Here is a 70300-nt window from a genome sequence, read left to right as displayed (position 1 = left end):
GTCCCGGCGGCGTGCCGGAACAGAGAGTCATGTCCCCCAGATCTTGGCTTCGCGATGACGGCGGCTCTGGAAGGTTTTTCGTACCGTGGCTTTTCCCGTCTCGTGGTTTTAGGTCGAGGACCTTTTTATAGGCGAAGAGGCGGCGTCAGAGGGTCGAAGAGGCGGCGAGGAGATAGGGGGCGCGGGCCACCCCCAGGCCGCGCCGGCCACCCTCCTGGGGCCCCTGTGGCCCAACTCTGGTCCTTCCCGGGTGTTCTGGAAGCTTCGTGGAAAAATAGGATGCTGGGCGTTGATTTCGTCCGATTCCGAGAATATTTCCTTACTAGGATTTCTGAAACCAAAAACAGCAGAAAATAGGAACTGGCTCTTCGGCATCTTGTTAATAGGTTAGTTCCAGAAATGCATAAATATGATGTAAAGTATGCATAAAACATGTAGATATCATCAATAATGTGGCATGGAACATAAGAAATTATCGATACGTCGGAGACGTATCACAGCGGAAGTAGTAGATCCTCCTCGGAATCCCGGCAGCACGACGGCGTGGTGGCGGTGTCGATGGAGATCTCCGGCGGAGCTTCGCTAAGCATATGCGGGAGAAGTAGTGGAGGAGGGGTGCTAGGGTTTGGGGAGAGGGGGTGGCATGGGCGCCGGCCTCAAGGGGGCAGGGGTGGTGCGGCCAAGCCATGGGCTGCCCCCTCCCTCTCCTTCTCATTATATAGGTGGAAAGTCTTCGAATAAGACCCCAACAGAAAAATTGCCTTATGGACGAAACCTAGAGGGACAGGGACTCTCCCCTTTCCCCTTTTCTTGGCCGGCCAAGGAGGTGGAGTCCACCATGGACTCCACCCTCCCACTTGGTTGGCTGGTTAGGGTTTGTGGAGTCCCCCCGGGACTCCTCCTTCCATAGTGATTTATTCCGGATAATTCTAGAAACCACCTTCCATAAATTCACTGGATCATTTCCAAACTTGGAAAGTGACTTCCTATATATGAATCTTATTCTCCGGACCATTACGGAACTCCTCGTGATGTCCTGGATCCCATCCGAGACTCCGAACAAAACTTCGAACTCCATTCCATATTCCATATCTACTTAAACGACATCAAACCTTAAGTGTGTCACCCTACGGTTCGCGAACTATGTAGACATGGTTGAGACTTCTCTCCGACCAATAACCAATAGCGGGATCTGGAGATCCATAATGGCCCCCACATATTCAACGATGACTTAGTGATCGAATGAACCATTCACATACGATACCAATTCCCTTTGTCACGCGATATTTTACTTGTCCGAGGTTTGATCATCGGTATCACTCTATACCTTGTTCAACCTCGTCTCATGACAAGTACTCTTTACTCGTACCGTGGTATGTGGTCTCTTATGAACTTATTCATATGCTTGCAAGATATTAGACGACATTCCACCGAGAGGGCCCTGAGTATATCTATCCGTCATCGGGATGGACAAATCCCACTGTTGATCCATATGCCTCAACTCATACTTTCCGGATACTTAATCCCACCTTTATAATCACCCATTTACGCAGTGGCGTTTGATGTAATCAAAGTACCTTTCCGGTATAAGTGATTTACATGATCTCATGGTCATAAGGACTAGGTAACTATGTATCGAAAGCTTATAGCAAATAACTTAATGACGTGATCTTATGCTACGCTTAATTGGGTGTGTCTATTACATCATTCATATAATGACATAACCTTGTTATTAATAATATCCAATGTTCATGATCACGAAACCATGATCATCTATTAATCAACAAGCTAGTTATACAAGAGGCTTACTAGGGACTCCTTGTTGTTCACATAACATACATGTATCAATGTTTCGGTTAATACAATTATAGCATGGTATGTAAACATTATTATAAACACAAAGATATATAATAACCATTTATTATTGCCTCTTGGGCATATCTCCAACACAACCTTCAACGTGCTTCTTGGCTCCTACTGGTTCGATAAACCTTGGTTTCTTACTGAGGGAAAACTTGCCGCTGTACGCATCACACCTTCCTCTTGGGGTTCCCAACGGGCACGTTAACTGCGCGCCAGCATCAGCGCACCTCGTCCCGCCGCTCTCGGTCCTCGCGCGGCACGGGGGGACCCGCACGCGCCGCGAGTTCAGGTACCAGCCCCCTCCCGGCAAGTTCGCGTCCGGCCATGGTACCGGCCGGTTTTCCTCCCATAGCTGCCGCGCGAGGTCAACGCGGACGTACCGGCCGACCCGTGCCTTCTTGCCGGAACGCGAGCCGCTAGCCTCCTGGTCGTTCTTCGTCCTCCGAAACGGCCAACATTTCTTCCCCATGGCGTCGGTGTGGTGGATACTGTGGGATTTTGGCAATGGTTTTGGTCGGGGAAATGGGCGCCGGCAGCGTCCATTTAAGAGGCTCCGACGCCATCTCGCGTTCAATGGCCTCCCAGTGCAACGCCTACTAGCTACGCACGCTCGCGGAAGCCGAGACACGTCATTAACGCGGCCCCTGCAAAGGCTACTATGCAATAAAATTCAAGTTCATTCACACATGCATATATTATGGGGGAGTTTGCTCCATGTATTCAACTTGTTTGTTACTTAAATTCCTTATATAAACTCTCTCAAAGAGATTTTCATCAATTACCAAAATGAGGGAGATTGAAAGTGCATGGAGCCCCCATGTGTGGTTTTGGTAATTAATGACAATCCCTATGGACTAATGTTTGCATTGAGTTATATTTGTAGGAGTTGTCCATAGGCAATACTTGAACCATATGCTGGCTTCAAGATGGCAATAAGAAGCAAATGAAGAAGATCAGGTGTCAAGTATGTCTTGAAGATGAAGATGAAGTGAGCCCTCAAGTCTAACTTCAAGACATCAACGATGAAGAATGAAGAAATGAAGTGCAAGTTCAAGAAGAGCCATCTCGAAGAGATCATTTTCTTGAATCTCGCCATCCATATGGTGATCATGGATATGTGAAGATGCGCCTAAGAAGAAGCTCTCACATGATGGATTATGGGGGATCAATCCACAAGACTTCATCAAGCAAGCACAATGAAGAAAGGTGTTCCATCTTGTTGCGGTCAAGACCGTCATCATCGAGCTCAAGTGGAATGCGCAAGATTAATGTTTGCTCTTCATAGCGTTTCTTTCTTACCGGTCTCATGGTGTAGTTGGATACCGGTTTATAATTTAGTCGCCGTACTATCAAGAGGGCTCTCGAGTGAGTAACCCGATCGTATCCTTCGGAGAACTCAAACCTTTGCATCCTTGCATCATCTTTTTTGGTTGTTATTTGGATCTTATCCATGTGATGTTTAAGATCTTGAGCTTATTCTCATGAGAAGCTCTATTGCATTGAGGGCGGGCAACTTGTTGAATTTTCAAGGTTGGAGGTTTTACCGGTATGTCTTTTTTTAGATAGGTCAAACCTTTTCATCATTTATTTCTATCCTACCTTACTATAGTATGATGGTTTCCTGCATGATCTTGTAGAGCTTGTTACTAGCTTCAAAATGAGTCCAAGATCATCAAAATCGAAATCCGGATGCTCAAGTTATGATTTTTCTCGTTTTGCTATTTCTGCCAGTTTTTCTCCAGACTAGAATTTCCGGGCCCTTGTATTCACACGCCCATGAGCATTTTTTTTTGCGCGTCGAGTCACCTCGTTTATAGGATCTACTCGTTGGTTTTCTAACCAAAACCCGCAAATTAGCGGTTATTTTAAATTTTCGCACACGCTCTTATAATTCGAATTTGCGGCACAAACGTACAGGCTTTTTGAAGTGTATAAACAGACCACAAATGCCATTAGAAGTTTGGAACCATATACCACGCGGGCACCCGACCGACCCGACCCGAGCCCATCCACGGATCCACCCAACCCAACCCGTCTGAGCTGAGCTGAGCTGGTTCCTTCTCCCAATCCACCCGTCCCACTCCCCAACCTCGCCGGCCGCATCCCAACCCCGCCCGCCGCGCGCCGCTCTCCTCCCGTTCGTCCCGACTCTGGAGGCGGCGAGCTCCGTCCGCCCCGCATCCTCGACGAATCTCCGGACATTTCGCCTCGATCCCAATTCGAACCCAACTCGCGGGAGGTAATTTCGAGTCCCCCCTCCCCTTGGCGCACACATCCACACCCGGTTCATGGTTTTCATCCTTGCACGATTTCGTTAATAGGGTTTGGGGTTCTGGATTGGGGATCCTTCTACTTGGTTAGGTGTTCGATTTATTTCCTTATCATGTTCTACCACTATTTTGCAGGACATTTGAGAGAGGGTTTGGGCTCCCAGCGGACCCAGCCTGGGATGTACGGGCAAGGAGGGGGCTTTAACCTGTAATAGCATTAATTAAGAAAAAAAGTAGTACGGTTCTTTTCATCACTGGGGAGAAGGGCGAGATCCCAGGACTAATTTACAGTATAGCCAGCATATTTTCTGCTCAGCAGCTCAGGGCATCGAGACACAATGTGCACTTTTCTGGATAGGAGGACATAATCATCTTTTCAGTCTGGGCGTTAGTGATGCAGGTCCAGAAAGAAGAGAAAAAAAACTGCACTTGGGCCTTGATGTATTGGGCTGCCAGTTGATCAGTTTTTTTTTTCTCTCTCTCTCTCCCTGTCGCGGGCCGGCGCACATCCTCGCCGCTGTGGAGGTACCTACGGCTCCCGTCCCCACCACTCCTGCTTTCCCTCCCCCCGCTGCCCTTCTCTCCTCTAATAACATTGCATTTTCTCCCAACTTCGTAATTGCTCGTTGGCTACGGGCCTACTCGTTTGTTAGCTTCATAGTTTTTCTTCCAATCAAGTATGGTAGAAACTACTTCACTGTAGGATTGATTATTCTGATTGCCGTATCATCTGGAGAACAAACATGACTTGATCCTAGGATTTGGAGGGCCCGGGGCGAGGCGAGAAATCAGGGCCCTTAAGATATTAATTACATAATAATAAATTATTTTCACCGCCTGATGCATAAATTATTTGATATCGGTATAAATTATCGGTAAACATCTATGTGTAGCTTGACTAATTATTTTTCACCGCTCGATGCATAAATTTTAGATGACAAGACTATTTGATGCGATTTTTCTTATAAATCCGAGGCTTGGGCGAAACTAATTTTTTTTGTCTGAACTCTTCACTAAACTATTTTGGAATCATACACCTTAGTTTGGCGCTACTGAGAATGGAGCCGAAGTTATGCATATCGGCGCATGGAAAAGCGACACCGAAACACTCGGTTGCGCCAATACGCGCAATTTTGACTCCATTCTCGACATTTTTGAAAGACATACCAAAGCTGAGAAGTTGTTTTTTCTTATCCCGAACGGGGAAAATCAAATCAGCAACTTTACCCTTCTTTGATCTATATATGTACCTATGAAATTATACCAATATTTTTTTTCTATTATTTATACCAAATTAATTTTACATAACACGTATTATAAATTTCAGCCAACTATCAGTGAAATGAACGATAGAAAGGGAATATGAATCAGATTTTTATTGGCCAGGAAGATGCGTTGGGTGTAGCTCCGGGCTCCAGCCATGGTGTAGCCATGGGCCCCCCAGCGATTAAACTTTGTACGTGTCTAAAGGTAAAATGTCAAATGCTAACCCGTGAATAAGGACCATCTAACAAAAATGAAAAGGGCCCAAGATCTTTCACTACGACCTTCGTGCATAACGCTTCGTCTCGGTTGTACGAGTATAGAGAATTCCTCCTTCGACCGGCTCTAATGGCGCTGCCGCCGCAGCATAAAACATGTATACCTGCCTAGCTGGGACTTGGGGCCCCCTTGGGTCCGGGGCCCAGGGCGGCCGCCCCTCCCGCCCCCCCCTAGGGCCGGCCCTGATCTTTGGTGTGGTTTGGTTCTGTAAGCAACAAAAAAGATATCACTGGACTGATTTATCATTTCTGTAGCCACCTAAACTAATCAAAGTATGCTGGCTATACTGTAACCGTACTACTTTTTTTTTTAATGCTATTACAGGTTTGTTTTGTCACCCTGAAAATCCAGGCTATTCAAGATTTAAGTTCTCTTCCTCTTGCAGGTTGTGCCTCACCTAGTAGACTGTGAATCGCAGTAGGCACACTGGCCACAATGGCTCTAACGCTTCTCAGAGGGATCAGAACACAAGCCTTATTTAGAGCGAATGCAGGCCTCTTCTGTACCACTCGACTTTCTCCACTAGCCCTCTTCACAACTAGGGTGGAGAGCGTGCAGACTACTAACCCCAAGACAGCGCCCAAATCAATTCAACAGGCCGCCAAGGAGGCGGCGGAGCAGAAGATGCAAGGTTTCGAAGCGGTTATCGGCATCGAGACCCATGTCCAGCTATCGACCATCACAAAGGCATTTTGCTCCTGCCCGTACGACTATGGCTCCCAGCCCAACAGCACTGTTTGCCCCACCTGTATGGGCCACCCGGGGACATTGCCGGTTCTGAATGCAAAGGTTGTTGAATGCGCAGTCAAGCTAGCCCTCGCTCTCAACTGCGAGATCTCCATGACATCCAAGTTTGATCGGAAGCAATACTTCTACCCAGACCTGCCCAAGGGCTACCAGATTTCGCAGTTTGACATCCCCATTGCCGACAAGGGTTACATTGATTTGGATCTTCCAGTGGAGTTTGGTGGTGGTCACAGGCGTTTTGGGGTCACGAGGGTTCATATGGAAGAAGATGCTGGCAAGCTGCTTCACTCTGAATCCGGGAATTACTCTCAGGTTTGCCTTGCTGTTCCTAGCTAAGTACATGTTTTCTGTATTCTCGTGCTATTCTGCATAATATGCTAATATGGCTCTGGAATCATGGAAAGTGACATTCACCACAGTGCATCATCATATTTTCTAGACCAGTACATTCATAAATGCTATAGATGGTGAGTCATTGAATTTACTTTAGAGACAAATTCTTCTAAACATGTTGCCTAGAACTTAAAACATAAGTAGTACAGGGGATTAGGTTTCTTATACATTTGATGATAGATGGGGCATATAATGAGGCTGTGTGCATCTATTGATGCAGAGGCTGGGGATACCTCCTTTCTTTTCTTAAACAGTGGGGACTTGTACTTACTTATATATATGCGGCCCCTGGTCTAGAAGCTTTCTGTTCAACTGAAATTCAGAATCTGACAAGGGCAGCTTTACTGCATTTAATGCAAGATCAATATTTTTATGTATTCGCCTTTCATCAAACCTAAGATGTCTTCTCAAATCTGATACAAGAAGACAGGTTATGACAATCTACAAGAAGGTTCAATACATTTGTGGTTATGTAAAAGCAAACCACGTACTTGTGTACACTTACATCTCCAATCTTGACAGAAAATCACAGGTAGACATGAGAATTAAACCGAGCTAATTCATCATCATGCAATTATGTACTGGATCATCTCACGATTATGTACTGGATCATCACACTAGTAGGTACAAATTTAAAGTTATTAATCAGTGGCTGCTATTCTGGTTGGCTAGGTTGACCTGAATAGAGCCGGTGTTCCTTTGCTAGAGATTGTCTCAGAGCCAGATATGAGGACAGGGATAGAGGCTGCTGAGTATGGTGCTGAGGTGCAAAGGCTTGTTAGATACCTGGGAGTGGGCAACGGTAACATGCAGGAAGGTTCCCTCCGCTGTGATGTGAATGTATCTGTCCGGCCTATTGGACAATCAGAATTTGGTACCAAGGTAATTATCAAGACTTTACTTTCCCAGCTGTTTTTTGTTTGAGGAACTCCCAGCTGATTCTATATTAATATGTTCGACGTCGACAACATTTGCATCTAGGTGTTATTATATGATAATTCATCAATACACAAACTTATGTCAGAGGCACACATTAGTCCATTAAAGCCTAAATTCGTTTTACAAATTTATAAGTTTACATAATAAATTCCCTTTATCCATAGGAACATGATACATTGTCTTTGATATTTTCAGTATTGCATACAAACATGACATCACATGCTATAATAGGGAGCATACATAAGGAAGTTATTTGGTTAGCCATTTTTAGTGAATGGCAGAAATATCTCAAACTTATAAGGCCTCTTCAGTTAAAGGATTTCATATAATTTTTTCTCAAACTGACATTGGAGGATTCTCTTGGAAATTCTTTATGCGGAGCTTATTTGGATTGTAGGATTAGAAAGCATAGAAATTGTTCCTACGAGCTTGCATGCACTTCCAAAGGAAAATTTTCAAGCTCATGGAAATTTCTTTTGTTTCAGTAATCGCGATGGCAAAACCTAATCCTTCTAAAAAATCCCTGCGTTTCTCCTGTGGCACAACTAAACAACATGGATTGCTCATTCCTGTGTTTTAAATTCCTGTTGGATTCAACATGCATGACATCCAACTCCCATGTTTTCTGTATTCCTGCATTTTAAAAAACCTACGAACTAACGATGCCCCAGAGGTTTGCTTCTTTGTATGGAGGTTCGAAATAAAAATCCTTCATTTATGCTTGTGATAATTTTTTATGTTTTCCGTTATATCTTTGCTTCTTTCTGTGCCCTGTATGTGTTACATTTCTCGCTATTTTGGCGGTCTTCTTCTATTGCAATAGAAAACATGTTCAGACGCGTGCTTGAGGAGAAAAAAGTTGTCTTAAAAAAGTTCCCATCATGAATTTCAAAAAAAATATGCTGTTAAGACGATTGGGACTGAACCATGAAATCTTAGCAACAATGGGCATTACAACGGCACCATTATATTAAGCAGATAAATTCTCTGAGTTTTGTCTACTCACTGCTACAGTAAGATGGAAATGTGGTGTCACATGCTTCTTTCAATTCTAATTTATGACAGGTTGAAATAAAGAATATGAACTCATTTAATGAAATAAGTCGGGCGATAGATTATGAGATATCCCGACAGATTCATCTTCACAAAGAAAGCCAAGCTGATCAAATTGTACAAGAAACCCGTCTGTGGGATGAATCTTCTCAGGTTTGCCCCATCTTGTTGTCTAATTTGTGTTTTCACCTATTGGCCTTTTTCTACCAGCTGTAAATTCATTTCACTCTCCGCATCCTCAGAAAACTTTTACAATGCGAAAAAAGGAGGGACTTGCCGACTACAGATATTTTCCTGAGCCTGATCTTGCTGAAGTTGTTCTCACTAGTGAGTACATTGATGAAATTCGTAATTCATTGCCGGAGCTTCCAGAGGCAAAGCGTAGGCGTTATGAGAACATGGGTCTCAGCATGCAAGATGTTATTTTCCTGGCTAATGATGATAATGTAATCATCTTTGACATTGCTTTCAATACACTTCATGGATGTGCTGTTATCCAAGTATATTTTGAAGTGTGACATGTGTATGATCGTCCCAGGTTGCTCATTTCTTTGATTCTACACTTGAGCATGGCGCTGATGCAAAGCTGGCTGCCAATTGGATCATGGGTGACATGACGGCTTATCTGAAGGATGAAAAACTCTCTATCCATGAAAGTAAATTAACACCTCTGGAGCTTTCTGAAATGATTGCATCCATTAAGAATGGAACTATCAGCGGGAAGATTGCAAAGGAGGTAACATTTAACTATTTTTTTGGTGTATTTTACGCCTTTTGGACCTGTAATTTAGTTAAAGCCTGTTGTGTACGCACAACACTTCTTGGCTATATGCAGTATCTTCCATTTGATGGTGCTGTGCTGCTGCTGCACTGGTTATGATGGCCAAACCTTGAGTTTGACAAAACATAATTGTACTATTTTGGTCTGAAGATTTGCATGGTTTTCAGTTCAAAAAATGATTTTAATAATCGGTTAGCGATGGTAAAAGTAAGTGTTTTAGGAAAGGAAACAATTTCTCTCTTTCAACTGCTGCCTACTAGTGAAATATTTTCAGATTGCATGCACAAGAATGAACTTCAGTTATTCTGAAATAATTTGCCTTCCTGATGTGTTATTTCATGAACTTACAATCTTTAAAGTATTGCCACTAGTCCTATTGTTATAATCTTATAATACCATTTTCGGTTCTGCCCTTGCAGATTCTGGTTGAGCTCATTGCCAAAGGTGGAACTGTTAAGTCTGTGATAGAGGAAAAAGATTTGATTCAGGTAATATGGTCATACTGAAACCGTTTTGAACCAAAATCGTTTGATGTCTCAAAAAAATAGGATCACTGCACCTCTGCCACCAGTGTCACCTGCGCTTTGGTATTTTCCTTTCATTGAGGAACAACCAAACAGCTATTGTAGTGTCAATGCTGAAAGCAAAGCAAAATAAAATGATGTGCTCTTTCTGATTTATATTGTTATGAGATAGTTAATAGTTGTTTCATGGTCTACTGATGTGATCGGCAGTGTGCTCATCATCTACTGTAGATGACGAGATTGCAGTGCATGTAGTTTTTTGCTTGGGTTATCTCAGTGGAAAATTGTATTGCTGAAAATGGCAGATAGCAGATCCAGGAGCGATTGGTGCCATGGTAGATAAAGTACTCGCGGACAATCCGAAGCAACTCGAGCAGTATCGGGCTGGGAAAACCAAGTTGCAGGGATATTTTGCTGGCCAGGTTTGCCGATTCTTGAACGTGGAGCTATGTTCCCCTCGCTAATTGTTTGTTTGCCCCCTGCAGTCATGAGAGCTGATCATATTCTTAAAATTGTTTCCAGGTGATGAAAGCATCTAAGGGTAAGGCGAGTCCTGTTCTACTGAACAAAATCCTGGGGGAGAAATTGAAGGGCAATTAATTGCCGATGGAGGCTTCGGCACACTGGAATTATCTAGTCCTTGATGAGTGTGGACCATCAAATGAAAGTGAAAGCCCACAGGCTCATCTATAGTCAACTTATAGCTAGCATGTACATGTACAATAACAAGCTATAAAAATGTAGTATTTTTACAATACATGGTCCACTTTTTAGTCTCACATAGTGCTAGGAGGACGTGATAGAGCTGGCTAGTAGATAAGAGCCCACTTCTCTTCTCTCTCCTAACCTCTCTCCTCCAACTAAGCAAATTTATAATATTTTATCTCAGCTGACTGTGCTTATTGTACTTGCTCTAAGGGCATTTTCAACCGGCTCACCCAAACGGACGTGCTGGGCCATCCGTTTTGGGCCGTTTGGGTGGTCGCGCGGACGGAGCCCCGCGTCCGCGCGTCCGTTTGGGTCGCGCCCTGCGCCCAACGCGGCATGTTTGGGTCGCGGCTCCGTACAGTACTTTTTCTTGTAAATCCACTATAAAAACACAAAATAAATTGTAGAAAATATATAAAATAGTTCAAATGCTCAAAATTTATTACACATTACATTGTCCACGTAATCAAGGATAAATTATTATTCAAAAAAAATGAAAAAACGATACAAATGATCTAGGCTTCCGGATTTCCTTCATCATTGTTGTTTGCAGCATTGTTGCCTACATGCTGCCAGACGTGCTCGATCAAATCTGCCTGCAGCTGGTTGTGTACAACTAGATCTCGATTTCATGGTGTGCATGAAGAATTTCCTGGAATGATGCCGGGCCACCTTGAGGAGTAACCAACTCTCTCTGGCCCTCCCAGTCATTATCATAGAGTGAATCATCCCGCTCTACCTCAACAATCATGTTATGCATGATTACACATGCGGTCATCACCTCCCACAGAGTTTGCACATCCCAGGCTCTGGCAGGGTGTCTGACGATAGCCCAACGAGCTTGGAGGATGCCAAACGCCTGCTCGACATCTTTCCGGGCTGCCTCCTGCTCTTTGACAAACCTTGCCTCCTGCTCTGAGTTGGGTTTTCGGATTGTCTTCACGAGTGTAGCCCAAGGTGGATAGATACCATCAGCAAGGTAGCACCCCTTGGTGTAGTGGTGGCCATTGATCTCAAAATCCACATCAGGGGACTGACCGTACGCTAGCCTATCAAACACCGGAAAGCGCTGCAGCACATTGATGTCATTGTGCGAGCCAGCCATTCCGAAGAATGAGTGCCAAATCCATGTATCCTGTGAAGCAACAGCTTCAAGAATGACTGTGCACCCCTCAAAATGGCCACTGTATGCCCCCGCCAACCAAAGGGGCAGTTCTTCCACTCCCAGTGCATGCAGTCTATGCTGCCAAGCATCCCAGGAAACCCCCTAGAAGCGTTGATTGACAACAGACGAGCTGTGTCCTCTGCATTAGGTTGCCGGAGGTACTGTTCTCCGAACTCGATCACAGCTCTGCAAAACCTGTACATCGATTCCAAGCCGGTAGACTCACTCATGCGCGTGTACTCATCGACGAAATCACCGGCAACGCCATATGCAAGCATCCTAATCGCTGCCGTGCATTTCTGGTACGAAGAGAGGCCTACCTTGCCAATTGCATCCACTTTCGCGTGGAAGTAGTCGTCGTAGAGCTTGACGCCATCCATTATCCGGCGGAACAACGGTCTGGACATCCGAAAACGACGGCGAAACAAGGCCGGCGTGTACAATGCCTTGGGTTGGAAGTAATCGGTGAAGAGCTGGTCCTGGCCGCGTTCTCTTTAGTATGCCCATTTCATCGAACACGTCGCACACGGAGGCCATCCTGTGCGTCCGTAGGGACCTGCAGGCCATGGCCGTCTCGGCCGACTTGCGGTCTACAAACACGGTGCACGAGAGCTCACCTCCGGCGGCAACGGCGCAGCTGCGAACGGCGGGAGGTCTCGCGACGGTGGGAGGACAGCGGCGACGGCGACGGCGTCCTCCGACTCTGTTACGACGCGGCGAAAGCAGCGCGGGGCCGCGACCTATGCTTCCGCCCCACTTGCCGGCGTGTCGACGACGGTGGCCGGCGTCGATGCCTCTCCCAAATCGCCGGTCCTTGGCTGGCGGCGGAGCGGCGGGAGATATGTGCGAGGGGTTTGTGTTTTGGGAGACAGACAGGCGGGCCAGGGGTGGACAAGGGGAGGACGCGAGCGACCAGCATCCGGCGTCCGCGGCCACGCAAACTCGTCCCAGATTTGGGCCGGGTTTGGGTCGTCCCGGACCCGGACGCCGCGGCCATCCGTTTTAGGGATGGATCCGCGCGCTGGGCCGCGTTTTTGTCCTGTTCGATCCATCCGGACGCGCGGACGCGGTTTGGGTCGCCCCGTTGGAGATGCCCTAAGCGGGCCGCGCGGAGATGCTCCGATGCCTAACCCAGTGGCGCAGAGGAGTACTTTTTTTTTACCCCGTGGTGTTGTGTGTCAGATGGCCTGGTCGTCTGCTCCCGTTCGATCGGGATTGGAGCTTCTTGAGACGGGTCTCGGTTTAAACCGGGCAGCCGATCGATGCCTCCAAATTTTCGCGATGCATTGCAAACAGAGCTTGGCTCTGGTGGTTAGGTCCCTTGTGGTGGAACCAGCCCACCCAGGTTCAAGTCCTAGACTTGGCATGGGTGTTTGCATTTACCTGGATTTATTCCAGGATTTAACCGGCGCTATGCTTTCAGTGGTAGGTGACGTGCCCGTCAACAATGGCCGATGGTGACTTCGTCAACCTCAAGATATGCCGGCTCAGTCCCTCGGAGGTGCTCATAGGGGTAGGGTGTGCGTGCGTGCGTTCATAGGGGTGTTTGTACGTGCGTGTTTGTGAGCGTCTGCGTTGTACTGTGTTCTCAAAAAAAAAAAAAAAATTTCGCGATGCACGCCGCATTGACTTCCTGCCTCCTCCGATGATCTGGCCTGGCGTGCACGCAGCAGCCATAGCTCAGCGTGCAGCAGGGGATCCGTGCAGGCACAGGCACAGCTCGGTCGGGAGTCGTGACGCCGTTGTACTGCAATTTTTCGGAGGCAGTGTTTCCGTACGAAAAACAATAATCTCGTGTAACAACGGCTCCAGCTACTACAGTCGATCGTCGGAATGTGTTGCGCATTTTCTTGCCGGATAACGGCGCCCTGGACCAGGTTATCTGGATCCAGCCGTCCTTTTTTTTTTCTCTCAAACAAGGGAGTAAATCGATCTCGTACGTACGTGACGCGATCGATCCTGGCTGGCCTCTGGACCACCGGTAAGGTGTTGACGTGGGATTTCAAATACATGATTTTTTTGCGAGAAATTCACCAGAAATTCGATCTATTAATAATCATCAACAGTAGTACAAATTACTTAAAAAGTAAAAAAAATTACAAATTGGTACTCGAACCACCTAACGACGACTACGGACACTAGCACGAGCTGAAGGCGCGCCGCTGTCCTCGCCCTCCATCGTCGAAGTCAAAAAACATTTGTTTATGAAATACATACAAAAAAATATGTTTACCAAATTTTGTTTAGTGAATATTTTGCACTAGTAGCATGAACATTTGTTTAGTGTATACACACAAATCTTACAAGCCGTAGAAACCAAAATTAGGTGTCACATGAAACTATATTTTATCTATTTAAGTTAGCACCAGAATCTTTTATTTTGTTTAGTGTATACAGAAAAAAAAAACTACTACCACAACAGGATAGGCCAATGGGCGAGCCCATTAAGATTTGTGTGCTGCTAAAGTAAATGAAGAAGCTGGGCAATACTCTTTCTGTCAAAAATATGTTGCATATAATTTTTAATCAAAGTCAAAGAAGGTTGGCTATAATAAAGACATGCACATTAATTATTGCATATCTAATGCATACATTATGAAAATATATTTCATGGTGGTTCTCAACTTCTCATAATATAAGTTCGATATTTTAGGTGTTTATACTTTTTCATATGTATTTGGTCAAGCTTTTAGAATATTGACTATGACTACAATTATATGCAACATAAGTTAGAACAGAGAGAATATATTCCTTATTTTCCTATAATACGTCATCAGGACATATCATATTCATAAAAAGATAAAAGCCAGGACAGCCAAGAAGGCCAATACAAATTACAATGCCAAAAATGGCCACAAAGACACGCAGACGCACACCATGCCACACGGCTTACAACTTAAACTCACAAACAACCACATGACGAAACTCATTTTTATAGACACAAGACTGAGTCACGAAGATGTCGGATAGTTAAATAGCTTGACTCTGATTCTAGGATGGCACATATCAACATACTGCCTGCTCAAAAGCGGCTAGAAGAGTTGGGAGTGGACAACGGGACGCGATAAATGTAGCCTCTCACTTCTAAGGAAAACTTGAAATGGATGCCGAGCTACACGTAGCCTTTTATTTGAAAACTTTCAGAACTCATATTTCAATATTTGAAGAACATTAAAACAAAATTCTAGAGATATCCAATGATGTATACTACAATGGTGTAAAATCTCAATACAAACTACTTCATATTTTAGGCTACACAAAAAAGATAAATTCTGACAAATTTTATAGTGAATAGTGCACATTTCAAGACTATAAAATTTGTCAGATTTTGTCAATTTCATGTAGCCTAGAATATACATCTGTTTACTTTGAGATTTTACACCATTGTAGTATAAAAATAAAGGGCTACATGTAGCTCGGTCTCCAAATTTTTGTTTCGATTTTTAAAAAAACTTTAAATATGAATTCTGAAAGTTTAAAAATAAAGAGCTACATGTAGCTCGGTCTCCAAAACGCGACACTCCTCACTTCTAGACTCTTTCAAACCTTAGACGAGGGATCGATGTAGGGTTTACCTAAAAGTCCAAACTAAAGAGAAAAGTGGACAATCAACAAATAGTTCACTTGTGTTGATCCTGGCCAGGAACGGAGAGTCTTCTCTGAAGACCGGCGTCATATCACATACATCGCTGTAAACACTACAAGTAAATAAAAGCCCCGCCAGCAATCCACCAAAAAGAAAAGGAAAAAAGTACCCTACACCTTCCATACAAATCGTTTGCTGAGTATAATACCTTCCGTGATAGGTGACTGGATGGACAAACTGATGCAATGATGCAGCGCACTAAGTCGGGAACCCGTCAGGACAGCCACCCGGAGTCAACGTCCACGCTGCTGTCCAGAGTATTGAAACAACATCTCTCTGCCAGGGACATGGCCTGAGACGACTTCGGATGGTTATCCAACACGCCCGCGGCTCTAGGCAACCAGATCCACAATCCAGGATGGCAGAATCCATTGTCTCACTTGGCGGATAGCAGAGGTACGATTCCTAGTTCAGACTCTCTTGAGAGGTTGCATCTTGTCCTCTGGCTCTGGAACTCTAATAAACAGGAAAAAGAATTTATGGTCACCTTCTAATTTTTGCCTCATTTAATTGAAAATCACACCGTAGGGGAAAAAGTTTCATGGTCAAAAAAAAGGAAAAAGAATTTAGCTATCCACTGTCTCTTTCCAGAACACATTGATAGTACGGAACAGAGTCAGATCATTACGGGAATAAATGATAGATCACTTTTTATTTGACAAGTACGTGTTTCAACTTTCAGTACATGAATCAGGCGTTCATACCTCGTTTATGATCATCTGTATGTAGGTTGCATAATTCCCTGCTTCCAGAACGCGAAATTTGAGAGAGATGGCCGAGCAAGCAGTTGCCACAGTGTTGCACAGGGTAGGAGCCACTGTGATTCAGGAGGCTTCTTCTCTGAGCGAGGTTCCTGGCAAGGTGGAGGCCCTCAAGTCCGAGCTCAAGCGCATGCAGTGCTTCCTCAGAGATACCGATACGAGGATGGAGAGAGGCGAAATGGTGAACCACCTGGTGTCCGAGGTCAGGGATGTAGCTTACAGGGTTGAGATCATAATTGACATGGCGAATATCTTGGCGAGGGAGAGCAACAGAAAACGGTCCTTCATGGGTGCCATATCAAAGGGTGCTCAGTACCCCTTCCACTGGATGCATCTGTACATTATAGGAAAAAGGATTGATAAAGTTATGGCAAGAGTGCGTACAATCTTCCAAGATTTCACAAAATATAGCATTGTTAGTACTAGCCTGAATGAGACGAGGTATAGTATGGATGAGAACGAAAGTTTGCGCGCTAGGAGGCTGACACTTCCTGACTTCGAGGATGAGGTCGATGTCATTGGCTTTGATAGTCAAATTGACCAAATCAAGGATCAACTGCTTGACTTGGAGAATAAGGATCTCACCGTCATCTCACTTGTTGGTCCAGGAGGAGCAGGAAAATCAACCATTGCCAAGAAGGTCTACAATCTCGTCTCAAAAAAACATTTCAACTCGTCTGTATGGATATGTATCTCACAGCAATTTACAGCCTATGGTGCACTAAAGGATATCGCTAAAGGGGCCATGGGTACTCAAGATTTCGAAGAAATAGGAGAAATGAAAGAGATAGAAATTATAAAGAAGATATCCAGTTTTCTAAAGGATAAAAGATACCTTGTAGTTTTAGATGACGTATGGAGAAAAGAAGATTGGGATATTATCCAAGCCACCTTTCCAAATGTAAAAAATGGAAGCAGAATAGTTATAACAACTCGCAATTCAGCAATTTCCAATCATCCCAATACAAGAAAAATAATCCATGAGGTAAAGCTCCTCAACAACGAGGAAAGTATCGAGTTGTTCAACAGGAAGGCATTCCCTTACTATGCTGCCGATGGAAGAAATGATCTGGATAGCTTCAGAGAATTAGGCAAGACACTTGCGTTCAAGTGTAATGGATTGCCTCTTGCAATTGTAGTGATAGGAGGCTTCCTTTCAAAGAACCTCAAAATTACCGAGTGGAAAAGAATGGTTACTAGCATAAATTGGGATGCAATGAAGAATGAAGGTGACATCAGAGCCATACTGGACCTAAGTTACTATGATCTGTCAAGTAATCTGAAGGCATGCTTTTTGTACATCACATCATTCCCGGAAGACTATGCAGTCCCGGTTGGCCTACTTACAAAGTTATGGATTTCAGAGGGTTTTATACCAAATGTTCGTGGATGCTCCCTTGAAGAAACAGCAATCAGTTATGTGGAAGAACTGGCACAGCGCTGTATGATCCTAATTGAAAAGAGGAGCTCCAAGTGCATCAAGACCATAAAAGTGCATGATGTGTTGCGTGACTGGGGAATTGGGCGAGCTCGAAGAGAAGGGTTCTTTAAAGACTGCAGTTCCAGCAATGAAGTGGATACCTCATATTCTGATGAAATGAGAGCTTACAGAGTGGTTCTCCATGACTCTGTTTGCGTAAGAGTTGGTGTTGTAATACCAAATCTGCACACCTTGCTGATCCACAATGCAGCTCGATTAGAATGGAAAGTCTTCCCTTCTAAGGGATTACATTACTTGAGGGTGCTCTACTTTGATGGCATGAGAGCAAGATGGCATCTTCCTAGAGAGATCGGCCATATGGTACATCTGAGGTATCTTGGCTTGAAAGGTGGCACATATGTACTTCCTGCTTCTGTTAGTAATCTCGCAAACCTGCATACTTTTGATGCGAGAGATGCCACAATGGAAGCACTTCCTATTTCTCTCTTGAGCATTTTGACATTGAAGTATGTCCATATCTACAAAGTTGAGTCATGGTCCATGCAGAACATCACCATGCAAAGCAACCTGAAATGTCTTTTCATATTCCTGTCGTCCAGCATGCCAAAGCAATGGGAAGCAGTGATTGGTAGAATGGAAGGAAATCCGTCCCAGTGTTTTGGGAAGCACTACCAGATTATCAAACAGTTGGAAATGGTTGGGGCATGTGAGGACAGGTTTGGTGTGCCCAACGACCTACAACTTCCTGATCTGTTTCTCCTCCCGCGCAACCTGAGACGGCTAAAAATTAGCTGTCCTAATTTGCTGAATGATGAAGACCCCATGCCAACACTTGGGAGCTGGCTAACGTTCCTGAATGTGTTAGAAATAGGGGTCAAGTCCTATACTGGTGCAACCATGACCTGCCCTTCTGGTGGATTTCCAGATCTCTACAATTTGGTACTCCACGATCTAGATATCGAGGAGTGGATATTGGAGGATGGTGCAATGCCGAAGCTCAGAATACTAACTCTCTGCAAGTGCACCAAGCTGAAGGCACTTCCACAAGGATTGCAGCAACTGAAGGAACTTAAGAAGGTGAAAGTGATAGCGATGCCCGAGTTGGATCAAGTACAATGCTACCTACTCCATAGGGCAGGACGCGAGGTCATCATCAGGTCAAGTGAGGAGGATTTTGAGCATGTACAGATCCCGTAAGTACACATTGTGCTATCTTTCCATTGTCAGCTGGTAGAACATTGTCATGGAATCCACTCATATTGCAGTTTTCACCTGACAATGAAAACCCTCAAAAGTAACATCTATAGTTCACTGGAAGACAGACTATTCAGTTTCAACATTTAACATGCTATCTTGAACACTTATGAGTTATGAATAAACTACTCTGATATGTCCCTCCTGCAGAAAGGATGACAGGTAACAAGCTGGCATGCATGAAAAATAGGGGGCTGGAGTAATTTAACTTTGCTCCTATCTTAGACGCTGCGAAGAATAAATATCCTTCCAGAAGGTGCAGAGGTTTCTCCCATGAGCTACTGGCCTGATACCGGCAAATTGTGAACTGTGCTTAAGAATTTGTTTCACTACTATTTGTTACATACTTATATAAGCGTGAACACAATATTTCATATGTAAATTTTACTAAATGTGTATACCGGGGAACTCTGATGTACATGGCACATGGTTTGTAATTTGAAAAAGAAAGTGAAGAGCCAGGTGAGATAAGCCCCTCGGCATATTTGATGAAGAAGATGGGACATCCAGAATTGTGGCCACGGTTGCATCAAACCATGGTGGGGTGGCACGCACAACGGGCATGCTAGCCACCAGAACTTTACTCGGTTCACACAATTTGTAATCTGAGCTTGTGCTGACTAGCTATGTTGAACTACAGGAACAATTGAGTCAAAGTTTATGAACTGTCTCATGTTTGTTGACCTTCATAAAATGCACTAGAGTAGATGATCCTATTCGCAAATGCTCTAGAGTTGATGACTATCTCCATGATTTCCCCATACAGGAACTTTTTACAGAATGAAATAACTTGGCTCGCTATTCAATGGAAATGGAACTCCGCCCTTGCTTGCTTTCCCCACCGAAGACCAGCTCACCATAGAAGGGCGTGTGCTGGGGGCTCCCTTGGAGCTAAGCTGTTCTCATATTTCTCTCTCATTCTTTAATCTCACAAAAATCCGCAAAATAGATTACTCCATACTAGGAAAATGGATTTTCCAGAAGAAAAAAAAAAACGAAAATGACACATGATCACATATGCAATGCAGTATGACAATGGTATCAGGTACATAGTGCCTCTTCTCCTCAACACACCGCTATGGCTCTATTTCACCCCAAATCCATCTCTTTTCTTTTATTGAGAACTCCCCTAAATCTATCTCTGAGAACTAGGGTTTACATTGCGCCAAATCAAAACCTAGGATTCAGAATGCGGAACAAAAAGAAGGCGGAAAATGGAATCGAGAAGCTCACCGCGCTGCCGGTGCCGGGAGGGGTCGCCGGCCGATGCGGGAGGATTCACTGGCCGCCGGGGGGACAGTCGGCGGGCGCACGGGCAGAGAGCGGCTCATTCCTAGAGGCAAAGTCGTCTGTGCAGGACTCCAGGGCAGAGTGCTCGAGCAGAGATTACCAGCTGCGAGGTGCATTCAGAATCCACTCTGGTTCGCCCGTCCTTTCCCGACGCCACCTCCATGGCAACGGGTCGCGAGAACTTCTTTCTTCAGAGTTTCAGAGGGCTTTGGAGTTGGTATCTTTGGTTCAGAAGAAGTTCACCGAGATGATATCCGCTGAACATCTATCACTGGCACGATCTAAATTCGACTCACACGACACACAACAGAAGAAACAACCCAAAATTAAGCTATGAACAGTATCAACTCTGAAGCAAACAAACGGTACACGATGCTCATGTTTTAGTCGATTTTTTGACATGGATTTGTACAGTTTGGTACATGCACGATATGTTAATGTTATATCTCGAAAATTCAATATTTTTTAGTGGTAAACTAGATACTTCGTTAACGGCTGCACACCTATTATTACTCCATGCTGTGCCAGATGAAATTCATACATGCACATACCGTATCAAGAAAAATGAAAGAATGCTGCCGGCAAGCTCTCCACCCAATTCAACAGGAAAGCAAAACGTATTAGATTTATTTATTTTCCCTCACTTTGTTTACAAGTGAACAATATCAAATCAAAACATGTAACTGAATCAAAATACAAATAAAAAAGATACAAGTTGCTTTTCGACAGATAAAAACCCCACACCTGTCTATCCTGGAAAATCATCACTCCGGATGCAGGTTTATTCTTCTATATTTTCTATCAAACAAAGCAATCAAGAATGCAATGTACAGAGCAAGCGATGAGGCAAGCGTTGATCACAACGCAAGGCCTTCCTTCCGAAACAAGACCCTGTTTGATCTGTGCACCGCAGCACTCTTAAGGGGCACATCAAACGTTTTCATGGGTTTCTTGGCATCGTTCTGTGCAATGGTGTTAGGCTTGGAGTCGATTGCCTTCACTTCCTTGGTGCTGCTCTCCAGAAATAGCTCAAGACCCTATAATATGCATTGCTCAAAAATTGAGATCACCTGGGTAGGAGGGCAAGTATCTGAGGAAAGGGTCATTTACCTTCACCGACTTCTTTTCAGTTTGAGCCACGTCTAAGAGCTTGAGTTTTTCATCAGCTTCCTGTGGAATGAAGAACAGATATGGATCATCAGAAAGATAGCTAAACCATCTCGATAACATCGATAATCATGACACGATAGTCAAATCTACATGATGAGATCTCTTAACAAATACGCCTTAAAAAGGACACTGCACACAATCATAACCATGTACAAATGATCAGCTTACCTGGAAAAACTTGGTGTTTAATCCCTCTTTGATACCTCCTGCCATTCGGCAAAGGTACCATATACCAGCATTAGCCGCATCCTGTCATTAAACATAAGTGGTTAGAACAAACAGAATTTCAGGAAGTTCCATAAGTCATTGACACTCATGAAGTCATGAGTACGTTTAGTCACCTGTTTATTGTCAAGCAACTCGATCTTCTCTTCCTGACAATGGTAAATAAACAATGTCAGAACAATAATATGGTCTTGGACAAAGGCTTATGCACAATGGTTCCAGGACACTCAAACTCACCAATCCGGCTACCATCTGTTGAATTGCTTCAACGTCAAAGCCAATTTGAGATAGGTCGGTTTTAACATCAATGACCTGTGAACATTGAACAGAACTACATGAATTTATTGAACTGAGAAGAAAACTGAATTTTCATAGCATAATAGCATCACAAGTGTACAACATTGAGTACATACGAAGAAAATTACCAAAACAGCCATTGTAATGTTGGGAAGAACAAAAAAAACTGAGTATGTGTTTGGCGCTCTTACAGAAGAAAGTGAAGAACAAAAAAGTCCTAAACTATATCTGCTCCATGCATGCAAGTCAAACACTAGCAATAGCTTACCAAAAAGCTATATATAAAAACGATCGGTCTACAAAGACTATTAATTACAAAGAGGGTCACCTTGCTTATGCTTGTGCTAGTGTTGTTCGTACTTTTTGCTCCGTGATTATATCCTACTGGTATATGGAGAAAAAAGTACTTGGGATGCCCTACATTCTTTTTACAGAGTTGTGCTTACTAAATTGTGTAGTGCACAGTTCCTGGTTTTGAGCCCCTCTTGATCATGAACATTCCCAGCAAAGAATGATCACAAGTAAGCAACAACTACTTCTATGTTCTTATGTGATGACACGTGTTCTAAACAAAAATCCTGACACGTTTTTCCAGACGAACTACTGTATGACTGAATCGCCCACTCGTAGAAAACAATTTAGTTTTGCTGATGTAAATTAGTGAATCATTATGGAATCCCATGTGTAGAAAACAAAATTATTGAGTCCCATGTGTGAATCATACAATATGTCATCATGTCACTGCTAAGGACTAACATCATCCAAAGCAACAAACCTCAGTCCGGATATGTTTGGACATCTCCACTTGCTCATCCATTTTGCCATCCAAATTCTCGAGGCGCTTAGTTAGATGTCTTTTTGTTGCCTGAATTTAATCGAATCCCACAGTCTCTAGTCAGTAGATATTAAAGGGAAGATAATACTGAACTGAAACAATATTGTCTAAAACATACTGCTAGTGCTGATGAAACTTGCTCCAATTGCTTTGACATGCTGTCAACAGCACTGGCCATATTGCGTTTAGTGACAAACATGACATCTGAGAGGGACCATCCCTGTATAAGGATATTAACATATAAGAAACTAAAAGCATGATAGATTAAATTTACACACATACTTTATGTATGTCTCTGCATAGCAAGTTTCATACAGTATTAAAAAACAACTCGGAGCCATCATTAACATAAAAATTATCTGAGGATTTGACATAAACCCTAGTGGCCATGGGAAACAATGCACCAGTCAATTTAAAACTCTTGACAGTATGGAGATGCACCAGTTATCTGTGTAGTTGGATCCACGTAGAAAAAGCATGCTTCCCAAGAGATTTCAGATATATGCAAGAAACAACGCAGAAAAGAAAATAACAACAACAAATGAAAAAGAAAGTCCTATTTTCTCTTCAGTTAGACAGTTACTGATGTATATAAATGTTGTAAGAGGAACACTTGTGGAGAAGAAAACCAGGTAAAATATCATGACCCTTGGTGAAAAGAATCGCAAATAGAGAATTTGTGACTTAAAACACATTTTTGTGCGTATATCTATCTTACCTTACACCACATATAGCAATAACCTAATGCTCCAACTGCAGCAGCTGGCAGTATGTAGGATGATAAACTGCCTGAAGAGAAATGAACATGCCGGTAAAGAAATGATACAAGAAGTAAATGCAATAAAATGCATGGGGATAGAAAGCTCTTGTTGTAGGCTCATAGACGTTGTATCAAAACAATAGCAGCAGTATTGTTTCATAAACCAGTCTACTTGTTCTAAATTGTAAGCTTTGAAGAACGTCAAACTCATTAATCATTCATTATCAGATTGTGGATGCACATACTTCATGAGTTCTACAGAAAACATCAATACAGCCTCCTTTAAGTTATAGATATAAGAGTACAGTCTTAAGTAACTGTCTGTCTGAATTTTTCGACCGTTCTTGGATAATACAAGTAAATCTGTAATGGAATTTTTATTTGGAGTATGATTAAGTTGTTTTGCATAGCTTGCCAAGACAGCAAAAGATAAAACACAGAGAGGGGATGGTCAGACAGGTACGTACCACCAGAGTCAGATTTGCCACTCAAAATGGTAATGGGCTTTGATAGAGTCAAATCTCTGACTTCTTGGGCTAAATTTCGAATCTAGCAACAAATACCAGCACACAGAATACACAAAAAAAAGTACAAGTTAGTTACTGAAAGTGAAGGACATTGTATGATTTCTATGTAACTGCTGATGCTAAGATGTAAGTATAAACAGTTGCATACCTGAGCTTGGATAAGGGCCATATCAAGGGCGCCCGGACCTTCTCCCTGATTCACGCCCTTCATGAGCTCCTGAGAAGAGAAAAACACGAAATGTTCCTCTTAAGTCTTTGAAGGTCAACATAACTTACTACAGGATGAAGAAGAAAAGATCTAAACCGTTTGCACATGTGTGGCAGACACTATGAAATGGGTGGGCAATAGTAAGTTGGATGATTTTTTTTTTTTTTTTTTGCAAATATGGATGATTTGGAGGGCCCGTTTGTGCATTCACTTGTTATGCGGAAAATGAGATCATCAAAATCTTTATGCCATACATTTCATACATACATGAGTGTGACAAAGCGGAAACAATTGTAAGATTCGGTATCAAAATATACTTTCGCCCTGTGTCGTCCTGCATCTAATTCTAATTGTAAAATCCAAGTACACCACGAACTTAAGAGGGTACAAATTATTCATCATGCGCCAATCAGAAAGGGCAGCGGCATCCTATTAACCTAAGCATGTGGGATTTTATCCCCTGATGGTGAATAAAGCGAGAAAATTAACGAGGCACGAGCTGAAAAAATCCACGGACCTGGAGCTCCGACAACACATCGGACAAGCGACCATTCCGCAGCACGATCGATCCCGTCAGGCCTGCGGCGACGCCAAATCACCATTTCAGGATCGAAATCAGCAGCCGAATCGAATTTCGACGCAAAAATCGCTTATATTAGGGCGGGGAGGGGAGGGGAGGGGAGGGGATTAAGACCGACCTGCGCCGACGAGGATGAGGACCTTGGAGGCGGCGACCCCCGTGTGCGTCGCCATCGCCATGCCCAACCGGGCTCTCGCGTTCGCTTCTGGAAGGTTCTAGAATGGATCAGTGGGTGGGGGAGGAGGCGGGTAGGGTAAAAGCGTGGAGGAGGGGAAAGCGTGCGGGATGGGCGGGTTGAACAGCTGGTGCTGGAGTTGGACACTTGGACCCGGCTCGGCTCGGCTCGGCTCGTCGGCTCATGGGTCTAGACGTCTAGTCAGCGAGAACGAGCAAACTTTTTTTTGAGGGAGCTTGCCACACGCTACTTCTTACTGGAAGACTTGTTCATTAGGTGAGACAATAGAATCAGCTCATAAAATTTATTTATTGGAGAAATTGCAAAAAAAGATTGAAACTTGTATACATCGTACCTACGGGCGTATCTACAACTTCAAAAAAAAAATCAGCTCAAAAGTCCATTTACTGATAGAGAAACAAAAAAGATAAACTCTATTGTGAATAGTGTCAGCTTTAGGTGGATTTCACACTATTCACACTAATTTTTTCTCCAAGTGTAGGTCGAACTTGAAGCTTCGATTTTTAGAGGTTGCATATATAGATGTTTGTTATATACATGTTTGTTATCAATTTCTTGAATATTTAAACATATTTTGTCTATTCAAAAAACTTGATCTCACAGGTCCTATACAAAATGAGATCCTACATAAGTTGGCACATACTTCCTCTCTTTGCAGTGCAAGGTGAGATGGTGTTTTTCTCTTAAATAAAAATAAGACGAGATTTAAATAATGAAGGGAAAATCCCTCCAAGAAATAGGGGAAAAAATAAGGTGAGATGTATATAGATCATGCCATCATAAATGATTACATTCCGTATTCACTAAATACTTTATTTCATGAGTAGGCCATATATTAAAGTTATTCGACTTCACAAGACCACCCTTCGGCACAAACCAACACATGCGGGCAAATGGACAACATCTTCTTCTTGCATTTGTCGCCGACACGTCATGAACAAAGTTTGGTGCAACCTATGGATCTTAGAACCTCGGAGCTAGGGTAACTTTATTGACACACAACTAGAAGTAGTCATCTAGAAGATGCCTACAATAGCGGTATGAGGATCCGATCGACGTCTCGAAGAAGAGTGACAATCTGGACTTGACAACCAGGCCGGATTAGACCAGGAAGAAGTGGGTAGGTATCTTCACTAGCTTCTGGCTGAACAACAAGCCAGAAGACCAAACCCGTAACAACATCGACCACTCCGGTGAACAAATTCGCCGAAGAACACCTACACCAAACAAAGACAAATCTAGGACTCTAGATCGGACAATCACTGGTAATCCACACGCTTGTCACGCCACGAGACTGAGCCTGGGAGAATGATAGTCGCTGCGAGCCTATAGACCGAAATGCATACACACGGTGGAAAGTCCGCTGTGTGTGTGAGGGGGGGGGGGGGGAGGGGGGCACATTATAGTAGTACCAGCGGTCGGTAAAATAGATATCTGGTTGGATTTGGTAGGAGGGTAGTGTATGTCAAAGACAAATGAAACATGTGGATTTGATTTTCCAACTCTAGGTGCAAATCGTGGAGCCGACACAAAAGAATTTTCAACCATTGGAGTCTATACTTGTTTTATTTTAGCAATCTCACCTAGGATAATTAGTAAGTTGAGGGATAGGTAAAAAAGAGGTTTACCTTATCTTAGCTAAGAGATAACCTTTTAGTGATAATACGATAAAACAAGACATTTTTACCATTAGGTACGAGTTGCCTTCTTTTACTCACATTTTTTCTCGTTCAATTTTAACAACTCCATAATTTTGGAACATGCAAACAACAATTACTAGCAGAGAGCATGTTTTCCCGTCTTGTCGAGATAAAGTGAATTTAGAGTAAGTCTAGCAGGGACCGTAAAACGCCCAAAACTGTATAATAACCATTGGAATACGGGTTTCAGCGCTTTTGCGGTGTTTATCAGGCCTTTTAAATCGCTCGACTCATATTAAAATTTCCCAGTTCCGCCCCGGGTCCGCTCGAGAACCCGTAGGTGTGCTGGTTGGCGGCCAAGACTGAATCGCGACCCGGCCATTTTGTTCCTTTAGGGCGCGCTGAAATTTCAGGATCCCTCACTCTTTCCGCCCGCGCACCGCCGCCACTTCCTTCCGCCGTCGCGCCGCCCTTCACGAATCCGGCCGCCTGCACCGTCGTCGAGCCGCCCCAGTGTTCCCCGACGCCCGCCACACCCCCGCCGCACCTCGGCGCACATCCGCCGCACCTCCACCGCGGCGAGTTCTTCGACCTTTCCCTCTTTGTTTTCGCCGGTGCGAGCTTCGATCTTGATCTATTTTTCACGGTGGTAGATGAGCTCGGATGCGACTATGGATGATTTGGTCGATTCGTCGACCGATTGGTCATCCTCGGATTCAGATGATTTGGACCTCGACAACCTGCTCCACGAGGACGACACAGAGATGATGATGACCATCCTTGGCTTGAAAGAGCTCGAGGACCCCGCCAAGCTGCTGGATCAGAGGAGGGGGTCGACGATGGGGCGCATGTGCATCCCGCGGAACCGCGCGCTCGGCCAAGAAATCTTGATGCAAGATTATTTCGTCCAGGTACCAACATATCCTCCCCGCCTCTTCCGTAGAAGATATCGAATGCGTAGAATTGTTCGAGACAATCGTTTGTGGTGAAACATTTGTTATTTGTTTGATTAATCGATTCGAACAATTGTTGTCACTCGTAAAAACCATTATTGTAATAAGGGTGTGCCTATGTCTCAGTTAACTGAGATTTTCTTAAGTCTCAGTCAACTCAGAAAAGTGCAACTACAGTTCAAAGAAAAGTGCAACTCGGCTGAGTTGCACATTTCTGTCAGAAAAGTGCAATTGCAGTTTTTTAACAGAAAAGTGCAACTCAAAGCACATTTTTGTAAGTAACTTCGACTTAAGAAAATCTCAGTTGATTGAGACATAGCAAAACCGTTGTAATAATTATGATGATTATTGTTTGTGATTTGGTATGAAAATCTGTCTAAAACCCTACTTTTAAGGGCCGAAAAGGCGAAAACACATCCGAAATATCAGAGCCCGTATTTTCAACCTTTGAATATTTTGCGGGTTGAAAATATACATGATATTTGAAACGCATTTTCAACCCGTAAAAACCGTTTACAGGTCTTTTTTTTTTTGAAGGAACCGTTTACAGGTCCTTCACACGTCAGATAGGGATCGAGTGAATACGGGGCCTAGACTTGCTCTTATCAGGTACGGAAAGGAGTACAGTAGTTTCCGCCACGTCAACACTTGCAGTCTATGAGCAGACGGTCGGTCAAAGCCATCGCGAGCTCGCAAGCTTCCCCTCCACCGCGCATGTCTTCTTCCCCCTGACGCCACCGGAACAACCCACATCCGCCGCCACCACGACGACGACGGCGAACACTAGCCCCCTCGCCGCCATGGGAGCCCGTCCGCTCCTCCTCCTCCTCCTTCTCCACGCCCTCCTGTTCTCCGCTCCCTCCCCCGCCGCCGCCTCGCCGCACATCTCCGCCGTCATCTCCCAGTCGGGCCTCGACTTCGCCAAGGACCTGCTCGTGCCGCGAGCCACGGAGACCCTCGCGCAGCTGAGCGTCCCCGACATCGCGCAGTCCGTATACATCCCGCTCATCGGCACCGTCCACATGGTCGCCTCCCACATCGTGCTACAAGGCCTGGCCGTCGCCGACTCCACCGTCGCCGCCGGGGACACCGGGGTCGTCGTGGCCGCCTCCTTCTCCAGCGTCAACCTCACCATGGAGTGGAGCTACTCGTACGACTCCTGGTTCGTCACCATCTCTGACAGTGGGAACGCTTCGGTTCAGGTACATCTCATCTCACGGGCTTCAGTCACTAGATTGGTTGTGCTGTTCCTGGGAGGTTAATGATTGAAGTGTTAATGATAAGAAGTAAAATTAATTGCATTCTCATCAAGAAAAAGGTGAAATTAGTTAACTAAGGAATTCATACTCGTCAAATAATTAACTCGGAACTTAATCATACTTATCAACATGTTCTGCACGAGACATATATACATAGGTTATAAAGAAGTTTCATCTCTTCAGTGCATGGGTACCTATGTACAAAATTATTTGACAGAATACTGATATTTTAGCTACCTATTGGTAGCAGCATGGTTGTTTTACTTAACCGTAGAAATTAGATGTTGCTAAACACCTTGAAAGAAGAAAACAAGCAAACAGCATTTCGGTAACTTAGATTTGCCACATGTGCCGTAAGTGAAGCATGGTCAGAAATCCTCTTTCACATTGCGATGTGATGATAAGCTGGTTGTTCATTTCGACAAGGGGAGGAGTATCATAATTATTTTTCTTAAAATATTTACATTGAAAGCATGCACAAGCAGCCAGTTAAATGGATTCATGTTACACGCCTTTTTTGCAAACGGTTACAGATTCATTGGAAATTCTCGATTTTTTTTTTCTTAGAAGTGTTCTTTCCATGTTGTTAAATCTTCGCTTTATCCAGTATGGTGCTTGCATATGTGATAGCTACACATATGTTACATGTTCACTTTTAGTAGTACACACCCTTGACTTTTATATGGAAAAAGGTACAAGGAATATTCATGAATCCTTTTCACTAAGGTTGAAGGAATGGATGTTGGGGTTTCCATGGGGATGAAGAGTGAAAATGGATCGCTCAAGCTGTTCGTCACGGAGTGTGGCTGCTATATGAAAGACTTGGACATAACTCTGAATGGTGGATCATCTTGGTTCTATCAAGTGTACGTGGTTCACAGTTCTCCATATGTAAATACTTAATCAATTCCTCTGAATAGCACAGCAAAATGGTTTTTCCTATATTAGCTATAAATTAATTTTACATTTCAGAAGTTATGTGAAATATATAAACTTAACTTTTTTCATGACAGGGTATCATAGTTTATGGAGAAATTTCTGTGTTTGTATATTACGATATGTTTCTGAACTCTGAAGTGCACTAGGCGGCTTCTGTTAAACGAAATTTACTATTTTAGTAATCAATGCCATTTAACCCGCATAAATTGATTTTCCTTCTTATTGTTTGTAGCTTCATAGATGGTTTTAGCAATCATATCCGATCATCAGTGGAAAATGCAATTACGAACAAAATAACAGAGGGTGCGTCGAAGCTTGACTTGTTCCTGGAAAGTATTCCAAAGGAGATTTATGTTGATAAAGTCGCTACTGTGAATGTGACATTTGTTAATGATCCGCTCTTCAAAAGTTCCTCCGTTCAGTTTGATATAGATGGGCTATTTATTCCATCTGATAAAACTGCTCTTTCAAAACCCATGCATTTTGGTGATACCAAATATGCACAGCCTCTTGGCAGCTCTTCAAACATGCTATGGATTTCATTGGATGAAGAAGTTTTCAACTCTGTGTCAGCTCTTTACTTCAAGGTATAATACTCTCCAGTCCACAGATAATTTTGGTTAATATTTAAAAACTTCTACCATTTTTTTACCAGATTGTCAAATCATATGTACAGATTGTCTTGAAATATACTTTCATCCTATAACAGTTGTATTAGATTTTATATTGTTGTGGAAATTAATGTTCAAAGTTATGTTTTGGAGACCATGTCAATGTCCAAAAGTCATCTCTTTGAAGACTAGCGGGAGTATCATTCATTAGGTTTAATCCAGAGGGCAACATTTGTTATCATGGTAAAAACAAATCTTTCTTTCAAAAGAAGAATATGTTTATTCAGTATGTCACTGTCAGTGCAAAATTGCTAACTCAAACCTAGATGTTTTGATTTTTTAGACAATGTTTTCGATGTTCCAACTGTACTATACTAAGCATTAAGTAGTGTATTCTGATTGAAATGATACTTCGATCATGCAGGCTGGTTCACTACAACACATAGTGGACAAGGTTCCTGATCAGTTTCTTTTGAACACTGCTAGCTGGAGGCTTTTGATTCCTAAGTTGTACCGTAAATATCCAAACGAAGATATGCTATTGAATATTTCTGCTGTATCACCTCCCTCCGTGAGGATTAATGTGGGTGGAGTTGATGCCACAGTCGACTTAGATGTCATAGTTAACGTTTTGGATTCTGGTGAAATAGTTCCAGTTGCATGCATATCACTGGTGAGTTTTTTATCTTCACTGATTTTGTGTGCTTCAGCGAAAGATGTTCAGTTCATAGAACATAATCTTTTGAACTGAAATGACAACACATATGCATCATCTGATAGTATAAAATGGGCGTTTTTCTTTGTGTTGCTTCAGGCTTTCAATATTTAAACTCCTACGTAATGAGAGCTTCAAGAAACGGAAACTAAAACTAAAATATAATATGTGATACTCCTTTAATCTATTGAACTCCACCCAATGAGAGCTTCAAGAAACCCAAACTCCTTTTTTTTAGAACTCCTACCCAATGAGAGCTTCAAGAACTCCTTTTTAGACCTTTTCTTTGTGTTGCTTCAGGCTCAATATTTAACTCCTACCCAATGAGAGCTTCAAGAAACCAAAATTAAACTATGCTATTTGATATTTCAACATTTCATACAACAATTTACAAGTGATGTCTCAGTATCATCTTGTTTAATCTATTATCGTCGTCCTTACTACATGCTTCTGCAGTCAGTTGCTGTTTCTGGAGGTGCAAGTGTTTCCGGGAATAATCTTGTTGGGAAAGTTGAATTGGATTATTTCTCATTCGACTTGAAGTGGAGCGACATTGGCAAACTCCATACTAGTATAGTGCAGGTAATTTGGCCTCTATTATATGTGCTTTTCTTGTCTTTCAGTTGTTCCAGTTTTTTTGTCTCCTCATGGTAGGGCCTTAAACCTGCATGCAAATGCACCCTTTAGTAAAATTCAGCACGGGAAATTCATAACCCAGATGATAGGAATGAGATGAGCTGGGAATTTGCCACCTCATGTTTAGGAAGATATCTGGTCTTCTACTGAAGAAGAACATATGGTGCTAACTAATCAAAGAATAGCCATTTTATAATTGAAAATGCCTTCTTCACCAAGGTATTAAACCTGATGTCAGAAGAAACACCGATGGTTACTAATGTAGCTGCACATATGTTTGATTATACGTAATATTACCTATTATCAACATCTTTTGTTTCCTTCTGAATGTCTGATCTGATGCTAATCCTGTTACACTGTCAGAGAGTGATGCAGATCGTCCTGAAAAAATTGTTTGTACCCTATGTGAACTCGTATCTCGGACAAGGTTTCCCACTGCCTATCATCAAGGGCTTCCTCATCAAAGATGCATATATCCTCATTTCCGAGTCAAGAATTATTGTTAGCTCTGATGTTGCCTTTGTCGAACCAATGAAGACATTTAGAGTAAAGCAGTTTGTAAGATCACTCAGCGAAGGTGTGCCAGTCACCACTATGTAGCACTGTTATTTCGTTGTATTGTATACCGTATCAGTTGTAACCTGTAAATAGCCATCCCTCGAAAGGAAGTCTGCAAGTAACCGCAGTTGTAACTTGTAAATATATACTTCCACGAATCTTAACATATGATGACAGCTGGTCTTATTTGCTCTACCACCAGGTTTATATTGGAGAATTGGCAGATTTGCGATTTTATGATGTACCTGCTGTTCTTCCAGATGAACATGAATTATACTTTGTAAACGTGGCTGTTGCTACGTTCTGAATTTTACTTCGTTTTTGTTATCATAATGGCATCAGTCAGCAGTTTGCTGTGGTTTGCTCAGTCAATGTTATTTTCCATGCATCGGTTCTTGGCTCGATGCAGTTTTAAGGTTCTTTGACTTGCTAATAGTTATCCAATGCAATACTTTTTGATATTTAGACTCTTTGATTCGACTTTAGGTCCAACCTCTGCTAGTGTTCTGTTGTTGGAATTTCAGTGTTCAAATACTGTACATATTTTGAAAATCATGAGGAAATGTTAGATTTTGTTTTCAAAAAGTCTCAGGTTCCCCATCTTACTTCTTTCTCTCTCGTATTTTTGCATGAATCACCTTCTAAAATCAGTAGCTACTGCCTACGCCGTGGGATCGATAATATCGCAATAATGCAGGGGCTCCGGCTCGAAAAACGTCTTCGTTATCCTCGACCGAGCACAGCAAAAACCCAGAACCCCCAACGCCGTCGCCACCGTTCGTCTCCACCTGCATCCAGACGCCGAAATGGCGGCCACCGCCTCCATCTTCTCCCTCCCCCCGCTCCGCCTCGGCCACCGCCGCCTCCTCTCCCCAGCCTCCGGCCCGGACTCCCGATTCCAGACGCTCGCCGCGAAGAAGGCGGCCGCCTCCACCGACGCCGGCGGGGCCGGCGGAGGGAGCGGGCTGCTGTCGGTGCTGGACCGGAAGCTCACGGACGAGGAGGAGTACCGGCGCGCGCGCGCCCAGGTGCAGCGCAAGGGCGTGGAGGCGGAGGGGTACGGCGTGGAGGGGATCTCGGTGGGCGGGCACGAGACCTGCGTCACGGTGCCGTCCCTCAACGTCGCCTTCGACATCGGCCGCGGCCCGCTCTTCGCCGTGCGCCACGACAACCTCTTCATCACCCACGCCCACCTCGACCACATCGTGAGCTCCGGATGCCTTCTCTGATTCGCCTCGTCTCTGTTCTGCACCTCGTTGGTTAATTGGTTTGGTTGTGCGTCTCTAGATAAGCTTGGATGCGTCATTGTGAGGTGGAGCCCTTAAATTGTGTGTAGAAACAGCATTGTAACGATAATGTTTATCTAAAAAGATGTACCGTGCGGTGCATTTAAGTAACAATGTGAAATGATTAGGTAACTCATGTAATCTTTCTACTATCACTTGCATTTAGGAGGGTCAGCAGTAGCTTCTAAATTATGCCCTCTTATTGCTCTGCTGCAAATTAAGGTTCAATGTTCCGTCGTTTGATATTCAGTGTCCCAGATGCCCTAGTGCCAGTGTTACATATATTTATCTTTATCAACAAAAATAGTGACAATTCTTGTGTATCCACATTCACGTCCACTTGCACTAGAAAAAGGTCACTAACAAATCAGTTAAATTTGTAATTGTTCAGGGTGGTCTTCCAATGTATATAGCAACCCGTGGCCTCTACAATTTGAAGCCTCCAACTGTATTTGTACCTCCGTGCATAAAGGATGATGTTGAGGAGATGCTTCAGATCCATCGTAGAATGAGTCGAATTGACCTGGAAGTTGAATTAGTTGCTCTTGATCTGGGTATGGAGATTATGCCACCATTGTCTTTTCGCTTTTCTCCTTGGTCACTTCTTATAGTGCAACGATTTCTTTCAGGGGAGACATATGAAATACGCAATGACCTTGTTGCCAGACCATTTCAGACTCACCATACTGTACCCAGCCAGGTACTGCTCCTTAAACCAGTTAAATAATAGACTTACTCATGGTGCAGTTACTGAACCATAGTTAATGCTTATAATCCCTTTTTTTCGTTCTGAATATTACGAAGGGTTATGTCATATACTCTGTTCGAAGAAAGTTGAAGAAACAATATGCTCACTTGAAGGGAAGTCAAATAGTGAAATTAAAGGAATCAGGCTCTGAGGTAAGATTTTGTTGTACTCTCTACAAGAAGTGCTTCTTATGTTGTAATTCACTGTATGTTTTATTAGGTCACAGATACCATACTGTACCCAGAAGTGGCCTTTACCGGAGATACAACATCCGATTTTATTCTTGATCCACGGAATGCCGATGCCCTGAGAGCAAAGGTTCTTATAACTGAGGTATTGACTTCAGTATTCCTGTTTATAGAATTTTTGTTTCCCTGGAAACATCTTTGCAGTGTCACTTCCCTTTTACTGCCAAAGGCAATCTTAACTTCCTCCACTACTTCCATCATTTGGTACTAACACCTTTTGATAATTTGGCAGGCGACCTTCCTAGATGACCAAGTCGATGTTGATCATGCTCGAGAGCATGGCCACATGCATCTGTCTGAGGTAACCCATACTGACACTCCCTAGCCACACTAATGATCTTTAGGACAATTCTACTGAGTAGAGGAGAAAGTTGTGTATACTGTACTATCAGTCACTAATTTCCCTCCATTTTGTGGTGCATAGATAATGGAGCATTCCCAATGGTTCAGAAACGAGACAATCATACTCACCCATTTCTCAAATCGATATAGTCTTGAGGTATGCAGCCAATGAACTATCAAACCGTTTCCAAAACCAAGTTATCTGACCAAAACTATCATTCTGTAGGATATTCGACAAGCAGTTAACAGGCTACAACCAAAGTTACTTTCGAAGATTGTTGCTCTGACAGAAGGCTTTAAATCTGAATATAGCTAATTGTATAGAAGTAGAACACTGAAGACCTGGTGTTTCTCGTCCTGATTCACTGAATGTATGTTCACATTAGGAACTACTACCATTTTGTTGTAGAACATATCTTAAAGATATAGCTGTTTTATGAAGTTATATATGTCCGTCTCTTATCTTTTTCCCTTAGTCTTAGAAAATAAACCTTGTACAGCTTAATGACTATTTTGAAGAGAGTACTTATGTGCTTGCATATGTAGTAGTATTATTGTGTATAGTACATAACCTTTTGCTGGATATTCTCCAGTACAGAACAGCAAGGTGAAAAAATATAGTACTTTGAAAACGGGAAGGAAGGAAACACACGACACAAGTACATATACTCCTGCATGAAATATACTAAGTCTTAAAGTGACAATTTTATATTCCTTGGTAAACCATCGATACAGGCACATAATTCTATAACTGTAGTACCATAAGAAATATACTAAGCCTTAAAGTGAATTTTATATCCTTGGTAAACCATCTATACAGGCACATACTTCTATTACTGTAGTACAATAAGTATCTTCTCTGAAGAAATAGCCTGAGCAATGAGCTTGTTCTTTGTAAGCCCCTTTTCTTGCAGCCTGCTAGTTTCGATATTGCATCTGATAGCAGACCTATCAGTATCTGGTTATAACACAACGAGTTCTCCTTGAACCAATGCCTTCTTCACTTACACACTCTGGGGATTCATCATCAGTGGAGGAGTAACCATCAGACTCCTCAGGAGACCTGAAGCTGACCCTTCTGGCGTTTTGGCTCCTCATGGACATTCTATCGATGGAGAAACCATCGTGGACATCAGGGGAGTTGTTCTCATAAGCTTCAAATCTGAATATAGCTAATCGTATAGAAGTAGAGCACTGAATACCTGGTGTTTCTCGTCCTGATTCACTGAATGCATGTTCACATTAGGAACTACCGTTTTGTTGTAGAAGATACCTTAAAGATATGGCTGTTTTATGAGGTCATATATGTTTGCCTCTCATCTTTTGCTCGTAGTCTTAGAAAATAAACCTTGTACAGCTTAATGACTATTTTGATAAGAGAAGTACTTCTGTACTTGCATACATAGTAGTATATTCTGTACAGTACATAACCTTTCCTTGGATATTCTCCACTACAGAACAGCATGGTGGAAAAATACAATTGAAAGCTGGTGGGCAGGAAACATAAAAGTACATAGATTCCCGCGGGAAATATATTAAGCCTTGAAGTGGCAAGTTTTATATTCCTTGGGAAACCATCTATCCAGGCACATACTTCTGTTGATGCAGTACCATAAGTACCTTCTCTGAAGAAATAGCCTGAGCAATGAGCTTGTTCTTCGTGAGCCCATTCTCTTCCAGCCTGCTAGTTTGGACATTACACGAGATAGCAAGCCTATCAGTATCTGGTTATAACACAACGAGTTCCCCTTGAACCAATAACTTCTTCACTTCCACACTCTGGGGATTCATCATCAGTGGAGGAGTAACCATCAGGATCTTTGCGTGCTGGAATGATGAATATGTCGGACTCTTCTGGAGATCTGAAGCTGACTCTTCTGGCGTTTTGGCTTCTCATGGACATTCTATCGATGGAGAAGCCATCCCGGACATCAGGGGTGTTGTTCTCATAAGAGCAATCCAGGTTAAGCGGGCGGACCTTTGGCGATTGCCTTCGAGACGATGGTGCCCCAGTTTCGTCTGCCTCAAAGCTCTGCGGAGAGCTCAGAATGTCTTGAAGAGTGTCTTGCCTGACTTCTTCCTTCTTGACTGTTTTGGTCTCATAACCTGGTTTCTTCCCTTCAAGGCATCTGATCTTTATTCTGCTGAAAATTGCTTTGACAGAGCAAGAGCTGCAGCTCTGTGAGCCCATTTCAGCCACTCTTGGTGATCAAATGAAACAGCATATGGTTTGTGGTCGCTAAAATGAAATACAATATGGCCTGAGCAGGTCATGTTAGTACCATATACACATGTATTTATAGATATGACATGTGAATCTGCTTTGTATTATTGGACTCGACTATTTCAAACCTTGGCCATGCCAAAGTAGGACAAATCATGGTGATATGATCAAAGAATGTTCAGAAAGGGACATAGAACACTTAGTCTACATAAGCTCAGGCAATGCTACATACATTTTGAAAACAACTTTAGAGACCGTCTAGGTGCTATTATTGTTGTCATCGAATCCACTGAAGGATGTAAATCACAATAACCATTTTGAATTTAATATAGACACTAGCGGAGTATATTAAGATCTATTTGGAATCCTGCCAAGAGAAGTGTGGATGGTAGTGTGTAATAACTAGGCAATTTTGTCATCGCCTGTGTTTGTTGCATTGCGACTTCTCGAGCTCTAAGTGGACACACAGGATATCCACTGCTGCCACTGTATACGACGTATACATATACAAAGTCCAAACCATAGGTTTCTTCACTGTCCTATCCTAACACCGTTGTTGTTCACTCCTCTTGATGTTCTTTGCCTTTTGATGTTATAAAATGCGGGGGTAGGGAAGCCTCCTAAGTGGCTAAACCTGTAGTTAATTCTTCTAATTCACTGTAGCAACTCTAAAATCATTGTTTTTTGCTCCCTGCATCTTGGAATTATAATTTTGATTCGGAGGAGGGAAACGCGTGGAAACTACTGAAGCTTAATAGTATCCTGGGCATGTATTATGATGCAATAATTTTCACGCATATGCACCATACTTTGAACTTGCTATTTTGTATCACAAAGTGAACTTCTCAGGGTACTGAAGATCATCTTGTTAAGATTTGCATGCCCAGAAGTGTGTTAACTAGGAGCAACTCTGGAAACAAATGTTACTAAATTGATATTTTTCACCCATGTTGCAGTGAATGCATATGTAAGTTCCACATTTTATCCACTTGCAAAATCCCTAAATTTTTGTCAAAATTACAGTTTATCCACTTGTAGAATCCCTAAAGTTCAAATACCAGTCTTCATGATTCCCATGATCATACTTTGGGTGGAAAATCTGGTATGCCATGTTAACATCCGTTCGTTCCCTGAACCCATTGATGCCGAGGAAAAAACTATAGTGCAATGCATTATGAAAATCAGCTACGTATGAGAAATGAAAAATAAAAAGGCCAGGAAATGAATAGGTGTTAGGACAAAAAAGAAGTTTCCACCACGTTGTGTAAACATAAGTATCCATGACGAACCCGTTGACTTGCAGCATCGGCGTTGACCGGCTGTTTAACCGTGAAGGTGACGTGCACGGCTCCCTTGAGCTGTTGTGTGATGAACGGTGGGCGTGCACACGGGCGCCGTGGCGACTGCTGAAGAAGTCGCAGAGTAGGTCCTCGAGGACAGCCTGGGTAGAGATTTGGGTCACACCATTTTTTGTGAAATTTATACTCATTAGGAATTTAGGATACCCTCCTATCCTATTTAGTTTAATATAAAATAAATGAAAATTTAAAGTCACACCATTTTTTGTGAAAAAACTAGTTCACATGTTTTATTAAAATGATGCACTAGCTACCGCAACAAAAGTCCTAGCATATCTAAGATGTCACAACACTCCTATATATATTACACAGAACACTTGCTTTCTAACAACGTCGCCCCACTTCCCTCTCTCCATTAAGCTAACCCTAGATCTCGCAGCACTCCCCTCTCTATGAAACCTAAATCTCGCACTACTACATTGTCCACTATGAACCATAGACTCCATCCCCATATCTTTCCAGTTGCGATTTATATCAAAAGTTGTTGGTTGACCTAGATCTCGCATCACTACACTATCCACTATAAACCATAGAGCACATCCCCATCTCTCCCAAGCTATGCTTTAGATCAAAATTATTGGTTGACCTTGGCCCAAATGCTCATAGCGCACCGGTCCCCGAGTCTTCCACCGGCATGCCAGTTCTGCAAGTATCTTCTTCGTTCTTATACAATGAATTATCTCTTCATGTTATCTTCTAAAATTATGGGATGCATGCTTCTTGAATTATGACATGATAAAAAAAAACTTGAAAATACGTGTCTAAAAATAGGAATGTGAATGAGTCAGTTAAAGCGAGTTGGATTAACTTAGCTCAGCTTATATTCAAATTTAAGTGAGTATATAGCGAGCAAAGTTAACGGTCGAGATTTGAAAATTTGTTAATATTTAGCTTATAGTGATCTTGAGTCGATCCCAAACTAACTTTAAGTTTATTTTAGCAGACTAGCCAGTTTCAAGCTCATCACAACAATGAAAATCTAAAGAACTTTCTTCACTAAAACAACGAGAAATCCTACATCTTAAGATTTTTTTAATCCGATCACACTATAGGAAAATCAAATTATCAGAATATTCTTTCAATTGAAACATCAATAATATAAATTTATCATAGAAGGAAGAAAAAACCGTCCACATAATATAAAATAAAAAAATATTCTATTTTATTTTAATATGTAACATATATTACACAATCATATTATTTAGAGTCACCGAGTGAGCTAAGTGTTAGATCAAGATGAACTCATCGAGCTCTATCTAGAGCCACTCACCTTCCAATCATATCCATAAACATCTAACATAACAAGGGCCCAAAATGCCTTGTTGAGGATGATCTCTTGTGTGAATTTGAGAAATTTCATTCCATTTATAGAGAATTCTTGTGTGAAATTTGAGAATTTTTTTATTTATAGAGAAGTGCCGATAAAGTCTCGAACTTCTTTTACAAATAGGACATTTCAAATAATGGAGGAAAATATTTTATATCCTTTCTGCTATGAGGTGATCACTTACTTAAAAAGGAGACATTTTTTGGATATGGTGTTTTGGCTCATAGATCCAAATATACCTATTATAAAAAACATTTTAAATATTTAAAAAAAAATAAAAAAAAAAATCTGGGGTACATCCAGATATACTATGTTCACACATCATATTTGTGAGAAACAAATTATGGATTGTGGAAAAGAAGAAAGAAAATCCTGTGAGAAGTTACGTAGGAGCACCTAACATTGTCTTTCTGTAATTGTCTTTCTTACAGAAGTCACAGAAATGTCACTTTTTGCGATATTTTCGCGATATTTTGTGTGCTCTATGTCCGGATGTAAACCTAAATATTTTTGTCAGATTTTTTAAATATTTGATTTCTTTTTAGCAGTGGGTGCATCTACCTATGAGGCAAAGGGGATTTGCGGACACTTTTCTCCTGTCTCTCCCCTACTTCCAACTCAGCAATTCAGAGGCCGCGATAAGTAGTAATATCATTGTACATGCCAACACAGATAGATAAGTAAAAGCTGAAGAACAACGAATAGTCACTGCAATCGTCTGAATTTGTACTGTACATAACCGTAGGATGATTCTATAATTTGTTTTTGTGCTGAGAAGTCTGGCTCGACGGCGTGTGAAGTGACTGAAGTCCTTGTCTTAATAAGAAAATAGAAGTACAAACCAACCACAGAAACATATGCATGTTCTACAAAAGAAACGAAACCATGTCTCAAACATTACAACATCGATCACACAGGAAAAAGAAAACTAAAAGAGAAACGTACAAGACAGCTTAATACTCATGCTCTTGCACACAGCAGAGAGAGTTCTTCGCTCGCCTTTATTATTCTTCGTTTCTCGGGAACCAGGACGGGACATGCTCAGTGGTGGCCGCCGGGGAGCTTCTCCTTAATCTTCTCCATCATGCCCTTCTTCTCGTGCGTCCCCTCAGTCGTGCCGTACGTCCCGGTGGTGCCAGTAGTGGTAGCAGCTCCATAGCCGCCGGTCGCCGTTGTGTGCGGGTGGTCGTCCTTGTGGCCACCAGGGAGCTTCTCCTTGATCTTCTCCATGACGCCCTTCTTCTCGTGTGTTCCCTCGGTGTACCCGTGAGTCCCACCGGTGCCAGTGGTCCCCGTGTACCCCGGCCCGTAGCCACCGGTAGCTGTAGTCTGGTCCTTGTGACCGCCGGGCATCTTCTCCTTGATCTTCTCCTTCATGCCTTTCTTCCTCCTGCCGCCCATCCCGTCGTCTTCAGACGACGACGACTGCACAGTTGATGAGAGAAAACAGGTAAATACACAAGAAAAACAAGTATTGTACACATACGTAGCTAGAAAGCAGAGAATCGTTAATTATGTACCGAGCTGGAGCTGCCAGAGCGGTGGAGGATGCCGCCGGTGCCGCTGGTCTTGTGCTCGGCTAGCCCACCATGAGGGTGGGTGCCAACGGCGCCATGAGTTCCGGTAATTCCGGTGCCGGTGGCGCCATACCCAGCCGTGTGCCCCGTGCCATGGGTCCCGGTGATTCCGGTGCCGGTGCCAGCAGTGTGGCCTGTGCCATGGGTCCCGGTGATTCCGGTGCCCGTGCCGGTGCCGTAGCCAGCAGTGTGGCCTGTGCCATGGGTCCCGGTGATTCCGGTGCCCGTGCCCGTGCCGTAGCCAGCCGTTTGCCCTGTGCCATGGGTCCCGGTGATTCCGGTGCCGGTGCCGTACCCAGCAGTGTGGCCTGTGCCATGGGTCCCCGTGATTCCGGTGCCATGGCCAGTGCCGGTGCCGTACCCAGTTGTGTGGCCCGTGCCATGGGTGCCCGTGATTCCGGTACCCTCGCCGGTGCCGTACCCAGTCGTCTGGCCTGTGCCATGGGTGCCGGTAGCGCCATACCCGGCTGTGTGCTCCGTGGTTCCAAAACCGCCGGCGTCGTGCCCAGCCCTACGCCCCGTGCCCAAACCGCCGGCGTCGTGAATCCCAGTGCCGGTGGCGCCGTACCCAGCTGCCTGGCCAGATCCTCCATAGCCCCCAGCGTCGTGGGTGCCCGTGCCAGTGGCACCGTACCCCACCTGGCGGCCGTGGCCGGCGGTGTCGTAGCTGCCAGTGCCGGTAGAACCGTACCCAGCCTGCCCAGCACCGTGGGCACCTGTGCCGGTTGTACCGTGGCCCGCCATCACAGGGTTACCGTACTCATCGAGGCGGCCGGTGGTTTGATGGCCATGCTGCTGGCCCTGGAGATGACCCAGGCCCTCGCCGTGGCCGGCCGTCACGGGGTTGCCGTACTCGTCGAGACGGCCGGTGGTTGCATGGCCGTGCTGCTGGCCCTGGAGATGACCCAGACCCTCGCCGTAACCGGCCGTCACGGGGTTGCCGTACTCGTCGAGGCGGGTGGTTGGGTGGCCGTGCTGCTGACCCTGGAAATGCGCCATCTCTCCTCACTAGCTAGCTTGCTATAACTGTGTTTTTGGCTGTGGCTCACTCTGAAGTCTGAACTGTATCGTCAACTCGATGCCGATGGATGGAGTCAAGTGTGATGGCCTGGCCGGAGACGAGCTTGCCATTTTATAAACCATTTTGAGCATGGTGGTGCTGTCCACCGAGCTGCCACGTCGCAGGATACGTGTACCTGCATGGCAGTGCATGCATGTGAGGCGGGCGTCGGTTCTTGGGCTGGGCGACGCGTGTGACGGGTGGCCGGTGATCTGTACAACGCCTTCAATGCTGATCTCCAGCTAGAAGTGATCGACGTGGGGGGCTTGGGCTTTTTGATCGTGGAATCCGGCGAAATAGCTCCGCGCCTCCGCCCCATGTATATCCGCTACTTGCTGTCACAGATTTGTTGCCGTAGTGCGAGACTTTCGACGACCGTGCCCGTCCATGCACTTTAAGGTTGCTTTGAGATTGGTGAATGCGTGTAATCTTTATATTGTGGCCTGACAATTTTTATGTCATGTTGCATGCCAAGTTGTACCAAGCATATACATCACCAGTACTTTTATCTCCCATAAATTAGTGCATCTTTGTTAATTTTTCATCTTGAGTTGAAAGTGATGTATATGTCAAAATACATATCAAATTAACTATCTGCTTGAACTTGTGTATTTATTTTAACGATATCTTTTAAATAGGTTTTGTTGATAAAAATCAAAACTCAAATTTCGAAACACAATAAAATGTCACGACAGATTTTGAAACATAATGAAACCAAATAGAAAATCACTAAAATAGATACAAAATTTAAACACTTCCGCTATCTAATAAATTTATAGGAGGCGTCTGATACAAGTTCAAAGTATGGTGAAAAACATTCAAACATGATGGGGCACAATTTATTAAACTAGATAGAAGAACTGTGTCTCCCAGTTGTGGTCAATATGGATTTATTTCAACCATTATGTGTTCTCCCCATACGATTTAAACATGAAATTTGATATTGTTTATCTTGTTTTTCATCTTTTTTTGAACAATGGAACGCCCTAGAAGGGGCTAGAACCTTTTCATTACTTTAACAGAGGGAGTACAAAGTGATAACAAAGGACCCCATAACATATAAAACTTACATACGGATCCCTAGCAATTGTAGAAAAGACCCTGCTAAAAGATCTGGAAAAGGAATCAAGTCCTTCCTCTTCCGCTCTGTGGAGCTCGAGCTCAGCACACTGCAGACATGGACGAAGATGGGGACGAAACCACTTGCCTTCGGCCTGGCAAAGCCCTCAACGCCTGAACTCCAATAGGGCCTCCCAATGCAGGTTGAATAATTGTCGGAGAACAGATCCGACTAGAAGTGGCCCTTCTTGGCCAAAGGTTTTAGAGCCATAACAATGGTCGCTGGGAAGAAGCTCCAAGCATATCTGGTTCTAGAACTCCGAAACCACCTTAGCACAACATCAGCTCTGTCCACTCCAACCTCAATCACCACCATAGCGCCCGAGAAAGAGAAGAAAGACAGAGACATCTGATGGACTAAAACAGGAGAGGTACGATAGCCCCACTTCAGATGAAACAAACCCGCCATCAAACCCAAAGTGTGTGCCACGGACATGGGGAGGCAGGCAGAGAGGATAGCGGTGACAACGAACCAGAGGAGGCTCGCCAAAGCTCTTCACCCCATCCTTTCTCCTTGGAAGCATGCCGAAGGAGACGCAAAAGCTCAATGCCACAGCCTTATTCTTGGAGATCCTCGCGACAATCTTCTCCGCTGACGATAGCGCAACGCGGTGAAGAATCTCACCCACAGGACACACCAGATCTAGCCAGAAAGACCTGATACTCTACTCCCAGACGCAACGGAGGACCAACTACAACTAAACCTAGCCCTACTATATACACTACGAAGGCTAGAGACTCGCCTCAGCCACTCCCCGACGGCATTGCCGCCAGCGAGTGACATAGGCATCCCCAATGGGCCTGCCAAAGATAGTACCGGGGTTTATTGAAGGCCCACTACCCAAAGAATAAGAAGACTCGAAAGCCCAAGATATTGTTAAGGAAAGCTAGAATTGTAATAGGAAGCATTATTTGTAATCTTGCGGGAGGAGTTAGAAACCTTCCCGGGTTCTGTAACTTGTACAATACGAATCCCTCGGCTCCGCCTCCTATATAAGGGGGAGTCGAGGGACAAAGAAAGCATCGAATCATTGTTTCCCAAACCCTAGTTTCATATTCGTCGAGTACTGTTCGGCTGAAACCTTCGAGATCTACTTGCCCTCTACATCCAACTAAACCCTAGCCTACAATCTGTAGGCATTGACGAATTAATACCTTGTCAATTGGCGCCGTCTGTGGGATCTAGAGGCGACAAGGAGCTGATCTCGATGGCACGTTCAAGATCGTCGACTTCATCAGTAGCAAGCAACATCATGGAAAGAGGTAAACAGATCGAAACTGGTCTCGTTGATTTTATTCCTCACCCGCCCTCCCGTTTGGATGCATATGCGTATCTGGAGGAGCCCATGAAGATGACGTTTGGAAAGTTCCACTTCCGCGTCGAGAAAGAAGGAGCGTATCGTCTCGAAGTTCCGATCTCGTCGGGATTATCGGCGGTTGGTCCTGATTTCTCAAACTCAGTATCATCCATCGAGTCAACCGACAAGGAGATTTCGTCGCCACGCTTCATCGGCAGCAGGGCAAGCGAAAAACTTGCCAAGATCTTCAGCGACATGTCCTTCGATTCATCTGCGGACTCCTATATAAGCGATGATTCAAGCGACACCGACAGCTTCGACTTCATCGACAAATCCATCTCTATTGGGAAGGTCTTCACCAATCTCTATGATGGTGTCACTAAACCAAGCAGAGTGAAAACTCCAACATATCATCAAGTTTATGCCATTAGAGAAGAAAGTCGCGATCAAGAGGAAACATCAGAGGCTTTCGACGATTTGGGAAACCCCTATGTCGATCCCTCAGATCTAAGGAGAGGTTTGGGCACTAAATATGTCGGGCCCACACCACGTGTCAGAGTTCAACTTCCACAAGCAGCCTGGGATAGAGCTGCAAAAGCGTTGGATGGCTCTGAACCAATGGAGACAACTGCTACGGTCGAAGAACTGCAAGCTTATCAATATAGACTCGCCCGAGCTGGAAGAGAATTGGAAAAACAGACAGCTGCTTTGAACAGAAGAAGGGAGGCAGCTTCCGCATCAAGCAGGCGATGAGCGGAATTAAGTCGACACTCAGAAACTTCGGGAGATAGTCACAGAGAAGCTCGGAGGAGAGCAAGATCTCGGCTGCAAAATATACCGGAAGCTGAAAGAGAGACTCTAATTCAAAACCTCGACATGTCCTTTATGTCAATCGACACGAGGGGGAATATTATCCCAAAAACACCGGAAGCAGGGTACATGGCGACACAAGCTTTCATCTTAGCGTCCAGGCCACCTCCCGGAGATCCAAGAGAAGCGTTGTACAACATGGCCATGGCAGGATGTGGAGCCATGGGAGCAGCGTTTACAGCTACACCTCCCGAAGGAACCGCAAGGCAAAATAGTCCGAGACCTACCGCAGCAGTGCAAGATCCACCAAGAGCAAGTGGAGCCAGAGACACAACAACTCAGGCCAGAGTCGATAGAGCGCGACAAGAAAGAAGGGAACGTCGGCATTCACCAGAACTTGCTGAAGAGGACATGTGTGGACTTCCATGTTTCACACGACGGGTCCGAAAAACTCGAGTTCCATCAGGCTTCAAGCTACCCGATAGTTTCAAGAAATTCGATGGCCTGCAAGACCCCGAGGATTGGCTAGTGGATTACCTCGAGACAGTAAAATTAATAGGTGGGACTAGAGCGACAGCCATGCAAAGCATCCAGATACATTTGAGCGGAGCCGCCAGATTATGGATAAAAAAGCTTCCCCCAGGATCCATCGACAGCTGGGAGAGTTTTGAGGACGTGTTTATCAAAAATTTCCGGTCAACCTGCAAGAAACCTGCGACACTAGAGGAGTTGAGGTCATGTCGACAAAAGCATGATGAATCAATGAGGAAGTACATCCAAAGGTGGAACATCATCAAAAACTCGGCAGAAAATATATCCGACGAAAGAGCGATAGATGCATTTGTTGCAGGAGTTCGACGAGGAGATTTCGTGGAGGACTTGGGGACGACAAACCCAAGAACAGTATCAGCATTAATGGAAATAGCAAACAGATGGGCAGATGGTGAAGATGCGGTACATAACAAACGACATAGGTCTCCAGAGGAAGATCGCAGTCGAAATTTTCAAAATAGACGCCGATTTCCCCGTCAATTTTCAAGTTACGATGCGCCTGGCCAAATATCGGCTGGCTTTCGGGGAAACAATGGAGGAAACAGTAGAGATGACTACCAGAGAAGTAATGCACAGCAAGGCGACAATAGAGATAACATGCAAAATAGCGGGCCAAGGTTCCAGAGACCTTTTGTGTCCCCCGAAGAGATGATGAACGGGCCGTGTCAGATGCATTTTTTTCTCGATAGCAATGGAAAAAGACAGTCAGGACACTTGCAAAAGGATTGCCGAAATTTCCAGGCAATGTTAAGATGGGCAGGACATGCAAATGCTCAGGCACACAGAAATCCTCAAGGACCTAGGAGTGAGATTCACTTGCCACCTCCTCCCGCGGTTACAGATGAAAATCGACATCAGCTCAGAATAGCGGCAGCACCTGCTCCACCGCCCTATGTCGATCCTAACTCTAACGGAGCGGTCTCGATGATTCAGAAAGGCAGGCCATCCAATAGAGCTCAGAAAGTAATCTCGCGACAGGTGTTTATGGCAGAGAAGATGCCACCACCAACAGTCGAGTACCTAAACTGGTCAGGGCAAGATATTGGCTTCACAATAGCTGATCATCCACAGCAAGTTCCTCGACCAGGGCAGTCAGCACTGATCTTACCAGCAGTAATTGCGGGATTCAATGTATCTCGAGTATTCATAGATGGCGGCAGCAGTTTAAACCTTATGTACGCAGATACGCTAAGGAAGATGAATATTTCCCTCGCAAATTTGAAACCAACCGACACACGTTTCCACGGCATCACACCAGAAAAACCAAGTTACCCACTGGGGAAGATCAATCTCGACGTTCAGTTTGGGACCCGAGAAAACTACAGGATAGAAAGGTTGGAATTCGAAGTTGTGGATTTCCCGTCGCAGTATCACGCTTTGTTGGGGCGACCAGCGTACGCCAGATTTATGGCAGTACCACATTACACGTACTTGCTTTGGAGGTTACCTGGACCTAAGGGACCAATCACAGTCAAAGGAAGCTTCGCGCTGGCTGATAAATGCGACAAAGATTTTCATCGACTATCAGAAACCTTCGGGATGCAGGCAGAGTACGCAGCGTCAAGGCTCATGACTATCAGAAACCTTCGGGATGCGAGGGCCTCGGTCCGGCCCGGAACAGGGGAAACCTCTCCCAACTACTGTAGCGAGGTGAGAGAGGGGGATGGGGAAATGAGCGGAACTAGAGGAGGCAGACTTTGTTTTTCATCAATGTATATCATGGTTTTGGACTCTACAAAAATTGGCAAAAAATTTCTAAGTATGACGAGCCAAGTTTGAAACACGGTGAAACAAATTGTTTCAAAAATATAATTTTTAATCATGTTTCATAAACTTTATCAAAGTTTCATCAAGTATTAAAAGATGATTATCATATATTATCAAAATATATTCAATATTAGTATTATTTTGAAGCTCTCTTTAATAAGAACCTATATATTCAAACTGTTCATAAATTAATCTTCTAGATCAAAAGCTGCACAAGTTTTTAGTTCTAGAACTATATCTAGTAATGTGTGGAGAGAGAGAGAAAAGATCCCATACACATCTCCTAAAATATGGAGGAGAGAGAGTGTATGAGACATATACGCTAGACTAGATGGAGTGCATGGTAGAATTAATTGCGGCTATCTCCGTAGTTGACATAGGCATCCCAAATGGGCCTGCCGAAGATAGTACCCGGGGTTTACTGAAGGCCCACTATCCGAAGAATAAGAAGATTCGGGAGCCCAAGATATATCAAGGAAAGTCAAGAGTTGTAATAGGAAGTGTTATTTGTAATCTGGCGGGATGAGTTAGAAACCGTCCCGGACTCTGTAACTTGTATAGCACGAATCCCTCGGCTCCACCTCCTATATAAAGGGGGAGCCGAGGGACGAAGAGATAATCGAATCATTGTCTACAAACCCTAGTTTTCATAATCGTCGAGTACTTTTCGGCTGAAACCTTCGAGATCTATTTACCCTCTACTTCCAACTAAACCCTAGCCTACAATCCATAGGCATTGACAAGTTGATACCTTGTCAATTGGCGCCGTCTGTGGGGACTAGAGGCGTAAGGATCTGATCTCGATGGCACGTTCAAGATCTTCGACATCGTCAACCGCAAGCAACACAATGGATCGAGGTAAACAGATCGCTGCTGGTCTTGTCGATTTTGTTCCTCACCCACCCTCCCGTTTGGATGCATATGCGTATCTGGCGGAGCCCATGGAGATGACGTTCGGAAGGTTTCACTTTCGCGTCGAGAAGGAAGGATCGTATCGTGTCGAGATTCCGGTTTCGTCGGGATCGTCGGCGGTCGATTCTGATTTTTCAAGCTATGCATCGTCAACCGAGTCAGGAGAAGAAGAAACTTCGGCGACACACTACTTCAGCACCAGAGCAAGAGAGAAACTCACCAAGATCTTCAACGACATGTCGTTTGAGTCATCTGCGGACTCATATATAAGCGATGGCTCAAGCGATGTCGACAGTCACGACTTCATCGACAAATCTCTCACAGTGGGCAAGGTCTTCATCAATCTCAACGATGATGTCACCAAACCCAACATAGATCTGAGTACAAAGTATCATCAGATTTATGCCATTGAAGATCAAGAGGAAACATCTGAGGCTTTCGACAGTTTGGGAAATCCATACGTCGATCCCTCCAATCTGCGCCAAGGCCTGGGCAACAAATACGTCGGGCCAGAGCCGCGAGATAGAGTTCAACTTTCGCAAGCAGCGTGGGACAGAGCCGCGAGAGCTATGAACGGTACAGAACCAATGGCTACCACGGCCACACCAGAGGAGTTACAAGCATATCAATATAGGCTCGCACGAGCTGCCAGGGAATTGGAAAAACAGACAGCTGAGTTGAACAGGAGAAAGGAGGCAGCTTCTGCATCCAAAGCAGAGAAGGGCAGATCTAAGTCGACAATCTAGAACTACGGGTGATAGCCACCGGGAGGCGCGGAACAGAGCAAGATCAAGGCTGCAACACATACCCGAAGCAGAAAGAGAGCACTTGGTCCAAAACCTCGACATGTCCTTTATGTCGATAGATACAAGAGGAAACATCATCCCTAAGACACCAGAGGCTGGGTATATGGCAACACATGCTTTTATCCTTGCATCTAAACCACCTCCAGGTGATCCAAGGGAAACACTGTACAATATGGCGGTAGCAGGAGTTGGAGCTATGGGGACAGCGTTTGTATCAACGCCTCCCGAAGGAGCGGCAAGGCAAAATAGTCCACGACCTGCAAAGAAGAACAGCGGCAAAGACTCGAAGGACCAAGTGGAGCAAGAGACACAGCAGCACAAGCAAGGGTCGACAGAGCGCGGCAAAGCGTAAGGGATCATCGGCAATCTCCGTAACTTAATGACGAGGATATGTGCGGCTTACCATGCTTCACGAGGAGAGTCCAAAAAACTCGAGTCCCCTCAGGATTCAAGTTACCCGATAATTTCAAAAAGTTCGACGGCCTCCAAGATCCAGAGGATTGGCTAGTCGACTATCTGGAGACGGTGAAGCTGACAGGAGGAACCAGGGCAACAGCTATGCAAAGCATCCAGGTACATTTAAGTGGAGCCGCACGATCTTGGATAAAGAAACTCGCTCCAGGATCCATCGACAGCTGGGAAAGTTTTGAGGATGTGTTCGTCAAGAACTTCAGATCCACGTGCAAAAAACCCGCGTCGTTAGAGGAGTTGAGAGCATGTCGACAAAAGCCAGATGAGCCAATGAGAAAGTACATCCAAAGGTGGAATATCATCAAAAACTCGACAGAAAATATATCTGACGAGAGAGCAATAGATGCGTTTGTCGCAGGAGTCAGGCGTGGAGATTTTGTCGAGGACTTGGGAAGGACCAATCCAAAGACAGTATCCGCGTTAATGGAGATAGCAAATAAATGGGCAGATGGAGAAGACGCTGTCCACAACAAACGGCACAGTCGCCGTAGGAGGACCGTGGTCGAAACTATCAACCGAGGCGAAGATTTCCTCGGCAGCACTGCAACTACGACGCTCCAGGACAAATTTCGGCAGGATTTCGGACAAATACAGGAGGAAGCAATAGAGATGATTAGCAGAGAAGCAATGAACAGCGAGGTGATAACAGGGATGATTCACGCAACAGGCAAAATAGCGGGCCTAGGTTCCCAAGACCTTTCGTGTCCCCTGAAGAGATGATGAATGGACCGTGCCAGATGCATTTTTTCCTCGACAGCAACGGTAAAAGACAGTCAGGGCACTTGCAGAAAGATTGTCGAAATTTTCAAGCAATGTTGCGGTATGCAGAGAACGCTAATGCGCGGGCAGCACAGAGAAATCCTCGAGAACCCAGAAGCGAGATTCACTTGCCGCCTCCTCCCGCGATTACAGACGACAATCGGCATCAGCTCAGAATAGCGGCAGCACCTCCACCACCACCTTATGTTGATCCTAACTCCAACGGAGCAGTGTCGATGATTCAGAAAGGAAGGCCGTCCAATAGAGCTCAGAAAGTAATCTCACGACAGGTGTTTATGGCAGAGAAAATGCCTCCACCAACAGTTGAGTACCTTAATTGGTCAGGACAAGATATCGGCTTCACAATAGCAGATCATCCGCAGCAAGTTCCTCGACCAGGCCAGTCAGCACTTATTCTGCCAGCAGTTATCGCGGGATTTGATGTCTCTCGAGTATTCATAGACGGCGACAGCAGCTTAAACCTTATGTATGCAGATACATTGAGGAAGATGAACATATCCTTAGCAAACTTGAAACCAACAGACACAAGGTTCCACGGCATCACACCGGAGAAACCAAGTTATCCATTGGGAAAGATCAATCTCGACGTCCAGTTTGGGACCCGAGAAAATTATAGAATCGAGAAGCTCGAATTTGAAGTCGTGGATTTTCCGTCGCAATACCACGCTCTGTTGGGACGACCAGCATATGCTAGATTTATGGTGGTGCCACACTATACATACCTGTTGTGGAGGATGCCTGGACCAAAGGGACCAATCACAGTCAAAGGAAGCTTTGCCTTAGCCGATAAGTGCGACAAGGATTTCCACCGGTTGTCAGAAACTTTCGGGATGCAAGCTGAGTACTTGGCGTCAAAAAGCATGACTGATTACGACGTACTGCCAGACGTTGGAAGGCCAAACAAAGAATCAACTTTCAGTACCGAGAAAAATTCAAAAGAGGTGCAGATTCACCCGACAGACCCAAAAAAGACGACATCTATCGCAAACGACATGGATATCGCATAGGAAAGCGCGCTCGTCGAGTTCCTCCGTGAGCACTGGAAAATCTTCGCATGGTGTCCAGCTGACATGCCAGGAGTACCCAGGGAACTTGCCGAGCACCACCTAAACTTGGATCCACTAGCGAGACCAATCAAACAACCTTTGCGGCGTTTTTCGGAACCAAACCGCAAAGCCATGCTGTCAGAAATCAATCGACTGCAAGAAGCTGGTTTTATCAAAGAGATATTCACAGAAGCCACATGGGTAGCAAATCCTGTGCTGGTGCCGAAGAAAAACACTAAGGTCCTTCGCATGTGCGTCGACTTTACGTGTCTCAATAAACATTGTCCAAAGGATCACTTTCCCCTCCCGAGGATCGATCAAATTATCGATTCCACGGCTGGATGCGAACATCTTTCCTTCCTGGATGCATATTCTGGTTATAACCAGATCAGATTGAAAGAAGAAGATGAAGTAAAGACCGCGTTTATTACACCTTACGGCGTGTTTTGCTACAGAACAATGCCCTTTGGTCTAAAAAATGCGGGAGCAACATATCGCAGGATGATGCGAAGTGTTTGGCGACAGATTGGGAAGAACGTGCAAGTATACATCGATGATGTCGTCATAACATCAAAAAAGGGGGTAACGCTGATCGAGGATCTCAAGGAAACCTTCGACAACCTTGATAAGTTCTGCCTCAAACTGAACCCGACGAAGTGTTCCTTCGGCGTCCCAGCAGGAGAACTTCTGGGGTTTCTAGTTTCAGCAAGAGGGATCGAAGCAAATCCCGATAAAATACAAGCTATCGTAACAATGAGGAAGCCAACAAAGTTGAAAGAAATACAACAGCTAATCAAGCGAGTCGCAGCTTTGAGCAGATTCGTCGCTAGGCTGGGTGAAAAAGCGTTACCATTTTACGCTTTGATAAAGCAAGGAGATAAATTCCAGTGGAACGAAGAAGCCGACAGAGCTTTCGAGGATTTGAAGCGCACAATCTCGACACCACCAATTTTGGTGGCGCCAAAAGAAAGGGAACCTCTCCTGCTGTATATCGCAGCCACGCCCCAAGTGGTGAGCACGGTGCTAGTTGTCGAAAGAGAAGAAGAAGGAAAACTCCACGGCGTGCAAAGGCCAGTATACTTCGTTAGCGAAGTTTTATCACCCTCAAAACAAAGGTACCCTCAGTACCAAAAGATAGCATATGGAGTGTTCACAACAGCACGAAAATTACGCCACTATTTTTCGGCACACCCGATCATAGTGGTCAATGAAGCTCCCTTGTCAAATATATTGAATAACCCAGAAGCTACGGGTCGTGTCTCCCTTTGGGGAATAGAACTTTCCCCTCGGGACATCACGTATGAAAAAACAAAAGCAATCAAGTCGCAAATACTGCCGGACTTCATCGCAGAGTGGATGGAGTTGCAAAACACAGGACCCCCAGACTTATCGAGAACCTGGACCATGAACTTTGATGGGTCCAAGAGACTAGAAGGGGCTGGCGCAGGAGTAGTACTCATATCACCTGAAGGCGACAAGTTAAAGTACATCCTTCGGATGACGTTCCCTAACGCATCTAACAATGAAGCAGAATATGAGGCTCTCATACACGGGATGAAGATGGCGAAAGCTGGTGCAACTCGACTAAAAATCTTTGGCGACTCACAGTTGGTGGCTCAGCAAGTTATGAACCAATGTGACGCAGTCAATGATAGCATGATGGCATACAAGGAGGTGTACAACGAGCTAGAGAAGTTGTTCGATGGATGCGAAGTAAATCATATTAGTAGATTGAGCAACGACGAAGCCGACGTTCTTGCAAACATCGGGTCGCAATGCCTTGCAATCCCGCCAGGTGTATTCTGGGAAGAGATAACAGAAAGATCCACTAAATCGATAAAATCAAAAAAGAAGGAGAAGAAATCCTCGGGGGCTACCAAGGAAAAGCAAGAGGAAGAAGAAGAAGATCAGGACCTGGTCATGGTGATACAGATACCGTGGATGCAGCCGTACATATCATACATCCTCAGGAAAGAAATACCCGACGATCCAGTTGAGGCAAGGCGAGTAATTCGACGCTCCAAAGCTTTCACGGTGGTCAAAGGAGAATTATATAAACGAAGTATTTCAGGCGTCTTGCAAAGGTGTGTCACACCAGAAGAAGGAAGAATAATTCTGAAGGATGTACACCAAGGAATATGTGGCCACCACGCAAGTAGTCGAGCTATTGCAGCCAAGGTTTTTCGGGCAGGATTCTACTAGTTGACAGCAATCGAGGACGCCAAGGACATAGTAAGAACTTGCGACGCGTGTCAAAGGTTCGCCGCAAAACCTCATTCTCCAGCAGCAGAGCTAGCACCAATACCATTGTCATGGCCCTTTGCTCAATGGGGACTTGATATGGTGGGCAAGTTACACAAATCCTGGCCAGGAGGAAAGGAGTATATGCTAGTAGCTGTCGACAAATTTACAAAGTGGATAGAAGCGAAGCCGATAAATTCACCAGACGGAGCATCCGCAGTAAAATTCATAAAAGGCCTCGTTTTCAGATTTGGAGTGCCCCACAGCATCGTCACAGATAACGGCAGTAACTTCACATCCCACAAATTCAAAGATTATTGCGAAGAGGTGGGTATCAAGTTGCACTTTGCGTCAGTTGCACATCCTCAAACCAATGGGCAAGTCGAGAAAGCCAATGGCATCATCTGCAATGGCATCAAGAAACGCTTGTTAGGACCACTGGAAAAAGCTCGGCATACCTGGCCAGAAGAATTACCAAGTGTGTTGTGGAGCATCCGAACAACACCAAACACATGAACTCAGGAAACTCCGTTTTTCTTGGTTCATGGAGCAGAAGCAGTACTACCAATCGAGATAGAGCACAACTCTCCACGCGTCGTCGAATATGACGAAGAAGTGTCGAGAAAAGCGCTAGAAGACGACGTCGACGCACTCGATGAAGCTCGAGACGAAGTATTATCTCGGGTAACCAAATACCAACAGGACTTGAAGAATTACCACAGTCGACGTTTGCGGCCAAGATCTTTTCAGGTGGGAGACCTAGTTCTTCGGCTCACGCAAAAAAGTCATGAAAAACTCGAGTCACCATGGCTTGGCCCTTACATTGTCACGGAAGTAATCGGAGGAGGAGCATACAGGATAAAGGACAAGAAGACAGGGGTGGAGGAGCCAAACCCCTGGAACGTGGCGCAACTCAGGCGGTTCTACGCCTAGAGTCGAAATATAGTCCTTGTAAAACTTCAATGTACTGAAACGCCCGCGAGTTTTCAGACGCACTCTTTTCCTTTTTCGGGGCACCGAGTGGGGCCGGAGAAGGTTTTTAATGAGGCGGGCTCGCGGTGCTGCAATATAATAAAGATAGTGTCAATATACCTTTCTCTTTATCGACATGTTCAAAGTCTTCGCTCCGACAAATTTCAATATAGTTCATCAAAAAAGAAAAACCTTGCCTTGGTATTAAAATACCTCGTGAGTCAGTAGAAATACAAAATAGTACTCAATAAAGAAGCTCGGGGGCTCATATCCGACATAAATACATAAATGCCTTGGTTCAAAACCTCGCAATATGCAAATACAGTAAAGAATCACCGAAATACTCGGGGGCTAGACAAACATACAAATATAATGATTGCTTCACAATATAATCACAGTCATGGGTCACAAAGAAGAATTATCTACAGGAGGAAAATAACTAGTCTTGATTCAGTATGTCATCAAGGGTAACTCTGTTTTCTTCAGGAGCAGCGCCAAGAAAATCGGCATAGTGACCATCGGCAAAAAAGTCGGCGTCCATCCGAAGAAGGTCTTCAATCATTTCTTCGGCTATAGGCGAAACCTTCGTGTTAATTCGGTCAATACCAACTCTTCGACGTTTTACCTTCTGATGAACCTTCGCGACAACTTGGGTAAGGTCAAGATTTGAGTGGCAGATCTGGAGCATGATAAGAGCAAATCTGGCGCCAGCTACCAATTGAGCTTTGACAAAATCATGGATAATGCGAGCATCCTTGAATCTTTCCATCAATTCAGGAAGAGTTTTTGGTTGAATGTTCCGAGGAAACATGGAGTTATAAACCATGGACAAGGTCTTGGTACAGAAGTCAAGGAAATCACGAGTTTGAGAGGTGCGATCCTGAAATCTGACAATTTGGCGGGTCCTCTCTGGGGTAGCCCAAAACAAAGAACCATGGTCCAGGGAAAGGTTAACAAGGAGGTTCGTCCTAGCATTTACCCTCTCTTCCTCGGCAGCAGCATCAGTAAAGGAACCTATCAAAACAACGAAGTAGAAACCTTTAACAGACATAGCATGAAGATGAAAGATATCGGAGGATGAAACAAGCATACCCGACATATCTGCGCTGGCTTCATTCATCAAGTCGAGCATGAAATTTTCTCGAATAGTCGCCTTTTCAGCCTCGGAAGCGGCAATTTCCTTAGCAGCCACGGCCTCGCGAGCTTGCTGAAGAGCAACTTTTTCGGCTTCAGATGACTTACGAGATTGCTCCATCATCACAAGTGTTTGCTTCTTCGCATACTGAAGTTGCTGTCGAAGTTCATCCAGTTCTTGCGACAACGTATCGTCGACAGGTGCGAGATCGCAAAAGCTCTCCTCGCGCGAGAAGAAGAAGGCGAAACATTGGAAGGAGCGGAAGATGGAGTATAGTTATCAAATATCAACTGAAATTTAAACAAGACAACATCAAACAACAAGCAAAGACAGAGGTTTCATTAATCTCTTGGAATAATTACAAGGGCATTACAGTGGAGCTAAGGAAGTACGTGTCGCCAAATGACTACTTTGGCGACAAGAGCAAAAGAAACAGAAAGAAAAACAGAGACATGCAACTAGACCTCCGGCCTTGACGAGCTAGGAGTCGACGCTGGTTTAATCCCGAGATAGGCCAAGATCTTCTTTGTGTTAGGCTTGGCTTCCTTAATCAGCGACTTCCACCTTGATTGTTCTATCTGCTCGGTGTCGCCAACTTTCATCCAGTCAATAGTCTGTTGACTGTCAGCAACCAACGCGACAGTGTTCTCAACGGCAACCTTCATATTTTCTTGACGCATTTTCAGTCCAAGGTCTTCCGGTGAATTGAACATCTTGGTAAGGTTAAGGAAAGTCGCAGGCTCCTCTTTCTTCGGGAAGAAGTAGGGGAACAATGCCGACAATACTGCGTTAGCATTCGACACACCTTCACGAATCTCGGACCCATGAAGCTCCAGATAGGAAAGTGCGTCAAGGAGCGGGTCATCGACAGGATTCGTCAGATCAAAATCCTGGTTTGTTTGGGCTGTCAAGAAAACAAAGCATTAGTCAAAAGACAAGAAACAACGATTCTCATAAAAATAGAAGGGATCAGCAAAATTACTGAAAGTGCGGCGACTTTGAGTCTTCAGGCGCTTGAGGATTCCTTGTTCACGAGAAGCTTGCGCAGCTTTGTGCTCGTTTAAGGCAGATGTAGCATCCTCAAGTTTTTTCTGCAGTTCCTCGACACCAGCAGCTTTTGCCTTGGCTTCATCAGCTTCGGCCTTGGCTTCGCTAGCAGCGAGTTCGGCTTTCTTGCGAGCCGCCTCACTTTGCTCAAGTTTTTGAGCAAGTGCGTCGGCACGTTCGTTGGCCTCTGCAAGTTTCTCTGTCGAGATATGAAAAAGAGAGAGAAGAAAGATCAAAAATCGCGACAAACAACTGGAGCAAAAAGCCAAGGAAAAACGGCAAGCATAGAAGTTGTTACCTTCGGCTCTGTTCGCATATTCACGGTACCCAATAAATTGGGATCCGATGCGGAGAAGCTCTTTGATCATGGGCTGTTCAAGACGAACACAGCAAGAGAAACATCGGCATGAAAAAGAGCGAGAAGGCGTGAAAAAAGCAAAATAAAAAATATAGATATCGACAAACTTACATCATCTAAGAGTAGAGTCGACGAACTGCCCAACTGAGGGGCAGGTTCAACAATCTTTTCAACCCTTGACCTTTTTGGTGAAGGAGCAAGGGGGCTTGATGGTGGAGTAGTGGTGACGACATTTTATTGAAGAGGCGAAGATTCTTCTCCTTCAACTAGTGTGTCTGAGGCAAGTACAGTGCGTGACGTGCTCGTTCGAGGAGCTACGTCAACAGTTGGTACTTCTTCCTCGTCATCACTGTTGATCAAAAAATCGGCAGCATAAAAAACAAGACAAGATAAATATTTCGAGTACAAAAAGAGGGAGAAGTAAAGACGACTTACGAGCTGACGAGGGATTCAATATAAGGATCATAAGCTGCCTTCGGATGGGAAGGAACAACTTCTTCAGCCTTAGAGGTGCCAGAATCCTCGGCATCATTCCTTTTCCTTTTGTTCCTTGGGGAAACAGCAGGAGGAAGGGATTGTGTCGACTCACTGGCTTCAGACTCAATTTCTTTTTCACGGGAAGCCGTAGATTTGTGAGAACCCGCGACTTCACTTTCGGGAATAGCAGAACCTTGAGTATCTTCGGCAATGATAGCCTGTTCTTCGACTTCTCCACCCTCAGGAAGAGGAGGAAGGGAAGTCATAGTAGGATGGTTCTGTAAAAAATAGTGACAACAGGAAAATTAAAGAAATGACAATACAATGAGGTGCAGAGAAAGTGCGGAACAAGATAAAAACTCGGGAAGACAAAATACCTCGGGGAGTGGATTGGCGGAGCTGTATGGTTCCACGCGACAAGAGGAAGGAATAGGGTCCTTGCCCAGGCGAGAAAGTCTTCGAATCAACTTCTCCAAGTCCTTTGAGGAAAGATCACTGGAGATTCTGTTGGCATCGTTTTCACCAGAGTACGTCCAAAGGGGATTTTTGCGAGCCTGAAGAGGCTGTACTCTAATCCTAAGGAAGTAGGCAGTGATTTGAACACCAGACAGCTCTTTGCCTCGAGCGTTTTGAAGCTGATGAATACGAGACATGAGTGCCTCTGTCGCCTTTTTCTCTTCTTCGGAAGCTTCGGCATCCCAGGAGCGGCGACGCTGAATTCTGGCACTTCCGTCGAAAGGAATTATGTTGTGTTCAACAGAGTTGGCGCTTTCTTCGTGAATGTAGAGCCACTTTTTGCGCCATCCTTGGACAGAATCAGGAAATTTGACGTCGAAGTAATCGACATCAGTACGAACACAGATAACAACGCCACCTATGTTATAAGTGACGTTGTGGGAGCCATTGCGGCGGAGGCAGAAAATGCGTTTCCACAGAGCCCAATTGGGAGGGATTCCGAGGAAGCATTCGCAAAGTGTGATGAAAATAGAAATGTGAAGGATGGAATTGGGGGTCAACTGGTGCAGTTGAATCCCATAAACGAAAAGAAGGCCGCGGAGGAAATCGTGAATTGGGGTCGAAAGGCCGCGGATGAGGTGATCAACAAAACTAACCCGGTACTCCATTGGAGGCTTGGGGTAGCTTTCTTCGCTGGGAAAGCGGATGGCGTCTTCCTTCTTCATGAGGCCAAGCCTCTTCAGCATGTTGATGTCCTGGTTGGAGATTTTAGATCTCTCCCACTCAAGATCCTCGGCGGCCATCTTGGATTCCGGAGTACTGTGGCGAGTGAGTCGCGTGCGCGGTGGCATCAACGGCAATGGGCAGAGCAATGCTCGTAAGTGCGGAAGATCAGAGAGAGTTGGGCGCAGGGGAAGCTTTTGCGAAGAGGAACAGATGAGCGGCGCAAGCGAGGGGATGAACGGAGGTTGAAGAAAGGTTTATATAAGAATCGGGTGAAGCAGTGTGCCGTTGGATGAAGAAATCGTGTGGTGCAAAAGATCTCCTAGATACAAGGGTAAAAAGGTATTTTTACTGAGATAGGCGTTACCGTACGTGCGCCCGAAAAAGCGGAGGACGTGTGTCCCCCACTTGCCCGACGTGTCAACATGGTACAAACAATGGACCCACAAGGCAGAAAAATCAAGACTACTAACAGGGATGAAGCATTTTTCATTAAGGGAAGAATGTCGACAAGAAAAATAAAAAAAAAAAAAAGATTGGCGACAGGAGGAATTATTAAATATTTCGGGAGCCTTTGATCAAATACAAGTTTTTGCCCAAACGCTCGGGGGCTACTTCGACAAAAAGTAAAATTTCGAGTATGGCAATATAGAAATTATGGAGCCTACAACCAAGCACAAGTCCTTGGCTATAGCCTCGGGGGCTACTCCCATCGGGAGCGCTGTTCGCGCACCCGAGAGATAAAAAAAAAAAGAAGAAGAAAGAGATCATATTGGGAAATAATGACAATATAGCGACAAGGTGGACTAAAATGTTGAGCCTACAACCAAGCACAAGTTCTTGGTTGTAGCCTCGGGGGCTACTCCCATCGGGAACGCTGTTCGCGTGCCCGATGAAATTAACAAAGGAAAAATAGAAACGCAAGAGAGTATATTTCGAGTTATAATTAACTCTACATATACTCCCATCGGGAGAGCAATATAAGTCATATTTGACTCGATAAAATGTGCCATTCCAACAGCCGGAAAAGCACTCGACAATATATTCTCAGAACGCCGAAGTTGCGATCAATTTCTGAATGCCGCAAATTTGCGAAGGTAAGACCCCAGATCCGTTCTGCTGGGCGTGGCATCGCCGAAGACTGCGCTCTGCTACTTTTATCCGTATCAACAGATACGAAGAAAAATCCTAACGGACGCGTTAGGTACCCGATAAATTTGACTGGGACTCGACAGAATGGTAAGACCTTAAGCGGCACCTGTCGAAGTTTACACCAGTATCCCGAGATCATGTCCAGGGACGTGATTTTGAAGTAGGTTTTTGCGGATTGCTACTAGAGCAGTTAACTAGTACCTGATCCGTCAGATGAACTAGCCCCAACTACCATTATCCCTGTACAATATAGAATCTTATGTGAAGAAATATAAAAAAGTTAAAGCTTTCGAATAAAAATAAACAGTGGAGATTTTCCCTGATTCTATGATTCAAGCAAAATCTCGGGGGCTACTGACATAGGCATCCCAAATGGGCCTGCCGAAGATAGTACCCGGGGTTTACTGAAGGCCCACTATCCGAAGAATAAGAAGATTCGGGAGCCCAAGATATATCAAGGAAAGTCAAGAGTTGTAATAGGAAGTGTTATTTGTAATCTGGCGGGATGAGTTAGAAACCGTCCCGGACTCTGTAACTTGTATAGCACGAATCCCTCGGCTCCACCTCCTATATAAAGGGGGAGCCGAGGGACGAAGAGATAATCGAATCATTGTCTACAAACCCTAGTTTTCATAATCGTCGAGTACTTTTCGGCTGAAACCTTCGAGATCTATTTACCCTCTACTTCCAACTAAACCCTAGCCTACAATCCATAGGCATTGACAAGTTGATACCTTGTCAGTAGTGCTCATTGTTGTGGAAATGGGCGAACTTGGGCACCCTTTTCCTGTTGACACTTCGTCGATCTTTAGGCTAATCATAGTGGGGAGTAACATAAGGTAGTAACATACACATGTTACTACTTACTACCAGTGGATAGTAACTTGTATGTATTTTCATGTATTGTGTCATTCATTATGTTGTAGACCCATCTTGTCTTGAGGTGTGTGATGTTATGGTAACATAGCTACTTACCACCTCACTCTCTTTCTTCACTTATTATCATGCCATGTCAACAAAATATCTTGGGATGTTTGATGTTACTACTTATGTTACTCTCACTATGAGTAGTCTTAGGCACGCGAGTGTGTGTATGGAAGTGTATGTGGATGGTTGTCTCTGTGCGTATCTTGTTATACTTTTTATCTAAAAAAAACTCATTGCAATTTACATTTTTTGAAATTACTTTAATCATTGAATGATACCACTCCCTCTTTTTCAAATACCTTTTCATTTAAAATTTTATTTGAGATGATATATTTTAAAAACGAATTGATCATCATAGTAAGGCCCTCCTTGGATGGCCTTTTTCAGCCTAAACCGGTGTGAATTACATTCCCAATTAATGTGTTATAGTTAGGCTCAAACCGATCATTTTTGTCATTTCCCTCTGAAAAGGTTTTGTTAGATCGGCGAGTCCACATTTCTATTCCCTAGGAAAGTTCTGCTTGCTGATTCACATGCGCCCTGACCGTGTCAGTGTATTAAATACAAGGATTTTAAGACACACTAGATTACATTATGTTAATGTATGGTGATGTTCAAAATATCCATCATATAGGTAATTATACAACTATCAAACATAATTCACGGAATAGACATCTATCATAGAATAACATGTGAGCTCTTGTGATCTTGTGGCCTCCGCCTCCACCTCCCCTCCACACCTAGCCCGATCAAACCTCAAGTCCATCTTTATTAACCGAGTTGGTGGGCATCGATTATGGCCACAAGTGATAGATTGGGATACCAGTTTCTCGAGGAAGGGGAAGAGAGGGCATGAAGACAATCGGCAAGGGTGCCGAGATTCAGGCATTGCAGATGGTGGTGGTATGTCACTGCGTTGAGGTTCATCTCACGATGAGAGGCGAGATGAAGGTAAGTCGCACACTTGTGAGTGGCATCCTTGGCCAAGCACACAACCATGATGGATGAGCATTCATAGCCATTCCCCAACAAAAGGAGTGTGCAACGTTCGGGAAGCTCAGACTCCCACAGTGGGAGAGCAAGTCCAGGGATGTGCGTGACTTCAAGAGGAGCCCGACTCCCTAGATCTCATCCTTTAATAGGATGGATTGGTGGTGAAAGTATAGAGATGGTAAACCTAGAGGGGGGGGTGAATAGGTTTCTACAAATTTTAATTCTTTCTTTGCAATATTAGGCTTTGCGGAATATAAAGATGAGCCTAATGCAAACTAGGTGAAGCAACCTATATGAGGATACAACTAACTCGAGCACGAAGGCTCTCACAGGCAGTTAAATCACAAGTAAGGAGTTCGGTTAGAGATAACCGATAGCACGCGGAGACGAGGATGTATTCCCGTGTTCCCTTGCTTTGCAACAAGGTACGTCACGTTTGGAGGAGTGGAGGTCCCACGAAGGATTCCCCGCGCCACGAAGGCTCACCCTATTCTCCGGAGCCTATCCCACGAAGGAATAGCTCACTCACTTGTGGTAGACTTTGAGGTAGCCTCCAAACCTTCACAATCTTGCCCGGAGCAAATCCACAGCCCGGATGCTTCCGGACTCCTCTTGCCTACCTAGGGTTTCCAAGGAACCCTAGGAAGCAAGCTTCTCAATGAATACAAGGGGGAATGAGATTTGGCTTGGTAGAACGGTAGATCGGGTCCTCCTCTAATGATTCCCCGGAGGGATTTGAGTTTGGGTGGAGGAGGAGGGAGATCTGAGGCTTTTGGTGTTTCTAGCAATGGCGTATGAGAGAGAGAGCTCAAGAACAGCTTGTAGTGTAGTGCCTAACTGTTCAGAGGTAGGAGAAGACCTATTTATAGTGTTCTTCTAAATACGGCCGTTGGTCACTTGCCACATCAGCAGATTCTTCGAGAAACCCGGTCAACCGGATTTTGCGCCGGACAGGCCGGTCCACAGCCCGGTCAGACCGGGCCACAGACCGGGCCGGCCGGTTTCCAACCGGAGCTGGGACCGGGACTTGACCGGGCAGGCTTCTGGGCTTACTGGATGTGGCCCGGATGTCACAGGCGCAGAAACCGGTTGCTGACCGGGCCGCTCGGTCAGGCGCCCGGTCAGACCGGGCCGTGGACCGGAGCAGCCGGTCCGAAACTCAGACTGGTGACCGGACGCGCGCCGGATGGCTTCGCTTTCTTATCGGATGTCGCCCGGATGGCACCGGTCCAGGGTCCGGTCGGGGCCCGGGCTGCCCGCGGCCAGGGCCGGGCCGACCGGATCTGTGACCGGCCTGGCTCAGAAAAACTAGCTGATTTTTCGTCGAATTGGGGGGGTCTCCCGTTGCCTTTTGTTCCATTGCTACACCATCATACCTCTTTGGCTAATACCTGAAAGTCGTCTTGTAGGCATGTATTAGTCCAAATACTCTAGCACGGTGTCATAGATACCAAAATAATGGATAAGGGTAAAATACCCTTACAATCTCCCCCTTTTGGTATACGATGACAAACCGAGCTAGAGTAACACATAGATATTATGATAAGCTCTAAACCTTGATTCCATAGAAGATATTACGACAGCTCCCCCATAATGTGTGCACTTGGAGAGTTTGCGTTTGAATGCAAAGTGCACCATTTGTGGAATATGAGAAGCTCCCCCAATATCTTTAGGAAACAAGCATGGTATGGACAAGTATATCAACATATATAAGCATAAAGCATGATTATCCATAAAGCATAATTATCCTAACATAGAGTAGCACACATAATAGTCGTCCATACATATCCATACATGAATCATTCAAAGTAGCAAATGGTTCTTGAGAAATCAAAGCAAATACGCACAAGCCATATAAAATCCAAATAAAGCAACTCCCATGGCTTGTGACAACGAAAGAACCCCGTAATTCTAGACTCTACTCTCTTCTCCCCTTTGGCATCGGAACACCAAAAAGGCGAAGAAAAGAGGAGAGATGCTAGCGTCCCATCAATAGAAGTGGGGCACCGCGGATGGAGAGTTGCCATCACCATCCCCATCGTCATCCTCGTCATCATCATCCTCATCATCATCCTCTTCATCATCATCCTGATTACCGTCATCATCCTCTTCATCATCATCATCAGCAGGAGGTGCATGAGCAAATCTACCACCAAAGTACAGAGAAGGATCAAAGTTCTGGAACATCTCATCAGTGAGAGGAGGCATCTCCCAGTCTTGTGCATGGACAGGCTCCAACTCAGGGCCAGGAGGAGGGATAGGCACATTCCTAGCAGCCATGAACTCATTTTGGCGCCTCCTTGTCTCTTGGTTCAAAGAGAGACTTTGATGTGCAACATCATGTGTAGTTTTGCACATCTGCCATAAGCGAGAGAAGAACCGTGCGACACCACGCTGTGGGCGACGAGAGGAGCTGGAGCTAGCATGGTCATGGCGTGCCTTGGACCGGCGCTCAGAAGGCATCATTTCAGGAACATCCGGGTTATCACCTTGGGCAGGGATTTTGAACGCTTCCATCCTGACCCGCTCACCTAAAGTATTGAGAGGTGCGGGCACAACCTTGTTGATGAGCAGCTGAACGTACTGGGCAAGGTTAGGAGTCAACCTCTCGCGAACACAGCGCCGTAACTCGCAGTAGATGAGATCACAGCCATCAATAGGTTGCCGGTGCTCAGGGAGACAGTAGTACATCAAGTTCAGATGATATGCACGGCATTCACTTGTATCGCCGGACTTGCTGATGAGAGTCTCACGGAAGAGCTTGGCAAGTAAGAGGTAGGAGTAGTACATCCCGGAGATGGTGGGAGGTCCAGGTGTGGGCTCCGGCGGATAGCAACCAGCAATGTCCCCACGGTTGAACTTCTGCTGAGAATATATCTTGAAGCCAGAAGTACGCCCTCCACCAAACCCCAAGGCTTCACAGAAATCAAGATAGTTGCAAGTGTATTGCTGTTTGCCCGTCATCCAAGTCATAGTCCGAGCTGCATCATCATGGAAAAAGACTGTGCAGTGGAACTGTCTCACCAAGGTTGGACAATAGCACCCATCAGTAGGTGTCAAGCACATAAGATCATACAACCCCATCCGCCTCAAGGTCGCAACCACAAAGCGGAACTTGGTGGCTTCATACATTCCAATGACATCCTTGATGGCCTTGGGCATAACAATGGTGCCTTTCTTCATGTACTCGCGGGAGTCATAGAATTCTTCCCACATGACTTGCTGTGTGTTGGTCCAGAAAAATTGATCTCCCCCTGTGTAAGTGGGTTCCTCAAAGCGATAGGGGTTGGACTCTCTGAGTCTTCTCCATGCCCCAATATGCACACTACCAACATGGAAATCTGGGAGGACCTCATCACCATCCTGTGCTGCCTGTTTATCTTTCCTCTTATTGGCAGATCTCTTGATTCTGCCCCCAGTTGAGCTGCCACCCGTGGTCTGAGGAGCACGACCAGTAGAGCGCCGGGGTGGAACCCCGGAGCGCCTCCCTCTCTTGGCAGCAGGGGCAAAGTCCGCATCAGTCCTTTCATCACCTGTGAATCAGCATAATAGGGAGAGGATAGCAAAGAGGTAAGTGTACATGTCATCAGCATATGTGAGGAAGCCAAAAGCATAGCCTATGTTCAAGTGTCTCGACGAGATTATGCGAAAAAAGCTGGGCGAGCCGGCGCAGGATCCGGTCCGACCGGACGACAGACCGGGCGAGCCGGTTAGCCATCCGGTTGACCGGGCGCTGCGCCGGACCAGCCGGTCGAGAGGCCGGTTGACCGGGCTGTAGACCGGGTCATGCTGAGTTGTGATGTTTGCCCAGAAATTCGACACAAAATCATGCAAAAACTCACAAACTTGAACATAGATTATACCAGGGGAGTGAACAATGTGCATAGGAGGGGTGTGACACTCTAGGTGGCATGAGGACTTACTAACCCTAACCCTAACCCTAACTTTTCTCAACTTTCCTCAACAATGGGCAATGGGAGAGGGAAAGCAAGAGGGAGAGGGAAAGGGAGAAAGATTTACCCGAAGACATTGTCCTCTTGGCCCAAGTGAGCAGGAGGAACTCGTGAAGAAGACTTGAGGACCAAATCCCCACGATCTCCCAAACTAGCTTGAGAGGGACCAAATGCTTTGGTGAAGATGCTTGCGAGATCCCGATCTATGTTTGTGTGAAGTTTGGAGAGAATCTAGTGGTGGGAAGTGCCTAGGATGTGGTGGAGATGGTGGAGGCGGCGGCCATGGAGGTTTGAGAGGTGGGGGATAATGAGGAAGAAGATCCCCAAGGGGTATCCTCTTCAAAACATAACAGCCCGCACGGCCGGTCGGGCACCCGGTCGACCGGGCCAGTGACCGGACGACCCGGCGCACAGGCCGGTCCGACCGGGCCAGTGACCGGCCAGAGACAATTTTCCCAAAAATGTGTCATTTTGCCTCGTTTTGCCCCTATTCTTTGTGTAAATGTGTGTGAGTGCTCATATGATGACATGTACATATAGATAGATAGACGATGATGAGATGAGCATAGACATGGGATTGGAAAACACAAAGTTCTCTAGGCATACCCATTGGAGTGAAAATGCAAACAAGATACAAATAGCTACAATGGGCATGATTCGAAGTATATCAAGAATCATAAGAGCATTTTGAATAGTTTTTGCAATAAGATCATTTGGCCTTATATAGTCAAATCAAGTTGTAATGAAGGCTCAAGGAGGGACGGGGGATTACTCCCCCTATGTGAAAGCGCAAATGTCATGAGACCTCGAAGAGACATGCTTGGGTCCATATAATGACATTGGGTCTATTTATGTTGCACACATAGGTATGCATCATACCAAGACATGGTAAGATGACTATCCCCATATGTGCTATGCCTCTAAGCTAGATAGCAAGATAAATGCAAGAATATAGTGCAAGAAGTTAATCAATCCAAGTTTTTAGGATCAAGAATACCAAGTTCTCCTCTCAAGTTAACAAAGCGGGCTTCATCCAAAGGCTTAGTGAAAATATCCGCCAATTGGTAGGTTGTTCCCACATGAGTGAGATCAATATCCTTATTGGCAACATGATCACGTAGGAAGTGATGGCGAATGTCAATATGTTTGGTGCGACAATGTTGAACCGGGTTGTTGGCGATCTTTATTGCACTTTCATTGTCACAAAGAAGAGGCACCGTACCAAGAGACACACCATAGTCTTTCAAGGTTTGCTTCATCCATAACAATTGAGTGCAACAAGATGCCGCGGATATGTATTCGGCTTCGGCGGTGGATAGGGCGGTGGAGTTTTGTTTCTTGGATGACCAACTCACCAATGACCGGCCAATAAATTGGCAAGCCCCGGAGGTAGACTTCCGATCAACCTTATCACCGGCCCAATCGGAATCCGAATAGCCAATGAGTTCAAAGGTTGACCCCTTTGGATACCATAGCCCGAGAGTAGGAGTGAGAACAAGGTATCTTAGTATCCGTTTGACCGCCACTAAATGGCTCTCCTTGGGAGCGGATTGAAAACGAGCACACATCCCTACACTTAGCATGATATCCGGCCTAGAGGCACAAAGGTAGAGCAAGGATCCTATCATGGAGCGGTATACCTTTATGTCCACATCCTTCTCACCGTCACATGAACCAAGTTGCCCCTTTACGGGCATGGGTGTCTTCATTGGACTTGCATTGGTCATGTTGAATTTCTTGAGCATGTCCTTCGCATACTTTTCTTGAGAGATGAAGGTGCCTTTTGCAAGTTGCCTCACTTGGAAGCCTAGAAAGAACTTCAACTCTCCCATCATGGACATCTCAAATTTCCTAGTCATCAATAGCTCAAAAGCTTTGTTATGATTGGGGTTAGTTCCACCAAAAATAATATCATCAACATATATTTGACATATAAAGAGGCTACCCCCTTTAACCCGCTTGGTGAAAAGGGTGGAATCGACCGTACCCATGCAAAACCCATCATGTAGTAAGAAATCCCTAAGGAACTCATACCAAGCACGTGGAGCTTGCTTGAGACCGTAGAGTGCCTTATGGAGTAAATACACGTGGTTGGGTCGGCATGGGTCTTCGAAACCCGGGGGTTGAGCCACATATGCGGTTTCTTTTAGGGGACCATTCAAAAATGCACTTTTCACATCCATTTGATATAATTTGAAATTGTGGAAGGATGCAAATGCAAGCAAAAGACGAATAGCTTCAAGACGGGCTACCGGCGCAAAGGTATCCTCAAAATCCATACCTTCTATTTGGGCAAACCCTTGCGCCACTAACCTTGCTTTGTTTCGTATAACAATGCCATTCTCATCTTGCTTGTTCTTGAATACCCATTTGGTCCCAATGACATTGATGCGATGATCCTTGGGTCTCTCAACTAGAGACCATACTTCATTACGAGTGAAACACTCCAATTCTTCTTGCATGGCAATTACCCAATCCGGATCAACCAAGGCTTCATGTACCTTAAGTGGTTCAAAACTAGACACAAAAGCATGATGTTGACAATAAGTGATAAGTAATGCATGGTGTCTACGAGTTACCACTCCTCTTGAGATGCTACCAAGGACTTGATCCACTTTCATGTCACTTGCCCTTGTAGCGGCCTTGATCTTCCGAATGGTTCCTTCATGATCAATGAATTCATCTCTTGCAAGTACTTGATCATGAGGGACCACTTGAGCTTGATCATGAGTAGAGGATGTTTCTTGATCGTCATCATGATCTTGCTCCATGGAATGAGGATCTTCTTCTTGTTCTTCGGATTGAGACTCATCTTGAGTGGAGGATGGTTCTTGAGTTGCACTTGATGGTTCGGCTTGAGTTGAGCTAGGCTCTACTTGTGGCGTGCTTGAGACATCTACTCCATCATCTTGATCATCGTTATGAACCTCCATGGGCCGGATGTGTCCAATGCCCATATGCTTGATGGCACTAGATGGATCAACATCATTACCTGCAACACATGGAACAACTTGCTCCACTTGGGAGCCATTATCCTCCAAGAACACCACGTCACAAGATACTTCAATAGTCCCGGAGGACCGGTTGTAGTATCTATAGGCGTGAGAGTTCTCCGCATATCCAACAAATATACCCTCTATGGTTCTAGTTTCAAATTTACCGAGCTTTCCTTTGTTGTTCTTAACAAGGCATTTGCATCCAAAGACACGAATATACATGACATTAGGCTTGTTACCGGTAAGGAGCTCGTATGGGGTTTTGTTGTGGAGGGGACGGAGGAAGAGCCGGTTGGAGTAGTGGACGGCCGTAGAGATGGCTTCTCCCCAAAAGTTGTGGGGTGAGTTGAATTCACTCAACATGGTTCTTGCCATCTCAATGATAGTCCGGTTCTTCCTTTCAACAACACCATTTTGTTGAGGGGTGTATGGCGCCGAAAACTCATGCTTGATGCCCTCATCATCCACAAACTCTTGCATAGTGTAGTTCTTGAACTCGGTGCCATTGTCGGTCCTAATTGCCTTGATCTCGGATTCATACATACGTTGAGCTTTCTTGGCGAAGGTGATGAACTCTCTATGGGTCTCGTCCTTAGACTTAAGGAGAAAGACCCAAGAGTATCTTGAGTAATCATCAACAATGACAAGTCCAT

The 70300-nt window shown here is 44.7% G+C and overlaps 6 protein-coding genes across 8 annotated transcripts; 4 read left to right on the top strand and 2 right to left on the bottom strand.

Moving 5' to 3' along the window:
• Positions 1–3890: 3890 nt before the first annotated feature.
• LOC127302050 (glutamyl-tRNA(Gln) amidotransferase subunit B, chloroplastic/mitochondrial) lies at positions 3891–11000 on the top strand. 3 transcript variants are annotated; one of them, XM_071820317.1, is made up of 10 exons: positions 3891–4102; positions 4269–4658; positions 6061–6734; positions 7488–7697; positions 8820–8960; positions 9050–9253; positions 9346–9543; positions 10008–10076; positions 10418–10534; positions 10635–11000. In XM_071820317.1, exons 3-10 carry the CDS (start codon positions 6111–6113, stop codon positions 10710–10712), a joined length of 1641 nt encoding a protein of 546 aa, XP_071676418.1. In that variant the 5' UTR covers positions 3891–4102; positions 4269–4658; positions 6061–6110; the 3' UTR covers positions 10713–11000. The 3 variants fall into 3 exon arrangements, with proteins under 3 accessions (XP_071676418.1, XP_051188356.1, XP_051188355.1); XM_051332396.2 differs by lacking the exon at positions 4269–4658; XM_051332395.2 differs by lacking the exons at positions 3891–4102; positions 4269–4658 and having other exon boundaries at positions 5850–6734.
• A 5402-nt stretch (positions 11001–16402) lies between these two features.
• LOC127302049 (probable disease resistance protein RXW24L) lies at positions 16403–19583 on the top strand. Its single transcript, XM_051332393.2, has 2 exons — positions 16403–19026; positions 19238–19583. Exons 1-2 carry the CDS (start codon positions 16403–16405, stop codon positions 19251–19253), a joined length of 2640 nt encoding a protein of 879 aa, XP_051188353.1. The 3' UTR covers positions 19254–19583.
• Positions 19584–20982: 1399 nt separating this feature from the next.
• LOC127302048 (uncharacterized) lies at positions 20983–25281 on the bottom strand. Its single transcript, XM_051332391.2, has 12 exons — positions 25098–25281; positions 24917–24978; positions 24340–24408; positions 24132–24213; positions 23623–23693; positions 23023–23124; positions 22845–22934; positions 22010–22084; positions 21889–21921; positions 21716–21796; positions 21488–21547; positions 20983–21414 (listed from the first exon to the last, which is right to left on the bottom strand). Exons 1-12 carry the CDS (start codon positions 25156–25158, stop codon positions 21235–21237), a joined length of 966 nt encoding a protein of 321 aa, XP_051188351.1. The 5' UTR covers positions 25159–25281; the 3' UTR covers positions 20983–21234.
• A 3120-nt stretch (positions 25282–28401) lies between these two features.
• On the top strand, positions 28402–32723 carry LOC127302047 (putative BPI/LBP family protein At1g04970). The gene is made up of 6 exons (XM_051332390.2): positions 28402–28970; positions 29754–29893; positions 30199–30553; positions 31002–31250; positions 31749–31874; positions 32292–32723. The coding sequence occupies exons 1-6, from the start codon at positions 28569–28571 to the stop codon at positions 32526–32528; spliced, it is 1509 nt and encodes a 502-aa protein (XP_051188350.1). The 5' UTR covers positions 28402–28568; the 3' UTR covers positions 32529–32723.
• A 505-nt stretch (positions 32724–33228) lies between these two features.
• On the top strand, positions 33229–35649 carry LOC127302046 (tRNase Z TRZ2, chloroplastic). The gene is made up of 8 exons (XM_051332388.1): positions 33229–33691; positions 34164–34326; positions 34402–34472; positions 34577–34672; positions 34740–34853; positions 35001–35069; positions 35193–35267; positions 35337–35649. The coding sequence occupies exons 1-8, from the start codon at positions 33293–33295 to the stop codon at positions 35424–35426; spliced, it is 1077 nt and encodes a 358-aa protein (XP_051188348.1). The 5' UTR covers positions 33229–33292; the 3' UTR covers positions 35427–35649.
• A 5165-nt stretch (positions 35650–40814) lies between these two features.
• LOC127302045 (uncharacterized) lies at positions 40815–42695 on the bottom strand. The gene is made up of 2 exons (XM_051332387.2): positions 41540–42695; positions 40815–41444 (listed from the first exon to the last, which is right to left on the bottom strand). The coding sequence occupies exons 1-2, from the start codon at positions 42593–42595 to the stop codon at positions 41061–41063; spliced, it is 1440 nt and encodes a 479-aa protein (XP_051188347.1). The 5' UTR covers positions 42596–42695; the 3' UTR covers positions 40815–41060.
• Positions 42696–70300: the final 27605 nt, after the last annotated feature.

Source organism: Lolium perenne, chromosome 5 (assembly GCF_019359855.2).
Source record: "Lolium perenne isolate Kyuss_39 chromosome 5, Kyuss_2.0, whole genome shotgun sequence".
Classification (NCBI taxonomy): domain Eukaryota; kingdom Viridiplantae; phylum Streptophyta; class Magnoliopsida; order Poales; family Poaceae; genus Lolium; species Lolium perenne.
This window is presented reverse-complemented; position numbering and strand designations above follow the sequence as displayed.

Excerpts from the sequence above, each read along its gene's own strand:
- LOC127302050 (XM_051332396.2), top strand. The coding sequence starts at position 6,111 with ATGGCTCTAACGCTTCTCAGAGGGATCAGAACACAAGCCTTATTTAGA. Across the intron at positions 6,735-7,487 it reads AATCCGGGAATTACTCTCAG|GTTGACCTGAATAGAGCCGG; the intron begins GTTTGCCTTGCT and ends CTGGTTGGCTAG. Across the intron at positions 10,077-10,417 it reads AGGAAAAAGATTTGATTCAG|ATAGCAGATCCAGGAGCGAT; the intron begins GTAATATGGTCA and ends TGAAAATGGCAG.
- LOC127302049 (XM_051332393.2), top strand. The coding sequence starts at position 16,403 with ATGGCCGAGCAAGCAGTTGCCACAGTGTTGCACAGGGTAGGAGCCACT.
- LOC127302048 (XM_051332391.2), bottom strand. The coding sequence starts at position 25,158 with ATGGCGATGGCGACGCACACGGGGGTCGCCGCCTCCAAGGTCCTCATC. Across the intron at positions 23,694-24,131 it reads TGGCAAATCTGACTCTGGTG|GCAGTTTATCATCCTACATA; the intron begins GTACGTACCTGT and ends ATTTCTCTTCAG. Across the intron at positions 21,415-21,487 it reads CTGAAAAGAAGTCGGTGAAG|GGTCTTGAGCTATTTCTGGA; the intron begins GTAAATGACCCT and ends TGCATATTATAG.
- LOC127302047 (XM_051332390.2), top strand. The coding sequence starts at position 28,569 with ATGGGAGCCCGTCCGCTCCTCCTCCTCCTCCTTCTCCACGCCCTCCTG. Across the intron at positions 30,554-31,001 it reads TGTCAGCTCTTTACTTCAAG|GCTGGTTCACTACAACACAT; the intron begins GTATAATACTCT and ends TCGATCATGCAG. Across the intron at positions 31,251-31,748 it reads CAGTTGCATGCATATCACTG|TCAGTTGCTGTTTCTGGAGG; the intron begins GTGAGTTTTTTA and ends ATGCTTCTGCAG.
- LOC127302046 (XM_051332388.1), top strand. The coding sequence starts at position 33,293 with ATGGCGGCCACCGCCTCCATCTTCTCCCTCCCCCCGCTCCGCCTCGGC. Across the intron at positions 35,070-35,192 it reads GCCACATGCATCTGTCTGAG|ATAATGGAGCATTCCCAATG; the intron begins GTAACCCATACT and ends TGTGGTGCATAG. Across the intron at positions 35,268-35,336 it reads CAAATCGATATAGTCTTGAG|GATATTCGACAAGCAGTTAA; the intron begins GTATGCAGCCAA and ends ATCATTCTGTAG.
- LOC127302045 (XM_051332387.2), bottom strand. The coding sequence starts at position 42,595 with ATGGCGCATTTCCAGGGTCAGCAGCACGGCCACCCAACCACCCGCCTC. Across the intron at positions 41,445-41,539 it reads GCTCTGGCAGCTCCAGCTCG|TCGTCGTCGTCTGAAGACGA; the intron begins GTACATAATTAA and ends TCAACTGTGCAG.